The sequence below is a fragment of the Lissotriton helveticus genome, chromosome 8, assembly GCF_964261635.1.
Source record: "Lissotriton helveticus chromosome 8, aLisHel1.1, whole genome shotgun sequence".
NCBI classification, from domain to species: Eukaryota; Metazoa; Chordata; class Amphibia; order Caudata; family Salamandridae; genus Lissotriton; species Lissotriton helveticus.
Window position 1 is genome coordinate 463,231,017 of NC_136069.1, and position 72,089 is coordinate 463,303,105.

Sequence of the window (72,089 nt, forward strand, 5' to 3'; positions counted from 1 at the left end):
ACACGGGTACGGAAATCACAAAGACTCCGCAAGAAGAGACGGGACACCCGAACACCATCGGCATCACAAACAGCGGGGGAATGAAAGGCAGCGCTGCAAGCAGTGTTAGAACTATCTGGTGCTAGTCCGCCATTATCGAAACAAGGCACGGATTCAGAGGGGAATAGTGCGGGGTCAGAGACGGACATATTGGAGACGCAAGGCGCCAAGGGCCCGAAGGTGACACCGAACTCAGCAGACGAAGTACTGGATGCCTGACACGTGAGACTCCGAACCTATCTCATAACATTGACTGTCCGGCATTCATGGGGATAGAATAAGTTGGCCTGTGGTCGAGAATTCGATAGCCACACACCTTTTATCAGGGATCCTAGGGGTGCGGGTTACAGTTGGCGCAGCCGCCCGTTGGATCGGAGCCTACCCCTAACAGCCTTTAAGGCTACTGCAGTGACGACTGCAGGATAGACTGGTGCTAAGTTGAATGAGGGCAGTTTGGACGGGGGCTGATGGGTTACTATTGGGTCCTGTTCTGGGGAGTGAAGGGAAGGTAAAAGTTGGGGATGTTCCTTTGAAACGAATGCTTAAACTCACTGTTGGAAGGGGGGGGAGGGATAAGTTGGGGGGTGCCACCACTCATGCTGAAACAGAAGCTCAAGTACTGCTACGACGTGAACTATGGGACAATGGCTAGTGCAAATGCATTGCGATGTATAACCTGGAATGTGCGGGGGCTGCATACGATGACGAGAAGACACAAAGTACACGCCTATCTGGTCCGCAGGGGGGTGCACATAGCACTACTGCAAGAGACACATCTCACAAAACCGGAGGGGGTAGCATTACAGAGAAGATGGAGGGGTCAGGTATTCAACACCACTTACTCAGCATTCGCTAGAGGGGCTCTGATATGGATAAGGGCGGGCACCCCGTTTCAGGCGACCAGGCACATAATAGACCCGGAGGGCAGATATGTGGCAGTGGAGGGAAGACTGTGGGGCAGGGACATAGTACTGTGTAGCATATACGCACCGAACACTGACCAGCTGACCTTCTTAACTGGACTGTCAGGGACACTGGCACACTTCTTAGCGGGCCCTATCCTGATTGAGGGAGACTTCAATTCAGTAGCGGACACAACACTAGACCGATCCCATCCACCACTGAGGGACTCCCCCGTACACCGCCTCACGAAGGGTAGACTGGATTGGCAAGAGAGGTGGGGTTTGACGGATGCTTGGCGCACACATCACCCGACTGAGCGTGACTACTCGTACTTCTCAAGCCTGCATGACCTCCATGTCCGGATTGATTCAATTCTGTGCTCTCAGGTAGTAATGCAGACTGTGACACGGACCGAGTACCTAACCAGGACAATCTCGGACCATAACCCCATGTTGATCAATTTAGACTGGGTAACTGAGGTATCGCGCGTCCCGACTTGGAAGCTGCGGTCTGAGACACTGAATGACCCATTGTTTCGGGCGGCGCTAGAGGAGGGAATAACCCAATACTTCGCTGAGAATGAGGGGTCCACGGCCTCCAGAGCGACGGAATGGAACGCCTTTAAGGTGGTAGTTAGAGGTCAGTGCATAGGGAAACATGTGGGCATGAGGAAGGTATTATTAGAGGACCTGCAGAAGGCAGATTCCAAGCTGCGAGAAGCAGAGAAGGCGCGACCGGGCCACCCCGAGCTCCAGGAGGAGGTCAACTTGGCTAGAGAGGCAGTAGCAGTGGAAGTGGAGCACCTCCGCAGCTTTGACCACAGAGCCTACACGCTCTGGGCCCATGTCGAGGGGGACAAGGCTGGGACGCTACTGGCGTGGTTAGCTAACCCCACTAAACGATGCTCCCCGATACTGGCCGTCGAGGAAGAAGGGGGCCATATAAATTACTCCCAAAAGGAGATACTGAACAGCTTTCAGAGATACTATGAGGGCCTCTATAGGAGTGCATTGGTGGGGCAAGAGAACTACATTAGCGCTTTTCTTGGGGCCTCCAATTACCGCACCTAGACCAAGAACAGGCGGACGACTTGGGTAGAGACATAGAATTGGGAGAGATCAGAGGAGCGGTTAAGCGGATGGCCCGCAACAAGACGCCGGGTTTAGATGGGTTGCCCATTGAATTCTATAGCAAATACCTGGACTTGTTAGCGCTGCGACTCCAAACGATATATAATGAAGCCAGGACGGCTGGCTGCCTGCCCCAATCTATGCGCGAAGCACTAGTGATACCACTACTGAAGCCTGGGAGGGAAAGCAGCAACCCGGCCTCCTATAGGCCGCTGCCCATGCTAACCACGGACTATAAAATATTGAGTGCTATACTGGCAGCAAGGCTCCTACAGCACATGCCCGACCTGGTCCACACAGACCAATCGGGTTTTATCCCTGCGCGGAACTCAACGATAAATATTAGGAGACTTGCACGCCTGATGGAAAGCCCATACACCGAAGCCCAGACGCCCCTGGTCCTATCGATAGACATTGAGAAGGCGTTTGATAGTCTGGAGTGGGAGTACCTATACAGAGCCATGGAACGCTTTGGCCTGGGAGATGGCTATATCAGATGGACGCAAGTCCTATATACAGCGGCAGTGGCAAGAGTGCGAATAGGACCCCTCGTTTCGCACCAATATCCTGTGGAGCGGGGTACTAGGCAGGGCTGCTCCCTATCCCCCCTATTGTTCGCCTTGGCAATTGAGCCTCTCGCGGCCGAGGCCCGGACGGGTAAACATTTTCAGGGCATGGATAGTAGAGGGGGCCAACAATTCATCTCCCTGTATACAGATGACCTCCTGTTATTTCTAGAAGACGGATCAAAGGCACTGGAGGGGGCGGAGAGGCTGCTAGAGCGATTTGGAGAACTCTCGGGCTCAAAGTCAACTGGTCTAAGACTTGCTTGTTTCCTTTGAGACAGGACATAGCACGGCCCGACCACCGACCCGAGCTTAACTGGGAGCTCACCTGTCTGAAATACCTAGGGGTATATGTATACCACACGACTGCAGACATGCTGGAAGGTAACGTGGTACAAAAGGGGGTGGTGATGGACGGAGCATCTGAACCAATCAAACACTCACACCCAGTCAAAAGATCTGGGTTTGACCCATCACCGTTCTTTAGCCCACTCTGCCACCCCAGTTCAGACATGGCTATATGCAAATCAGTCTGACCCTGTGCCTCATGGGAACAGTCCAGCCCGAACTGCCAAGCCATGCCTTCCCTGGACCGGAAACAAGCTTCCGAGGTCCGGTTTCTGGCATTACAGCCGTCTTCAGCCCGGCTTGCTTGAATCCAGTGGCAAGGTGAGCAAGGGACTCACGTCTGAGCATACCCTGCCACACTTATGGCAGCCAAAAGCGGTACAAAAGGGGGTGGTGATGGACGGAGCATCTGAACCAATCAAACACTCACACCCAGTCAAAAGATCTGGGTTTGACACATCACCGTTCTTTAGCCCACTCTGCCACCCCAGTTCAGACATGGCTATATGCAAATCAGTCTTACCCTGTGCCTCATGGGAAAAGTCCAGCCCGAACTGCCAAGCCATGCCTTCCCTGGACCGGAAACAAGCTTCCGAGGACCGGTTTCTGGCATTACAGCCGTCTTCAGCCCGGCTTGCTTGAATCTAGTGGCAAAGTGAGCAAGGGACTCACGTAACGTGGGCAGATGCATGCGAGCACTGAAGGGCAGTATGGCCTTTTGGGCCACGCTCCCGCTCTCGGTCACTGGACACATCTCTTTATTGAAAATGATCGCCCTGCCATGGCTTCTGTATTACTTTCGGAACCCTTCCCATCTGGATTCCTAGATCCTTCTTTCGCCAACTGAAGTCTCAGCTGACCACCTTTCTAAGGGGCTCGGGCAGATGCAGAGTGGCGCTGGCGACGCTCACCCGCCCGAAAGATGTGGGCGGACTGGCGGTCCCTGATTTTGAGCTTTACTATCTGGCTGCTCAACTTCAGATTTTTACGCAGGAGGTGGCGAGGGTATACCGAGGCCCGGAGGAGAAGAGGGATGGGGGAACACCACGACACGTTCTGGCCTATATCACCTTGCAACAAAGGATCGCCCTTAGGGATCTGTCACCCGAGGACCGGACGTTCAGGCTCTGTTGGAACCGCTCCCAAAGACGCGCAGGGGTGCAGCACCCATATGTCCGGAGATACCGGTGGGAATGGTGACTGCGCTCCCCCATGGAGGAGATTGGTCGCAGTTGCAGGGCTGGGAAGACGCGGGTATACAAGTTATTGGAGACCTCTACGAGGACGGGGCGCTTATCCAGTATCAGGAGTTGCAGGAGAGGTTCGAGCTACCAAGAGGGGGGTACCTTTTGCATGCTGCGGTGACTAGAGCCATACAGACGCACTGGAAGGGAGGACTCGGAGAACCAACGACGACCATGGCCTGTCAGTACACCATGATGGCAGCCGGAACTTATAAGGCTGTAACATGCCTGTACTCTAGAATGCTTCGGGAAAATCTGCCGCCATTGACGGTGTTAAAGACCAAATGGGAAACGGATCTTAACAGAGAGATTCTGAGACGACTTGGGCCCGGTTAGTGAGACGAGCCAGGAATAGTACGAGAAATGCGCGCTTTCAACAGATCCACTTTTACGTGCTACATAGGGCTTATATGACCCCGGGCAAAATCAGGAAGTATTTTGGGGCGGCCGAGGCGGCATGCCCACGATGCGCTTTGGAAGGTGCGGAACTGGAACTTATGCTATGGTCCTGCCCTGACCTTCGGGAATACTGCCGAGCGATAGGCGATACTTTAAACGAAGTGACGGACAGGACACTGCAATACGATGCAGCGATATGTCTACTACACTGGTTCCCGCACACACCCAAAAACAAAACCTCAAGCAAATTTATAGACATGAGCCTAGTTATAGCTAAAAGAGAAATCACACGACATTGGAAGGCGAGAGTGGGACCCACACACAAGAGATGGCTCAGTGAGTTCTTGAGGTGGGCCTCATGTGACAGTACATACCGATACCAGACAGCTCGCCGTAAACCGGACGCTGTAGCATTGGACACGGCGGCGGCTTGGGAGGCATTGGTTCAGGCCCTAAGAGATAGTACACTACAGGAGGATGAGGAAGCCCCGGACCCGAACGAAGACGGCTCCCGGAACACACCGGGTACATCACACATCTAAGTAGACACCGACTCCTGGTTGTACCCATAGATTACACAGCGGCGAGCCCTTCTGAGTGGGTGGTGGACACTGGGGAGGGGGGGGGTTGGGGTGTTAGGGACAGTTAATCAAGGTTGGGAAACCTCATAAAAGGGGAGTAAGAGAAAAGCAGACAGGCGCATTTCCAAGAGAGGGGATTACACCTGCTAAACCTTGCCAGGACTCTAGCTTTCATCTATTTATCGCCGCCCGACCCCCGGGTTGTGGGCCTACAGGCTGTGTACAGAGTGGACTGAAGAATGGAGAACGGAAGAACAGAGTTGTAATGTGTAAGTGGCATTAATTTTGTGCTATATGTCTGCAATAAAAATTATTTTTCAACAAATTTATTTTTTACAGGTAACGCATCCCTAGAGTTCCCTCCCCTGCCGACTAGATTATCTTTGACCCCTACCATTTTCCTAAACGAGTCGTTAACCGAGCCTTTGCCCCAGCCGGACGACTCGATAGCTACCAGGACTAGTGATCCAGCGGCAAGTCCAATTACAAATACAATCCCCGTGTCCCCTCCAACCTCAAAGACTGCTACCCCGAGAGTCACAACCAGAGGGCAGAAAGCTAAGCTTAATACAATGTCCGGTAACCTAGAACTCCCATCCAAAAGCACGAAGGGGAATGCAGGTGGGCAAAAGCAGAAACCCAAAAGGGTCACTAATATATTAACTACGACAAGGAGCGAAAACGTCACCAATAACGTGTCGATTGAAAAACTCGCTCCAAGCAGTGACAGCGGCTCCCAGGGTAATACCACTAACACACTAGCTAGTTCCTCACTTTCTCCACCATATAACGAGGACCTACTGAGTAAAATTGCACACCTAATGAAATCCCTAATGTCCCCCCTCTTGGAAATGGTAAGGCGCATAGGTGAAAAATTAGACAATTTGGAGAAAGTACTGGCCGGTGGCCAGACTACCTCAGGGCAACCATTTAGCATAGCAAATACAATGCACAGCACAAATCAACTATGTCCTATTAGCCAGACTACCCCTCCAAACAACAGGCCACAACTTCCATCTGCCAATAGACCTTCACTTACATACATAACGATCAATGTGGATTCTGCGGGAAGCCCCCCACAGATTAGTCCTAGCTTAGGTACAGCTGATCCTAAGGGGCAGGAAAGAATGGAGGGTAACATAAGACATGGTACGAATCACGAGGGACTCACAAATGCGAACCACCGCACAGTAAAGGACCCCTCCCCAGTCAGACAACCAACCAGGCCCTTTAGACACATCGACCTCCCCCCGCAATCACTACCTTACACCGTAGTGTTAATAGCCGTCCCAAAACGATCTCCAGGTAGATCAGAATCCTTCCCAGAGCTATTAAATAAAGTGGCTCATTGGCTTAATATGAACAGGCCCTTGCCCCCAGACAAGTTAGGGAAAATATTATTCGTGAGGAGGCTAACATGACTGGGACACAGAAGAAAGGATCACGCAGGGGACTGTGTTGTTATAAACTTTGGGGATACGCGGGTGGTAGAATACATTCTTAACCAGTCTCCCCAATTTACTGAGAGCAAAATCCTTACTAGGGACCTGAGTTTTTTCTACCCCCAACTCTCCTCAGTACAAGCACTTAGCCACCATAGGAGTCTTGGAAACGGAGCTTATCCTGTGGGCGGGGGGGCATGGTATAACATACCAACCTTCAACTTTTTTGACAAGCTCTCGGATTTGGAGCAGGTGGATTGACTTTCTTCCAGTGCTCTGATTGAGCCCGTAGTGGGCGACGTACCCGTTACTTCTCCGTCCCCAGATCATCTGGAACACAGTGGGGTTTCAAACAACGAAGTACCATCAAATCTGACACAGGCCACTCACCGGTTTGAACACGAGGACATACCCTTTAACCCCGCAACAACTCAGGCCCACTCCTTTATTGGTATTTTGTACTGGAACATTGCGGGCTTACGCCCAAAGGTAGAAAACAGTATTTGGTTGAACTTTATCCATAACTATAGTGTTATAAGTTTACAGGAAACATGGGCGGCAGCGGAGCTTCATATTCATGGTTATAGAACTTTTTTCTCCCCTGCTTTACCATCTCCTTCTGGCAGGGCAAAGGGTGGACTGGTTACCTATATATCCAATACTCTCAAACTTGCAAGCATCGATTCTGTTAAGTTGGAGCCAAACTACCAAGTAATCGTCCTTCACCAAAGAAATGCTAGCGCCCTGGCAATAGTGAACTTTTATAACAACCTACCGATGGGCGATTTAATAAATATAATTAAGGAAATATGCCTGTGTCTCCAGGAATTAGCTATTAAGGCACGTAAGGAACTGATTATAATTTGGGGTGGGGATTTTAACCAGATCCTTTGTAAATATTGTGCTAGCTCGCTCTGCGGCATAGTGGACAAAAATAATGAATCAATAACCCATTTTTCCCATACGGCGGTTGGGCACACGTTAAACGAAACCCTGTGTGCCCTAGATCTCATTATTTCTAACGACCTGGTAAATCCTCCTGTACCAGTCTTCCCTACATATAATGGCAGAGGTAGGCTCAGCACTATAGATTTCATATTTATATCTGGGATTTTAAGCTGTAAAACACATGATATTGCCATTAGCGACTACTACCCGAATAGTATTACTTTAAAAGCCCCAAAGTGTCACGAGAGGCCCAACAATGAAACTCTATTAAGTCAGAACAACCTTTCAATGGATAGAACAAACGGATATTCACTGAGATGGGAAAAAGTGGACCCACTGGCAATTACAACAAGCCTAGTTACAAACTTTAGGCAACAATTTGCAAACTGTTTGGATCCAGAGACTACCAGCGAGGGTATAATGGCAAATTTTTCCATCCTACTAACAGCAATCAAGGAAACCCTTTTTGTTAAAACGAAAACAGGCAAAAACAGAGTCAAGGGGTGGTTTGACAGCTCTTGTACAACCGCACACCGGAACCTCAAAGTAGCTTTAAAAAATAAAGAAAGAACTCCACGGGATATAGCGGCTCTCAGAAAGATTTACAATCAGGCCCTAAAATCCAGGAAGACCATCCTCAAACAAGAACTCTGGACGCAACTCCATAGATCTTGTACGTTGAGGGACAGCGCTGCCTTTTGGAAGGTTGTGAAGTCCCCCTTTTTATTAGCCACAACGGATAACCCCAGTATTGATGTTGCAATTGACGAGCAGACGTGGGTCGAATATTTCGAGCGGATATTCAGCCTCCCTTTAACTGTAACTCGTCCTGCATCATCTGGTCTAGATCAAATCCAGTTCCCGTTGCCCATTCTGATAACCTATGAGGAGGTAGAACTTGCTCTGAAGGCTAGCAAGAATGGCAAGGCGCCAGGGCCCGATGGGGTACCAATTGATCTTTTTAAGTTCAACTTGGATCTTTGGTCCCCAATTTTAACTAGGGATCTCCAAGCAACATGTGACCTGGGGCTTATAGAGTCCTGGTCCCAGTCAATCCTTGTCCCCATTTTTAAGAGAGGGGACCGCTAACTCCCATCTTGCTATCGTCCAATCTCTCTCCTGGACTCACTGGGGAAAGTGGCTGGCCGTGTTATCTTAGAGCGCCTCCAACTGTGGGCGTCCGAAAACAATGCTCTTTCTGACCTACAAATTGGGTTTCATGAGGGACTGGGAACTGTAGAGCCCTTAACGTATCCCTATTGATAGGGAAATACGTAAATGCTAAGGGGGGGGGCTCTTTTCATGGCCTACGTAGACCTCTCCGCAGCATTTAATTGCGTAAACCACAACAAGCTGTGGAATGTCTTGGCAGATATGGGCATAGAGGCATGTCTTTTAACGTTTTTGCGTGAACTCTACTCAGACGCGTCTGCTAGAGTCAGATACGGTACGGGGGGGAATTAACACAGCCGTTTAAAGTGGAGCGTGGGGTGAGGCAGGGTTGTGTCCTGGCCCCGTTTTTATTTAATTTGTATACCAACGGCTTGGAAAAAGCCATGTTGACGGGAAGCCAGGACCTCCCTATTATACACAAGCGCAAAATCCTGGTCCTTCTTTACGCGGACGACGCTGTAATTCTGGCACGTACCCCCATGGAATTACAGCGTGCTCTCACCAGATACCACACATTCATGGCTAGCCTTGACCTAATAGTTAACATCAACAAAACTTTTGTAATGGTTGCAGGGTCGAGGATTAATAATACCAAGCCAATATATCTTGACTCACAGAAACTAGAGAACGCACACACGTACCCCTATCTGGGAATTATATTTGACAACAAAGGATCCTGGAATCCTGCCATAGAATCCAGGAAACTCTCCCTTATCAGAACAACTGCAGCGTTAGTCAGGTTTGCGAATAAACTGGGCAGGCGGCCCACGGTAGAACTGTTAGAAATCTACAGGGCTAAATGTGTATCTAGTGCACTTTATGGGGCAGGAGTCTGGGCTCACACAGGATCGCGGAGATCCAAAATGTGGAAAACACTTTTCTACGATTCCTTCTGGCAGTGCCTCAGGGCAACTCTACCTATGCCTGTCACTGGGAAGTGGGTATCCCCTATCTATTAGACCTGATTCGGATTCAACCCCTTCTCTTGTGGCACCGCATATGGACGTCAAACGAGACAACCCTTTGCCCGGGAATCATAGAGGACTGTTTCTCCCTAGATATGGTAATGAAGGTTGGCTGGATCACTTATATAAGAAAATTCTTTAGCGACCTTGGCATTATCCAGTATTATAACTCCCCAACTTTAATAGCTGCAATCTCGAGGAGGAAGTTTAAAAATATCTGCCTGGCCCACCTAGAATCTCTCCGACTTGTTAGTGAGGTGTCAAAAGTCACGGTCCAGCACTCACTACAGATCCAATCATCATTTACTGTCCAGCCCTATTTATTTTAATTTCACAGGCTACGAAAGATTCCTGTTAACCAGGTTCAGACTGAATATTTTCCATCATTTGGTCACTTTCCCTAAAACTAACATCAGGAAAAAACCTCTTCAGCCTTTTCCTTGTGACGACAGCTCTCCCCAATCGACAATTCACACTATATTGTTCTGCAGATTTGATCAGGAACTGAGATATCACTGCCTTTTGCCAATCCTCAAGGTTATGGGCCTACGAAGGTGCCGCCCAGCTTATCTTGCCCCGCAGTTCCTAGATGCTGAACCTTCTGCAAGACTGGTAGTAACATACCTGAAGTTAGTTATCAAACATAGGCAGAATTTGGAATGAACAAGAGCTGATACCCTTCTAATTTAGCGGCCCTCTCTGATTGTTAACCGTTGCAAACTGCAGCCTGCGGCTCATAACTGCACAAATGTGATTATATCACTTCTTTTATAATGTTTTTATCTATTGTCATTAAAAAAAACCTTTTTTTTAGAAATTTTGTACATGTATTATACTGTGCTTTTATGGATGTTTCTTCATACACCCGAATAAAGCTTGATTTGATTTGAGTCATTGGGAAAAAGTTAGAAGTTGTTCAAAGGCTATTGTTGCTGGATCTAAGACATTGCACGGCTTTTGTATTATTGGTTACCTGATTGTTTATTGGTATTCTATTTTTACATGATTGCTATCCTACTTTGCTACTCACTTACTACCGACTATTATATTGCTTCCTATAGCTTGTTTAATCACCTTCTTGTTCCCCTTACCCTTTGTTTCTGTAAAGCGCTCTGATATCTGCAAAGATCTTGTTCGCGCTATATAAAACTTTGAATAAATGAATAAATAAAGGCCAAAAAGAGTGAGAAGACCAAATCAGAAATACAAGTCACCTGAATGGTCGTATATAGTTTTGCCTCCAATTGAAGAAGTAAACAGTAGCCAAGAGAACTTATGCTGCCCAAAGACAAATGGGAAAAGTGAGTAAAGAAATGAATTCCAGTGAAAAGTGATAATTGATCAAAGTTACACTTTTCTACGATTCCTTTTGGCAGTGCCTCAGGGCAACTCTACCTATGCCTGTCACTGGGAAGTGGGTATCCCCTATCTATTAGACCTGATTCGGATTCAACCCCTTCTCTTGTGGCACCGCATATGGACGTCAAACGAGACAACCCCTTGCCCGGGAATCATAGAGGACTGTTTCTCCCTAGATATGGTAATGAAGCTTGGCTGGATCGCTTATATAAGAAAATTCTTTAGCGACCTTGGCATGATCCAGTATTATAACTCCCCAACTTTAATAGCTGCAATCTCGAGGAGGAAGTTTAAAAATATCTGCCTGGCCCACCTAGAATCTCTCCGACTTGTTAGTGAGGTGTCAAAAGTCACGGTCCAGCACTCACTACAGATCCAAAGGCAAAACCTGAAATCCTGTCATAAAAGAGAACATTGTAAGTGAAAGGTGGAAGCCTATAGGTGACAAAGGTCTGAGAAAATTGTAAGACAAATCGCTGTGTAAAAAAAAAAAGGCTAATAATGACCATAAAACGAAATGTTCTATTCTTAGAAAATGGTGTAGAATGTATTTAATATGTACATGATTATTAATATTAATATGGATAATTTTGGCTATTGTCATTCCTTTTCAGGATAACTTAGTGAAGTTGAAACATAATGTGAGTTCAAATGAACAAAATGTCGAATCAAAGTCTAACAAACAGCATGTATATAGACCAGAATTGCATCAAGATAGGTCAATTAGTGATTACACCAAAAATACATTTTAAAGATTGTTATTTGAATGTGTTAAGACAATGGATGCTAGTGACTGTTATGTTTGTGTGAAATTACCTGCATCTGTATCAGAAGGGGTGACATATCACCATTTTCCACTTACATATGGTGTCACGTTTAGTGTGATTGCAAGCCTGTTTTATTAAACAGGAAAGCTAGAGTATTATTACTCAAATTCAGATGATGTTTTTGCTAAGTTTCTTCTTCTTCAATATTCTTTATTCGGTTGCCATAATTTTTAGGAAACCATAAAAGTACATAAGAAACAATTCATGAGATAAAACTTTAAAAACATGGATAAAAAGAAAGCGGAAATAATTATACATACAATCATTGTTACAGTGCGGGGAATTCAGAGAAACACAATTCTAATTAAAGTGCTAGTGCTTCAGGAATTAATCGTAGTTTAGGCGATATTTAATACAGGCCTTCAAGAAGCAAGCAATAGATTTAGCATAAGGCTCGGAATCTAAAAATTGAAACGCAAGGAAGGCAGGGCGACAACATCGCAGACCCAGCAATCTCAGTTAAGGGATAATCCATCTCCTTCGTGGAAATTCATAGTATCTACAAAATAAAACTATATGCATTGAAGATTGTACTGAGATTCCATCACACGGACACACTGAAAGGTTCTTAGACCAATCATTCTGCTTCGGGAAGGTTATTATATGGTGATAGATGTTAAAACGGAACCGGGTCAATATATATTTCTCATAGATATTCAAGTTGTACAATAAATACGGTTGCACCCCGGGGGCGATCTGAATGGCTAAAATATGCTGGATAGAGGTTTTACTAATTTCTTGGGTTAGTCGTAGCTCTCGTAGGTGAGATAAGCATGTAGATTTTACGTTTTTCCTCGTTGTTTCTAAAATAGTTAGTGGATGGAAAAAGTAAGATGCTAAATTTAAATCTTTCAGAAAATTACTCACATAGACCAACCAGGTAATCGTATTCCAATTGTCCAGCCTAAGACAGTCAGTGATAAGGGAGCGTGTCAGTTTGCAGTGTTCCGTTGTCCATACACAGTGCCATAAGAGGATTGGCTGGATTCTAATAATATCTGTTACATAGTCCAAGCCTAGTTCAATATGGCAACCATATGTCGGTGAACTCTGCGGGACTGTCAAGAAGTATCCTATAAAGCCATTCTCTCCCTTCTGTAGGGAATCTACAGCAACGTGGCCCCATACCCCAGCACTGTATATTGCTACGCTGAGGCATTTCGCCTGGTATATTTTAATCATTTCTTGGGGAGGCCGCTTCCCTAACTTTTGGGCAAACGCTACCAGGGCAGTAGTAGCTCTGAGAAATAATAATTTTCTTGCAATAGTAGCATGTTGCCAACAAGACTTATTATCAATTAAAATTCCCAAATATGGATAAGAATTGGTGCATTCCAATTTGGGATTATCAATAAAAATGGCTTTTGATTTTTTTACACATTTGCCTACGTGCATTACAAAGGTTTTCCTGATGTTAACTATGAGATCTAGGCTTGCCATGAAATTACAATATCTATCTAGGAGATGCTGTAATTGAAGAGGTGTTCTAGCCATAATCACCGCGTCGTCCGCGTATGGTAATGCGGGAATTGGACGACGATCAATTGCGGGCAGGTCCTGACTCCCTTTCAACATTGCAAGTTCTAAACCATTAGTATAGAGATTAAAAAGGAAGGGAGCCAGGACACACCCCTGTCTGACCCCCTTTGCCACGGAAAATGATTCAGTGAGTTCCCCTCCATGGCCATATCTAACTCTGGCTGAGGCCTCAGAGTAGAGTTCTTGTAAAAAGGCAACCAGCGGGGGGTCTACACCCATTTTCAGTAGTATTGACCACAGTTTCGAATGAGAAACACAATCGAACGCTGCGGTCAAATCTACATAGGCCAAATGTAAATGTCCACTCTTTGCGCCAACATATTTTCCCATTAACAGGGAGAGATTTAATGCTTGCTCTACAGTTCCCAGTCCCTCTCGGAACCCGTATTGTAAATCAGAGATTATGTGGTTTTCATTGGCCCAGTCCTGTAATCGTTCGAGAACTATTCGGCCTGCCACTTTACCAAGGGAATCTAAGAGGGAAATGGGTCTGTAGCAAGCTGGGTTATTTCAGTCTCCCTTTTTGGGTTCGCCTGCCGAAGGCTGCGCTCTGCGCAGCTCTTCAGCGCAGGTGAAATCCTATGTTGCCCATAAGGACTTCGGGAACGTCCCCCCGGCTCTCATTGGCTAGCTCCATAAATGGAGGCTAGCCATTGGGTGCCGGATCTGTCCGTCAAGGCCGGACCAGATTCGGGGGCGTTCCCGAGATTTTTTCCCTGGGCGGAGTTACGTTTTTTCCCTTTCCCGCCGTCCGTGTCCTCTCCCGCCCCCTCCCGCCGTCCGTGTCCTCTCCCGCCCCCCTCCCGCCGTCCGTGTCCTCTCCCGCCCCCCTCCCGCCGTCCGTGTCCTCTCCCGCCCCCCTCCCGCCGTCCGTGTCCTCTCCCGCCCCCCTCCCGCCGTCCGTGTTCTCTCCCGCACCCGAATCTGGTCCGGCATTGAGCCGGCACCCGCCTTCCTGCTCCGGCCGTCTTCTGCGTCTCTCCTCCCCCTTTCCCGCCCCCTCCCGCAGCCTGAGATCGCTCTGCTCTGGCAGGGACAGTGAGTGGCGGCCGCCTCCTGTTTACACCATGAAGTGGCCACGGCCGCCTCCTGTTTACACCATGAAGCGGCCACGGCCGAAAGAGACGGCGGAGCCAACGACCGCACACAGCCTTGCTGCCAGACGGTGCAGAACAGGCCGAGAGATACGACATGGCACAGAACATGAAGATGGCGCCGGGGACGGTCGACTTCTCGCATCTACTGGTACGGAAGAATGCCAGGTGAGTGCTTTGTTTTATTTTTCTTGTTATATAGGGCATCACATAACCATTGCTATGTTAAGTAATGTGTTTTAACTTAACACCGGAGAGCGGGGTGCCTACACCCGATCCTTAACCCGGTAAGAGAACGCACGCAGTACTCACCGTGGTGACTCTTGTATTCTCTATTTGGTTTACAGAGCTAGGGGTTGTCTGTGGGGTCCGCTGGGGCCCAGAGATGACCCAGATCTTGGACCACTCTCCTCGTAGGCCGCTGTACCGCCGCAGACATTGGGAGGTGGGCCGGGCGAGTGGGGGGTGAGGGTACTGGCCTCGACCTTTCCACTGGTGGCTTCCACTTTGCCCTGACGTAGGGGAGAACGGACGCCGAGCCTTGCCAGCCCTTTAAGGGTTGCAGGAGGTCGGTTTCGAGACACGTGGTGCGGCCTGGGTGTGCCCGGGTTAGTGGTGGAGGCACATCTCCGCAGTACACACATTCATCTTAGTTAGTGGTAAGTGCTGTTTTACTATGTTTGGAACCCGTAAAGTGAAGGCCTCGTAATTATCTCTACTGCTAGCCCCTTGATGGATATGCAGCAGTTAGACGAACCCCCTGAGCCATTTCACCAGTTGGAGCACGCCCACTCCTGTGTAACCCGTTTTACTAGTTGATCAAATGCGATAAATGTAACCCCCCCCCCCATGAGACGGCCAGGATTTCCTAGTTCAATGCGTGCAGTCAACTGTCTGCTCGTGTTTATTTTAGGAATATGATCGTCTGCATACAGGCCCTTTCAAAGTTGAGTGCAGCTAGTGATTCCTGGGCAGCGTCTCTACATTTTATGCAAATCTGGAATTCTAGCGACTTGTTGAGGCTTTCCTGGTGAGCAGACTTCCCTCGGTGGAGTGACAGGGCACTTGACACAGTAAAGGGGAAGTGTCGCCCAACGGTTTTATTTTCTGTAAAAAGCTTACCAAAGTGACTGCAGGTATCTTAGTTTAAAAAGTACGTATTCGTATACCATTTTTTGATTTTTTTTTTTAAAGCAAGGTTCCATTTTGGCTGTCGTGACCCTTTCCCGACTAAGTGTGACCTCAGTCGGTCTCTGGTTGAACCAGTGATGCCCCTCGGAAGGGTGGGGGGTGCTGTTTTACTATGTTTGGAACCCGTAAAGTGAAGGCCTCGTAATTATCTCTACTGCTAGCCCCTTGATGGATATGCAGCAGTTAGACGAACCCCCTGAGCCATTTCACCAGTTGGAGCACGCCCACTCCTGTGTAACCCGTTTTACTAGTTGATCAAATGCGATAAATGTAACCCCCCCCATGAGACGGCCAGGATTTCCTAGTTCAATGCCTGCAGTCAACTGTCTGCTCGTGTTTATTTTAGGAATATGATCGTCTGCATACAGGCCCTTTCAAACTTGAGTGCAGCTAGTGATTCCTGGGCAGCGTCTCTACATTTTATGCAAATCCGGAATTCTAGCGACTTGTTGAGGCTTTCCTGGTGAGCAGACTTCCCTCGGTGGAGTGACAGGGCACTTGACACAGTAAAGGGGAAGTGTCGCCCAACGGTTTTATTTTCGGTAAAAAGCTTACCAAAGTGACTGCAGGGCACTTGACACAGTAAAGGGGAAGTGTCGCCCAACGGTTTTATTTTCGGTCAAAAGCTTACCAAAGTGACTGCAGGTATCTTAGTTTAAAAAGTACGTATTCGTATACCATTTTTTGATTATTTTTTTTTAAAGCAAGGTTCCATTTTGGCTGTCGTGACCCTTTCCCGACTAAGTGTGACCTCAGTCGGTCTCTGGTTGAACCAGTGATGCCCCTCGGAAGGTTGGGGCAGGTCGCTTACAGTCTGAACTGGAGGTGGCCTTGTCTTCTTATTAACCTCCGTCTATTACAGGGACTTGAACCTCAACTCACGGTACTAGTAATGTTGACCCCTGCGCCGCTGTGATGTTTTAGACCCTGGTCAACCAATTCCGCCGCTGCCTATATGGCCCGTTCATCTGAACTCATTCCGTCCTTATGTGCAGGCCTCACCCTAACCTTATACTCGCCAATCAACTCGCCGTCACTTAAAGGGCGTCACCTTCTTTGAATCTTCGCCCCGGCGGGGCCTACCTACACTCTGCTGCTGTTATTGCATGCCAAGATGTATACATTGCACCTCTCAGCCTCTACAGAGCGAGAACATCTTGCTCCAAAAAAGAGAAAACTCTTGCTCCATGGGCCTCCAACCTATTCTGTAGCAAGACCTACTTTTATTAAATGAAAATCATCGTGAGCTATTAATAACTTTGTCACAGTGACCCCATCATATAGGATTACTTTAGGGGCCACGTTATGCAGGCTTACCAACAGTGATCCATTCCATGCATCAAGAGGGTTGCCAGCAGTACTGTAAAAAATAAAAAAGTGTCAATTTGGAACGCTTTTACATAGCTAATACATAACCGGCATAGCTGCAATGCCTGATCATCAACGTAAAACTGTCAGTAATATGTCTCCCAATCGCCCACGATTTATCACTCCAACATCGGCTTTAAATATATTTTGGAACGCCAACCATTTACTCCAGCTGTCAGCTTATGAGTTCTGAAAATACACACATTTTTGTCTCAAATACACGTTTTTATTTTGGTTTCCACATATTCACCCAACCAAAAGCTTCAAATTGAGTAGGCTGGGCAACACACAGGAGAGCTACTTACAGATAGTTGGAGAGGGGGAGTGTGCAGAGTAGGGAGTGTGCAGAGTAGGGAGTGTGCAGAGTAGGGAGTGTGCAGAGTAGGGAGTGTGCAGAGTAGGGAGTGTGCAGAGTAGGGAGTGTGCAGAGTAGGGAGTGTGCAGAGTAGGGAGTGTGCAGAGTGACTAGGGAGTGTGCAGAGTGACTAGGGAGTGCAGAGTGACTAGGGAGTGCAGAGTGACTAGGGAGTGCAGAGTGACTAGGGAGAGCTAGGGAGTGCAGAGTGACTGCCGAGATTAAGCTAATGGCAATGTAAATGACAATGCCATTTATTTATGTTTTCAAAACCAACACATAAATACAAATTTTGTCATTTACAATGCCAATAGCTCTAACTTTTCCAAAGGCGAAACCATTGCATTGTAAATGCTTGTTAAATATGGGGAGCAAAGTTGAAGTGGACCACGATTTAACTAGGCCTATCGTGGTTGCGGCTTCAAGGGCTCGGGTGAGAATTGGGGACCATAGGTCCAGGTTATGTTTGAAAATATCCACCGGAACCCCGTCTGGGCCCGGAGCTTTTCCACCTTTAGAGGCTATCAGAGCGTTAATCACTTCATCGTGGTCGAACACTAATTGGATCGGGTACAGTGGTTGACAAGAAGAAGGTCGCCCCCCCCCCCATCCTCATCTATGGGAATTGAATTTACACCAGTGCTTATGCCAAAAATTTTAGAAAAATTATTGACCCAGGCATTTGCGTCAACCGCTACTTCTATGTTTGGGGCAGAGTTTGAATCTGAGAGAAAGGGAGTTTTAACTACTCGCCAGAAAGTAGCACTATCGTTTATGCAACAGCTCATATGAAGTTGTTCCCATAGGCCATTTCTTATTTCCATCTAACGCTTTTTCATGGCCACGTTGTACTCCTTTCTTAATTTAATGATTTCGTCTTTCTCTCTTATGGTCTTACGGAGTGCAGTTTTTAGTCTAGAATAGGCCTTCGTACATTCTGAGTTGAACCAGCCTTTTTTAGATTTATTATTATCTTTCTGTTTTCGAAATAGCTCTTCCCTTATGATATTGGTAACGCCCAGAAAACTAGACAGTATCAACTCATGTGGAGAGTCTAAACTAAGGCATGTTTCCAATAGGGGGAGTGCTCGACTCACCACTTTGGTTGTGGTTTTAACAGGATCTACTTTTGCCCATTTTATAGAATACCCGTTTAGTCTATCCAAACTCAGTGCTTGTTGGTTCAGTAAGCGAGGCAGATTACACTTTTTAAAAGCACTTGGCACTGACAGGGAAATACTATTTGGGAAGTGGTCACTACTGGCATTATCTACTGTGATAAAGTTACACATATGATCTTTCATATTTTGAGATATAAGTATGAAATCAATTAAACTAGAAAAGCCCCTTCCGTTAAAAGTGGTGGAAAACTCGACGGGGGAGTACTAGTTCATTAGCAAAGCCCATCTCCAGAGTAAACAAGATCTCATTGAGGCGATTCTCAGTGATGGTATGTGAGAAGTGAGTTAAGTTACTCCCACATTCTTTCAGGATTCCGCATTTTTTAGTATTATTATCTTTACAGAGTGTTAAGTTGAAATCTCCACCCCAGATCAAGTTGAACGATGTATTCATAAATTTATTCCGCATTTCCATTAGGAAATAGAAAATGTTATTTAAAACAGGAATTAAATCCTGGTGAATCGAGTTATTATAAAAATGTATTAAAAAATAAGTGGACGATTTATTCACTACTATTTTAAGAATTTGATATTTGACTTCCTGCCTCAGCTCAACTATATCTTTGACTGACATATTGTTCAAAATATATAATGTCAAACCTCCTTTAGCCCTTCCCAAAGTAGAGGCTTGAGCATGTGAGATATAAGACTTGTACCCCTGAAGGTGAATTGGGGAGGTTGTCCAGGTCTCTTGGAGACAAACAATATTGTGTTTCCTTATCAGTTTTACCCAAAAATGTATATCCATTTTTGAACGCAGCCCTGCTATGTTCCAGAATATCATGTAAAATTAAAATTGGGGTCTTGGGGATCTTTTAGTTTTAAATGGTCAGCAAGTACGTTAGAAACTAAATCAGGGTTGGGGTTAGATACGGATGTAGGCAACTCTACCAAGCTTAGGGGAAACCCAACATCATCTGGGAGTCCATCTGGCGGTAAGAATTGAGGTTTCAAGAGAGGGTTAAAGTTGCCTACAGTTTTATCTGATATTATCTTTTCTAGTTGGGTAGTAACCCTACTGAGTGAAGAGTGGAAAGTACTCCCTGTCTGCTTGTCCGTAGCTTTTAGTCATTCGTTGTCATCCAACCCTGATAGAACATTAAATCTATTCTGGGTGTTGACCATTTGAAACTGGTTTTGGGCACCAAATTGATTTCTCCAAATAGGGATATTGAGATTTTTCCTTACAGGGGGGTAGAAAAAACCCAGTGGTAAAATGTTAATCCCAAGCGGATCTAAGGTGTAGTTTACACCTAGTCTCAGAATCTCATTAACGAAAAGGGGGGAAGCCAATGTCATGACTATGCAGTCACCCCTAAACATTTTCTCCCTAGAACCCACCCACTTGACTCTCCTAGCCATCTTAAATTCCTGTAATAATTGATTATTCAAGCCTACCCTTATACTGAGCCAGTGTAATGAATTATTTTTCAGCGCAGACCAGCATTCTTCAGCTGGGCTGTTTTGTTGTGGGACATTGGTCAGTACTATAATATAGGGAGTAGTTTCTGGTGGTAGGTCCAAGTGTTGGTCTGCTACATTAGTTTTTTCGAGCAGATAGATACGTTGAGAAAATTGTTGCGCTTGACCAGGGGCGGTTATATGCATTTGAGGAGGACCGGCCTGGATTCCTGGAGGCCTTCTAACAGCGACGTTACCCTGAGTGTCAGTCTGTTGCTGCGCCCGTTTGTCAGAGTTTATTCTTGAGCTCTTTCTGTTGGGAGAACTGCTCTTAGTTGCAAGGAGAGCCCCCTGAGTAGATGGAATCTTCTTTGAAGGGGAGTGTGGGGTTCCTGTACTAATACCCTTGGGGATCATAGAAATGGTGTTACCCTTCAAGTTTTCAGTGGCCATAGTGAATTGTGTTAACTTATTAGTGAGGAGTTCTTCAATGTTAGCCATTCTTGATGTTAATTGATCTAAGCTGACCCTCACATAAAGGTCCAATCGTTCGACAAGTGAGACCAGGCTCTTGATATCCATTTGCGAGTTGGCATTACTGGTGTTTGAAAGCTTTCTAGTTGGTTGGAGTTTTCTCTGTCCTGTTCGCTTTTTCACTGTTAGTGAGGGTTTAGTCACTTTTTTGGGGTCTGACTGGAAATGAATAGTAGCTTGAGCTATGTTTTTACCAGTCTCGTAGGTGATACCTTCAGTTAAACTAGGGTTTTTAGGACGTTTTTGGGGGGGTTGTGATGGAGAGTCATTTACTAAAGATATAATCTCATCAGAACATGGTTGAATACAACCAGTAAATTCCCTAATTCTAATTCATCCCTATCAACTTGGGGGGGAGAATCCTGACTTAGTCTTGAAGAAGATCCCTCAATTGCCTCCTAAACCGAGAGAATCTGCTTGTCTAGTATACCCACCGCCCCAGTTAGATAATTCAATAGAGTCTGTTGGGAATTAGTAATACCCCATTGCCCTTTGATGGTTTAGGTCTCATTTGCTTTCTCTTTCCCATAAGAGATTAGGTTAAAAAAAACTATTAATACTGAGTTCCACAAAACACAAGTTACAATGAGAAAACAATTATACAAATTTAAAAATGGAACAAAGAATGTGGTGGAGGCCAGGAATAAAGCCCGCTTTACTCTGTATAGTCCTAGATGTTTTCCGGATAAAGCCCAGGTGTGACCCAGAGCTCACCACCTCACTCAGAGCTGCGCAGCCCTCCGGATATTGTAATCAGGGCAGCACAGAGTCCGCGTTACCAGCAATAGCAAACCAGAAGGGCACAGAGACAAAGCTATGGCCAGATAGAAACCGCCCCGGTGACGATTAAAACAAGTCAAAACGGACAGCGTGGTCAATTCGTCCCTTTAGTGTCAGTATCTAGGGGAATAAAAGACCAATTGGTCTTGGGGCTAGAAACAACAAACAAAGGTTGAATAAACGTGATAAACGTTACCAGTGGTTTTCAAACATGTAGTCAATTCCAGTCCTGAGCGATATGTCCCTGGGACCGGGCCCAGCCCAGCCTCCTCTGGCCTCTGATGGCCACAGATGGCCCGCCCTTTGCCCGGGCTTAGCCCAGTGCCGCCCGCGCGCATTCCCCCGACGGGTAAGGAGCGCCGCTCCTTTGACCGCCTCCGGGCGCGGAAGTGGGCGGAGGTGGGCGGGGTGATGCAGCAGAGAGTTCTGGGGGCTGTAGTCTCCCCCCTCGGCGGCCGCGTGTTGTTTCTGGCGGTGGAGGAGACCAACAGCCGGTAGCCCACAGCGCAGGCGGTACGTTGGTGCAGTTGGGAAGACGCCAAGAGTTAAGTGTTGCCCCAGAGAAATTGCCAACAGGAGCTCCCGCTCCACGAAGGAGCGCCGCTCCTTTGAGCGCCTCCGGGCACGGAAGTGGGCGGAGGTGGGCAGGGTGATGCAGCAGAGAGTTCTGGGGGCTGTAGTCTCCCCCCTCGGCGACCACGTGTTGTTTCTGGCAGCGGCGGCGGGGGAGACCAACAGCCGGTAGCCCACAGCGCAGGCGGTACGTCGGTTCAGGTCGGAAGACACCAAGAGTGAAGTGCTGCCCCAAAGAAATTGCCAACAGGAGCTCCCGCTCCACTGAAGGAGCGCCGCTCCTTTGAGCGCCTCCGGCGCGGAAGTGGGCGGAGCTGATGCAGCAGAGAGTTCTGGGGGCTGTAGTCTCCCCCCTCGGCGGCCGTGTGTTGTTTCTGGCAGCGGGGGAGACCAACAGCCGGTAGCCCACAACGCAAGAGGTACGTCGGTGCAGGTGGGAAGACGCCAAGAGTTAAGTGTTTCCCCAAAGAAATTGCCAACAGGAGCTCCCGCTCCACCAAAGGAGCGCCGCTCCTTTGAGCGCCTCTGGGCACGGAAGTGGGCGTAGGTGGGCAGGGTGATGTAGCAGAGAGTTCTGGGGGCTGTAGTCTCCCCCCTCGGTGGCCGCATGTTGTTTCTGGCAGCGGCGGCGGGGGAGACCAACAGCCGGTAGCCCACAGCGCAGGCAGTACGTTGGTGCAGGTGGGAAGACACTAAGAGTTAAGTGTTGCCCCAAAGAAATTGCCAACAGGAGCTCCCGCTCCACCGAAGGAGCGCCGCTCCTTTGAGCGCCTCCGGGCGCGGAAGTGGGCGGAGGTGGGTGGGGTGATGCAGCAGAGAGTTCTGGGGGCTGTAGTCTCCCCCCTCGGCTGCCGCGTGTTGTTTCTGGCAGCAGGGGAGACCAACAGCCGGTAGCCCACAGCGCAGGCAGTACGTCGGTGCAGGTGGGAAGACGCCAAGAGTTAAGTGTTGCCCCAAAGAAATTGCCAACAGGAGCTCCTTTTGCTAAGTTAAAAATTGTTGATGCCATGAATAAAGTAAAGCCTGCTAGAGTAATGGGGGAATTCTTTTTAGAAATAGATGAATTGAGCCACGAGTACGCCTTCAAAAATAATTTGACATGTAAAATGAGAGTTGAGGAAAAAAGCATTTTTAGATATGGTTGAAGAAAGAAGAATTGCTTATAAGCGTAAAGAAAAAGTAAAACATGAGAAATCCAAATATTGGACATTTGAAGATGAAAACATTGATAATAGAAATGTGAATGTGGCTATAAGTATAGACACTCCATTGTTAGGGAAATTCTGTATTAGAAGAGACAATACTGTGTATGACAATTATTTTGTGGGGGCAAGTCAATGTAAAGACACTTATAGAATCATAGGGCGTTGGGGATTTAAAGTAGAAAAGATCCAGTTTTTCCTGGCATATACTTCATATGCGGAAACAAAGCTTATTATAGACTACCGGACCACTGGTATGGGACATGTTATGTGGGTCTGGTCTTTCCTAAAATCTTTCATGTAGATAGCGGTACTAATGGAATACATAAGATAGTTAAACCTTTAAGTCGTAGAAAAAGGGAGAGTGTTATAGAAATAATAGGTGATATTTTTTGGAGCACTGATACCAGCAGTGGGAATATCTATTAATGCAAACTGGATTCGAAGATTATCAACGATAGAAGATCGTTTGTCAACAGACACCGCAGGTGGATTCTTAATGGTAAATACTGAAATGGTTGCTATGAGAGCCATGGTGATGCAGAATCGTCTTGCTCTTGATATAATATTGGCAAAAGAGGGAGGAGTTTGTGGAATTCTGAAGGTACAGCACTGTTGTACCTACATACCAGACAAAAGTCAAAATATTGAAAAGTACATCACAAACATTACTGAATTGCATAAGGAAATTGAACCACTGGAGGTTGATGGTGTTCTTGAACGACTTGGTAAAAGTATTTCAGCAGTTAAACATTGGTTTCAAGAAATAGGTAGTTCAATTATAGGTAAAATACTAATTCCAGTAACAATAACAGTATTAGTGTTTTTGATGTTAAGGTTATGTTGCATATATAGAAAAAGAAGGAATATTAGAAAGTCAATAAAGAAAGAAATTCAAGAAAAACAAGAAAGAGAAAGAGAAAACTATGATATAAAAATGAAAGAATTTCAAGAAAGAGTCTTTGGAGAAACTAGAGAAGAAGATACTAAAGTATAAACTGTACTAATCTGAAGAACTTGAAACATGTTTGGATAAAATTTTCAAAATTTTGGGAGATATTTGGTGATAAGATCACCAAAGGAGGGAGTTGATGGAGCGAGGTGGAGAAACAAAATTTTGTATACCCTTCGTGAAGTAATTTCCTCATAACTAGGGCTCCCGGTTTTATGGTATTTATTTTTTTGCCATTTCCGTCTGTATTTATCCATATTTATTTTTGGGGCATTTTTTCTGTATTTATCCACATTTATTTTTGCCACAAGCAAAAGACGACGCTACAGCTAGTATTTTTCCACATTTATTTAAATTGACAATTGTATTTGTTTTCTAGTACAATATAGGCTATATTGTACTGGATAACGAATAAAAATTTGGTTAAAAAAAGGGCAGGAAGTGTAGGGTGGAGAGAGAAACGTGAGGTGGAAGCATGACTATAGAGCCTTTGGTGTTTGGTAACACGGGGGATACTTACAAAAAACTCTGGGCCTATATAATCCGACCCTTACCCCAGGGGCACACTATAAGATAAAGAAGAGCAGCATCCAATGATGGTCAAATGGTTGTAGGACTGTTTTAAGGGTCTGCCAGCAGAGAGTGCACAGCACTAGAGCTGACTGTTAGATACAGTTGGCAGTCAAAGAAGTTTGGAACCAGGGACTCCAGTACCACTGCCTGCCCTGTAGAACCTGACAAGGAAACACATTGGCTAGGCCGGTGCCATCTAATGCTTCAACTGTTTGAGGGTTGTTAAGGAGAAGATCTGCATAAGAGTATTGCCTCAATCTGCTATAACCAAGACACCCAACAGAAGTATTTAGGTTCTATTCCTTGTTGCAACCACCACACCACTTACCAAGGTTTGCCTGGAACCCAACAGAAGTTGACTGTGAACACCTGCTCAAACTCTTGTATCAAAAGGCCAGGGAAAAAAAAGCGTAAGGTAGTACGTACAGGGCAGCTGAAGCTAGAGCACCTAAAAAGAAGACTTGCAGGATCACACATTGCATTCCAACGCATCTGTAAATTAGGGTCATACTTGCTCCGTCAGCCTTCAAGAAACTTCCAGCGTCTATGTAAGCACACAGACAATCTAAGAGAAGCTGCTGACAGGGAAAGGAACACAGTAGTGATGTGCATGCATTTATCGTAACAGGTACACTTTGGTTAAACAGCCATTTGAAGCAGTGTCGTCACTAGGTGGCACAGTGCTCAAGTTGAGAACAGTGCGACACTGGAAGTTCCAAACACTACAAATTTGCACGTCCTAAAATTGCACTTGCTGAACTCACATAGTTCCCACCACAGGAGCAAAGGGCCTCGGAGTTACCAGGAGATGAATGCTGCTAATGGGTGGTGTGGTATTGTGGACCCGGGCGGGGCCCACATGTGGATCACTACAGGTGGTAACCATAGCAACAAGACTACGCCAGTGGAAGTATAGCAAGTAGGAGGGAGGTGAGTAGTGAAAAACAGTCTGCATTTAGAGGGCTTGTTTTGCAAACGTGGCTCCTGTTCCTTTGCCAGCACAAAGGCACTGCGGGCGACCGTCGTCTTTCATTTTGGTTCCATGCCCCTCTTAACCATCTCACAGTCACTGGACGGGCAAAGATCTCTCTTTTAGCCCTTCACTGGCTGTAAAATGTGCCTGTGGGGATCTACCTGTGTGGGGGTCGTGTACAATATAGCTTCAGGAGCACTTTCAGCCAAAAAGACACAAATGTAACCACATGCCGATAAACAGATCTCAAAGTGTGATTGACGGCCAGCCGCACCTGAGTACTTAACAGGTCTTTAAAAAGAACATTCACTAGTTAAAGAGGCTTTATTGTTTTTTTCACCCCTTCTCACCAGACTGCGGGCCGGGCAGTGTCTACAGGACTCCCTGTGCTCAGTGGCTTAAACAACGAAACGTAAGGAGCTGCCTTTTACACGGGGCAGCAGAATTGTTTATTTGGAACGACGGCAGCGTGGCAAAATGGGATAGTATTTTTTTTTCTTTGTGCAGATTTCTTTATTTTATGGCTTACATAGGCTGCTCAAGGTTTCTCCAACTTCGTGGTAGGAGCTGGAACAAGTTTTGCCCCACCAGCACACCTTGCGGATCACAAACAGGCAGCTGCTGCACAATTATCTGAACAGGTCAAATAAACAATAAAACAGGAAACAGAAGCAGCTGAAGAGTGAAAGCTAAAATACAACATTGATTTAAGAGTTACATTAGGTGGGCAGATTTGGGATCGAGGATTCAGAATAGGCGACACACTGACAAGCTAAGGAGCGGGCTTGGGCTGCACTGCCTGTAACTGTGAGAGAATGTATATTTGCAGCCAAGGCACTGACAGCTTGAGTAGCTTTTGAGCTTCAAACAGTTCAAGGTTCCAGCTGCGCCATGTGCTCTGGTTGTCATCGCTGGACCATCCTCGGGCTGGTTTCACAAGTCACTCTTGTAGTTAGTTAGTCCTCCAGCAATGGCTGCGGTCACTGGCCCCAGAGCTCTCCAGTCAGTGTCTCGGTCTCTCCAACGCAGGTCCGAAGTGGTCACTGGTTTGGAGGACGAGAGAGAGGTTATCCAGGAAGAAGTTAATAGAAACATGTAGGATCCTGGCCTCAGCAGCTTTCCACTGCACATGCAGGATGTTGTCGGTCACCAGCAGCTTCTTGCTGATGCCACCTTTTCGTGGCTCCCTGTCAGGGGCGAGACTGTTGTGTGCGATCTGCGCCTCCAGGTGAGATGGAAAAGGAACGTCCAGCTGGAAGCTGAGCCCGGCCTCGGCCTCCATGGTGAACGCTGCCCCGGCTCCTCCGGCTCCTGCTGCGGCGGCATGAGCACCGGACCGGCCCCGTGGGGAGGCGGATCGGGGGCTTTGTTAGTATTTTCCCGTTTCTAAATATAAATACAGACAAAGGAAATATAGATTTCCATCTGTATTTATATGTAAAAATCCGTAAAAACGGAAAACAGGGAGCCCTACTCATAACTATACCCTTTATTAATTGCGTGATGTGGAAAACATTAATCAACATAGTATAGAATGCACACACAAATACACGTGGGAATACTAATCTGCTTGCATGGAAAACTATAATTTGTTAATGTTGTCATATTGTTTACTAATGCAAAGCTTTAAATTAATCAAAAGCGGCATTAATGTGCTTTCTGTTTATGTATTTTGTGGCAAAAACATGAAGACATGTGAGCATATTACGCATATATGTTGCTTATTTTGCTAGGTAACAACTAATAGGGAAACCTTAGTATGGAGGGAGAACAGAAGGGCTATATTTCAATAATTAACATTTATTTGTGTTTGTTTCTATGATAGTTCCCGTTTTGGCCCGTGAGGCCTAGTGAAAATATGGCTGCTTTATTAACTGTGAATAGAAGACGAACTGAGCAGGCGCAGCCCAAGTCCGAGATTGAATGTGAGCTGCCTGTGCCTGAACGAAACCAGTTCAAGGACAACTTGCCCTGGAAGTCCTGATGACTGCCAAAAAGAATGGACGTTTGAGCTACTGAACAAAGGAAAAGTTCATGGAGTTGCTAGTTGAGGATGTGACTAGGCCAAAGACTTTCTTAAACAAAGGACTCTTTAAAATTCAGCTGACACCATGGAAATTGAATATTAGAATGATGTGGTGATGCTCATCCACCCCCACAATGTCTAATCAGAACTCAAGTTTATGCTGTTAGTAACTTTAGTAGATAGATAAAGTTAGTGAAAAAGGTATAAATAGTGCTGATTTTCCTTAAGAAAAAAACTCTCTTCCGATTTCCTCCTGAGATGCTGTCCGTATGCTGATTTTCCTGAGATGTAAGACTTTGAATAATTTTCTATCTTCTTTGAATGAGAACTGCGCTTTAGATGAGGTTATTAGTTAGGGAAGTTGGGAGAAAATGAATTTTGGGAACTATCTGTCTATTGCTAATACTTATGTTCTGAAATCTAAATAATAATGTCTATTTCTGAATCTCTGAAATAAATTAATATAACTGTTTGAGATAACACTTTTACTCCTTTAAAGTTATTTTTTGAATAAAGAAATAAATAAAACGAATAAACTATTAGACATGCTAAACTTTGCTTTTAATACAAATTAGATAAATGGAGAATTAAGCTGGTCTTGTATTTTCCTACGCCTAATTTTTTACTAGCAGATCCGTTGACCAAAATGGTGGTGTGTCTAAATAAATGTCTTGTTGATAAAAACCATGGTAAAACTCCTTAAAACTGCAGGTGTAAATAGTATAAATATTTAGTTTTAATTTAGACACTCCGCTATGATACAGCAGCTTTCCTTTGAATCTCACCGATCCATGAAGTAGGATGGAAGTGTTTCGTGAGTAGCTCACAGTGTTATGGGCCCCACTGTTGAGTAGATATTGATATATGATTTGGTAATTCAGAGAAAGGTGATATGATTTTAGAAAATATTTCCGAAATAGCGATGCATCAGATGCTTAGGAGAATTAACCCTTGGGTAAGTTGGACAATTTTCAAAGAGTCAAGAAGCTCTCTGGTTTCTCCCCTCAACATAATCAATGTGGATGTTAAAATCCCCAAGAAGTAAAAAAAAATAGAGAACTGCAGTGCTAGAAGAACAATAATTTCATCAAGTGCTTTCAAAAAAGTTCCAGTGGGGCCTGGGGGTCGATAGACCACCATACCACCCAAAGTGAAGTGTGGTGAAATAATAGAGAAGTCAAGAGCTTCTCCTTCTCCAACTGCAGAAATCTCTCCATGCCGGAGGATCCAGCTGTCTCTAAAGACTACAGCAACACCCCCCTCTTCCCGATTTCCGATCAGTCCTGGTGATCTTGTACCCCCTTGGAATTGCAAATTCAATGGCAGGATTGCAAAACTCATTGAGCCATGTTTCAGAAATTAAAAGTAGATCTAATTGTTCATCAGAGAGCAGTTCAAAGATTTCCTGGGCGTGTTTAACCAAGGAGCGGGCATTGATTAGTGCAGCCTGAATAGTGTGCTCCCTAATGGTATTGGAAGTTCAAAAACCCTGTGATCAAGCGTTAACCCCTTTAGTTTGCAAGCTGAAATTGCGTTTTTCACAGATCATATGCAAATCATCTTCAATGGCCCACCTACCGACACACTTACCGCTCCTATAGTGAAGTGCATGCAGCTCATTGTGACTATACGAAAGGCCTGGGCCAGACATCTCTGAAACCAAACGGACAGCAAGGCTGGCGCAGGCCGCTATCGGGACGCGCGTCTGACATGCAAGTTGTGAGGTATAGAATAGTGGTAGCGCGCGTAATAATGTGCATTCCCTGGTGAAAACTAAAGCGCCGCCTGCCTAAGATGGCAGCCTCTATTGTCAACCCCAGGCCCACCCGGAAGAGTGGCAGAAAACTACTGCACTAAAGTGACATTTGCACAAAGAAAGGAATGTCTGCTATATCAGGTCGGAATTCGTTTAGCAATGCATTAGCAACACATACTCTCGATTTTCTCGAAGAGCACTAATATGAATCCATCCAGCGGTCCTCTTCTGGTCAATGGCAGTGAAAATGGACCCTGAGGGGCGCTGTGTCTTTGTGGAGGGAAAACTGGACGGCCATCCGCTATTACTGGGGAATATTTATGTGCTGAATGTGGTGCAACAGGCCTTCCTAGCCTGCCTTACTGTCTTCCTTGTGAAGTTGGAGCATATTCCATGGCTTACTGGGGGAAAGTTCAACAGTGTATAGGATCCTGTGCTAGATCGTTAACACCCCCACTACCGACCTCCCCTGTGGTGTCGACCGCGACGGGACTGACACAGTGAATGACACACTGGTAAGTCCAATTGGTCGCACACTGCTTGTCCTATCAGCGTGTTGCCCCAAAGCATTGTGGTCCATGAAGTAAGCATCAGCGGGTGCGCCTCTGCCAGGGTCTTGAGCAAAAATTCACTGTCGCGTTGGCCATCCCTGGACACGTGTTTCGAGGTTGTTACCTCTCGTCAGCAGGGAATAGGCATATATGTAGGGGTGCTGCGTAGGCTGCCAAAAAATATCCTCAGGTCCGGTACCACTCGTGGCACGCAGGTGCGTAACAGTGAATGATACACTGGTCTCCCCTAGATTCCTGGCATACACTACACCTTGACGCAAGGGAATATTCTTACTATTCAATACCTCGCGATTTGCATATCAGTCTAGACCGAATCATCTGTCAACCTTAAGTGAGACCTTTTCTGACCACAATCCCCTGCTATTGTATTTACATCGGGGTGCTCCTCGCCCGCCAGTCCCCACCTGGCGGCTGCAGCTGGTCGTGTTAGAAGACTGTGTAGTTCGAGACAGGACATGGGAAATGCTAAGTATACATTCCAGAAAACTGGGGCAACGTACAGATTGACAGAGTGGGAGGCACTAAAAGTGATCTTCCGGGGACATTGTATCAGCAATGTGATGGGGGACTGACGGACCTACAAGGGATTTAACTTAATTGGAGACGTCCTATGGTGACCTTGAGGAAGAGGCTCGGTCGACCCCAATGGGTCACTGGGCCCTTGCAGATGCTAGAGACTAGCATGCTCAGTTGGTGGCTCAGCTACAACGGCTTAACTTCAGGGCCTATCAGGCCAGGATGCATGCAGAAGAGGACAGGCTAGTCGGCTCCTGGCCTGGCTCCTGCCCAGTGCCAATCCATCAGTGTCAATCATGGTGCTTCGGCAATCTCCAACAAACACAGTCACTACCCAGATGGACATACACATTTACAACATAGCATAGAGCCTTATATGACCCTCCCCCCCCCCACATTGCCCGAGAGGCGCAATATAATAATAATAACCTGGTATCTGTGAAGCGCAAACAAATCACCCGTAAGGCTCTCAAGGCGCTAGAGGCTGTCGGGAAGATTAAGCAAGATATTGCCCAGAGTCACTTGGTGCTGGGCTGAGTTACCACCAAAGCCGGGAATGGAACTGTGAGCCATGTGCTCTGGAGTCAGCTGCCCTGGCCGCTGCGCCACACCTCTCCCCCTTCCTTGAGATCCTTGAACTGCCTACCATTGATCGAGAGGCTCAAGAGGAACTGCAGCAGTCTATAACAGAACAAAAGCTGCGGGTGGCGATGCAAGGGTTAGCCACCTGCAAAATCTTTGGCCTGGATGGCATACGGGCCGAATTTTATAAGGCATACAAGGTCATACTGGTTCCTAAATTGTTGGAGATTTATCAGACAGCCTTGGAGTAGGGGAAGCTACCACCATTACTTTGTGAGTCCCTTATAAAATTGCTACTCAAACCAGACAAGGATCAGCTTGAGTTGACATCATACCGCCCTCTGTCAATGTTAGCCACAGACTATAAGATACTCAGTAAAGTCATAGCTGGCCGCCTGGGGGAGTGTATGTCAATTCTGATGTCTGCCGACCAGAATGATTTTATTCCTATTTGCTCGACCACCCTGAACATAAGTAGGCTGTACAGAATCTTGGAACCGGCCCCACCCCGCTGGCCCTTTGCCACCTGTCTAGTGATAGACCTAGAACTCACATTTGACACATTTGATTGGGAATACATGTTTGCAGTACTCTCGTGATTTGGGCTTCCGATGAGATTGCTCTGTCTTGTTCACCTATTCTGTACGGCCCCCACTGCCAGCGTTAAGATGGAACAGCTTATTTCTACCCCCTTCGGGATCAGTCAGGCTACACTTCAGGGATGCCTATTGTCTCTGCTTTTATTTGCATTAACAGTGGAACCGTTAGCCCAACAGCTGTGGCATGCTGGGGAGGAGTGGAGCATCTATCTGGGAACTGAACTTCATGCAATTTCCCTATATGCGGATGATGTCCTTCTCTACATATGGTACATCAGACAGGGGCTTGGAAACATCGATCTGGTACTTGATTGATTCAAGAATGCCGTAGATCTGGGAGTCAATTGGGCCAAGTCCTGCCTGTTTCTAGTGAGTCTGGCCTGTCCGCCACAGCCCCTCATGGTGGGACACCTACCAGGTGAGATGGGAACCATCCACGCTTTGTTACCTTGGTATTCACATTTACCATCACATCTGAGATTTAATAGATGGCAATCTCACTAGGGCAGTCATCTCCCTGAGGCCGCAGAAGGCCTTTTGGAGCTCGTTATCTCTCACAGTGCAGGGGTGAGTTTTGCACTCCAAGATGTTGATGCTCCCCCAAATCTTATTCTACTTCTAAAATCTACTGGTTCACATACCAAACTCTACATTCCGTGGCTTAAACGGAATTCTGGAATCCTTTATTAGGAACAAGGGGCATAGATGGGTCACACTGAGTAAGCTTCGACTGCCCGTTGCCAAGGGAGGCTTAGGAGCCCCTTGGCAGTCGGTTTGGGACTTTGTCACACAACCTGCCCGTGTTGGAGGAGAACTGTGCCTGGATTATTGGTCACCGCCGGAGACCGGGACTGCAAGGCCCACCAGGCTGTGCGTTTGATCATCCCGCACACCTGCCGCCTCTTCCCGTGTCTCCTCCCCTCTGCTTGCTCTGCTGACTGGCGCTTTAAACTCGACTTGCGGCCCCCGCTCTCCGGGTGCCGCTTGCAGTCGGTTTGGGACTTTGTCACACAACCTGCCCGTGTTGGAGGAGAACTGTGCCTGGATTATTGGTCACCGCCGGAGACCGGGACTGCGAGGCCCACCAGGCTGTGCGTTTGATCATCCCGCACACCTGCCGCCTCTTCCCGTGTCTCCTCCCCTCTGCTTGCTCTGCTGACTGGCGCTTAAAACTCGACTCGCGCCCCCCGCTCTCTGGGTGCCGCTTGCAGTCGGTTTGGGACTTTGTCACACAACCTGCCCGTGTTGGAGGAGAACTGTGCCTGGATTATTGGTCACCGCCGGAGACCGGGACTGCGAGGCCCACCAGGCTGTGCGTTTGATCATCCCGCACACCTGCCGCCTCTTCCCGTGTCTCCTCCCCTCTGCTTGCTCTGCTGACTGGCGCTTAAAACTCGACTCGCGGCCCCCGCTCTCCGGGTGCCGCTTGCAGTCGGTTTGGGACTTTGTCACACAACCTGCCCGTGTTGGAGGAGAACTGTGCCTGGATTATTGGTCACCGCCGGAGACCGGGACTGCGAGGCCCACCAGGCTGTGCATTTGATCATCCCGCACACCTGCTGCCTCTTCCCGTGTCTCCTCCCCTTCAGCCTGCGCCTTGTATCATAGGTGGCTCTCCCCCGAGTGTGCGGGACAAAGGCCGGGACGAAGCCCGGACAAAGGGCGGACCCTCTGAGGCCCTCCGAGGCCTGCAGAGCCTGGGCTGGGCCAGTCCCCCTGCCCCTTAACTAATCTTTGTCCCCTCTTCCCATTTCTGCTCTAATTAATATTTGTGCTACTCTGGTACTATTCTTGCAGCTGTTATCTCCTCTGTCCTTTAAATGTATTTTTTTTCTTTTTCTATTTAATGTTACCTTTTGCTAGGCATTGTTAATATTACGGCACTTGCTACCTACTCCTTTGTAATTCTCTCATCATTAGCCTCAGTTGTTGATTAACATGTCTGCTCATGAAACCCGAAGTCAGACAGCGGCAAGTGCTAAATCCAAAAAATTAACTGGCACTTTAGATAACTTTATTCTCCGCACCAATTCTTTAATTGACCAGGGAATAATACTCGTGGAAAGGAGGGTTTCGATGGATCTCGCCCAAGCCAAAAGATCCTCTTTAGGCAATATAGCTCTAGTACGCTCCCCGACCAAAGCTTTAAACAGCTCTGATCCTCACCCTATACAGTTAGATATTAGACTGCACACTTCAACCACTTCCCTAACATTACCCCTTGACCCTCCACCTCCGAGTGCAACAATCCCAGCTGCCCCTTTGTTAAACAACTTATTATCAATACCAGTTGTAGTTCATCATGAGAATAACTGCTCCCAAAGGGGTAGTTTGGAAGGTGCAGTTCCAAAAATAAACCAAACAACCCACAAGGTAAATACCACCAATCCTACCCCACAAGAGATGTTGGGACACATCGACGGCGAGACTGGTGCAAGTGTACCCGTCGAAGAAGGGAGGGATTTATTGGGTATCAATGATAACGAAGGGAGTGATAAGGTCAAACTTGTATCCCATCCCTTACCTTTGGGTATCCCAGATGACACAATCTCTGACAGCAGTTTGGTTAGTATTCCAGATGATAGTAGTAGTGATGAATCCTCAATCGATCAAGAGGATAGGAATGCCTCCTTTTTGAATTCTCTGTCCGACCTTATCAAATCATTACTTCTGCCCCTAGAATCCAGATTACAGAGCATTGAACATCAGCTGGAGGCTATTCTCTTGACACATAAACCTAAGGAAGTTATTTCTGCCTCTAATGCCTCTAATGCCCCTACTGTACCATCTTCTGCTCGTAATCATGTATCTATTCCCAAGAAGCACCCTACAGGGGATAACCCCGCCCCCAAGACCCGCCCGCCCAAAATACCAATTCCAGAGAGTAAAAAAACCTGTACTAACCAGCCAACCACTATTGCTCCCACTCATACTCAGAGTGGTACTGACCCTATTACCCCAGCCCCCAAATCTCCCTTACCCCACCATGAGAAGCCAAACCCACGCAGGAACATTAGTTTACCACCAGACGCCTGTCCATATGTGATAGTTCTGACAGGCGTCCCCGAACTTGCTCTGGCCATTTCTGAACCATTCTGGGCACTTAAAAATAAAATTTGCCACTGGTTAGACAGAAACTATCCTCCACCCCCTGGAATAAACAACAAAATGCTCATGGTGGAGAGAGCCCCTTGGGTAGGCGGAAAAAAGAAAAGCTTAAAGGGAAATTGCGTTGTTGTCACATTTGAGGACCCGCGACTGGTGGAATATATTTGTTCCGCTCCTCCATGTGACAACAACACTACGATTTTGGCCAAACCCCTGTCATATTTCTATATGTACATGGAGCATCATGAGCATAGGTGGAGTTGGCTGAGGTCGTCCAATATGGGGAGAGGGAGAAACAGGAGGGAGAATTTTAACTATCAGATTCCCCATAAGTGGGGTGGGAACGAAGAGGAAGGTTGGAATCTAGTTGGAAGGAGAGGAGGGAGACCTTATCTGGGTGATCGACAGCCAAATGGGGATTGGCTGGGTCCCCAGCTTAACCTTCCCTTATTCCCCTGTTTCAATCGTTATAGTGGTTTAGAAGGGGTAGACTGACTTCCAACACAGTCCCCTGGACGTTCTGGGGAGAGTGTGGGACCCGCTTCTCCGGGGGTACGAGTTAATGATATTAGCAGGGATGTTTCAATTAATATGGCTACCATCAGCCTAGGTAGAGCAGAAGGGGAATCTAGCACACTGATCCCATCAAAGGAATTATCCACAGCCTACACCTCTATTAATATCTTGTCTTGGAACATAGCAGGTTTAAAAAAAAATCTTGATAACCCTGATTGGAATGATTTTATAAACACCTTCCACATATGCATGTTCCAAGAAACCTGGTGTCCCCTGCCACAATATAAAAACGGATACTCAACCTTCTATACTCCTGCAGTTTCGACTGGGAAAGGACGTCCCTCTGGAGGTTTACACATCTGGGTAAAGTTAACGTTGAACTGCGTCGTCACTACCCATAATACAAACTCAAATGACATTCTGCATATCTCTATTAAAAGCCCATCCGGAAATAATGTATTAGAACTCTTTTGTGTATACGCAAGAGGCTTACCGGGTGGCAAAATTTCACCTATAGTAGAGTTGCTAGATAGTAAGTTATCATCCCTCCCTTTGAGATCTAAAATACTGGTGGGGGGTGACTTTAACTGTACTTTTGAGCCCCTGGACGATGAAGATTCAATGGGCTTAAATAATGAGGATAGGAGCCAGACTATACCACCTTTAGCCCTTACTCCCATCAAGAAATGGACTGCGAGAGCAATCCAGCTAAATGCTTTGGTTTTGGAACATAACCTACGGGCTTTAAACGGGCGTACTGTCTCCGACTGTGATGGAGCAATGACCTTTAATAGGTTAGGTTGCCCATCACGGATTGATTATATCCTTTTGGATATTCAGTCATGGGTTGACCTAGTGGATATGAAGGTCAGACAAAGATCAGACAGTGACCACAACCCTTTATGTATGGTAATTCATTGGGGAGATGAGATCAGTAAAAGGGGAATTTCAGAGATGACCACCAAAGAAGTTTTTCCCTCTAACTGCAATCGAAAGCTTAAGTGGAATGCAGTTAGGTGTGAAGAAGGGAAACTTGATAGTATCAAAGAGTTAGTTATGGCCGAATCCCGTGGCTTGGCATCTGTTACTTTAATGGCCCCTCATCCCTCGGGGCCAAACCTACCTGCTATGTATAAGAACTTAACAGAGAAAATTGGACAGTTCTTTATTAAAAAATCTAAGGGGACGTCATTGACACACCACAAACCGAACAAGGGCAACCTCTGGTACACAGCCAATTGTAGGAGGAAGAGGAAAGCCATTACTTTGGCCATAAAAAGTAAGGACCCTTTAGCAGTAAGAATTGGTAGACAAGACTACCATAAAAGCATAGCGACAGCCAAAAAGGACTGGGAGGAGGAGCATTGGCAGGCGCTAAAGGATGCTGCCTATGGGAAGAATCCTACTCTTTTTTGGAAATGAATTAACATTTTAGACAGGCGTGGGGCAGAGCATATTTTAAATCACATAACTGAGCACCAATGGTACTCTCACTTTTTAAAACTGTACTGTGAGGACTGTATGGAGGGCGAGTCAAAATCTCCTGCTAGGGGTACTGTGATTAAGATTAATACAGAGCATGGCGCTAATGAAGAGTTCTTCTCACCCCGTGAAGTTCAAGACGCAATCCTTAAAATAATCCCGGGAAAGGCGCCTGGACCTGATGGTCTTCCGGGGGACCTATTGTTGTATGATCCCAAATTATGGGCAGACCTCATATCTATGATTATGAACCTAATCCAGTCTGGCCACCCAGTACCCGAAACCTGGAAAGGTGCAGAGGTCATTACCATATTTAAAAAAGGTGATAGAGAGGACCCTGCCAACTACAGACCAATTAGTTTAATTGATACCATCCAAAAAGTAGTTGGCAGGGTCATCATAAACCGGACGGAGATGTGGTTAATGGAAAATTATATCTTGACCCACTTCCAGGCTGGATTTAGACGCAATGTAGGGGCCATGGACCAGGTCTTTAGATTTTGTGCGGTTTACTGGAAGTCTGTGTCTATAGCCAGAGGAAGTTTATATCTGGCTTTCATAGATCTGAAAACGGCTTTCGACGTTATCCCACGTGCTAAACTTTGGGTGGTGCTCCTGGATTTGGGATGCCCAAGTTATTTGTTACAGTTCATAATTAGACTGCATGAAGGAAATTATGCAAGGATCCGATGGGGGGACCAGGGGCAACTAACTAGGAGGATCCCTGTCAGCAGAGGGGTGCGGCAGGGTTGTGTGATGGCCCCGACTTTGTTTTCTCTTTTCATAAACGGGGTGGTGGATCACCTGAGAGAGGACCCAGCGGATGCCCCTGTCCTTGCCGGGGAGAAAACACCCACACTCCTCTTTGCTGATGACACCCTCCTGTTGTCCAAAACCCCCAAAGGCCTGCAAAAACTTCTTGATCGTTTTAATGTGTTCTATAAAGACCGTGGGTTAACGGTAAATACTGCAAAGACTAAGTTGATGGTCATGTCCGCAAAAAGAAATCATAGGAAGGTTTATCTTTCCTTGAATGGGTCCCCCCTAGAGGTAGTGGATGAATTTGATTATCTCGGGGTTAGAATTGGTAATAAAATGAATTGGGAATCCCACCTGTGTAAAATGGTTTTAAATCTCAAAAGGGTTTCCGGTGCTATCCTAAAGAATCAACGTCTTTCAGTTAGTAGACCAATAGCCCCTGCCCTAGCAGTCTATGAAGGAAAGGCGTTAGCCTCTGCCGTCTATGGATCTGAATTATGGGGCACTGAGAACATTAAAACACTGGTGGTGGCAGAGAACAAGTTTATGAGAGACTTAGTCTCGCTCCCTCTCTCAACCCCTTTAAAACCTTTATTTGCTGATTTGGGCAAGAGATCTATTTCTGAAATAGTCCAACTCCGACCATTACTATTTTGGGTGCGCCTTAGAAGGACCCCGGAATTAGTAAAATATGCTTTAGTGCTGGATGAGTTAATTAGCCTGAATGTTTCAAATAAAATAAAGTGGCTAAACAATCTAAAGAAGCTTGTGGTATCTTTGGGATTGAGCGACTCCTGGGCCTCCCAAACCCCCCCACCAAAACAAACAGTGAAAAAACTATACTGGGAGTGGATAGAGGCCAAGGTTCTGCTCAACCCAAATTGGGGTCCCTTTTTTTTTTTTTTTAAACACTTTATTCATGACTGGAACAAGTATTACATCATGCATATTATCCTTTAACATAATCCCAGTCTTTTCCGTTTTCTAAAACACAACTTTGGCGCAGTCTTCCATACATCAATCCGTCCGTTACAGTTCGCATAATGTCACACATCAAATCAGGTTAATACTTAAGACATTTCAGTATGATACCGTATCGCCCAACCTTTCCCCGTTCCCTCCCACCTCCCCTCACCCTACTCCCGTCTTCCGGCCATTCCTATGTACATCGTCTAGAACGCGTGCCTAACAGTTTTGTGGCTGTATGAATGGATGTTGCAATGTATCGGCGTGGTCACCTGTGTGTCTAGGCTAGTCGGGCTTGCCTACAGCCCCTCCCCATATCTGGTGTATATTCAGGTACCACATCCCGGGGTAAGTCCGGGTCGTCATCCTCCAATTCCAATAGCATGCGGTCCCATTCTTGTGCAACAGGGTACTTCCGGTGGCCCCTCTCCTCCTCCCTTCGCAGTTCCGCTGCCTCCGCCTTTCCCCATTTCAACATGTCTTATCTCCACACCCCTATATCCGGGGGTCTAAGGGACTTCCACCTCATAGTGAGGGTCTGGAGTGCTAACAAGAGAGCTAGATCCATAAACTTCAATTGTGCCTTACAGGCCTTGGATCTCTTCCTATTACCTATCAGGCAGGGTAAAACGCCTTCCGGGATCTGTAGACCAGTTATAGCATGTAGTGTATGTCGGATCGTCTCCCAGTAGGTGCGCAGTCTCGGGCACGCCCACATCATGTGGACAATATCAGCGTCATCACCACGACACCTAGGGCAGCAATGGGGGGTGTTGGGAAATATCCTATGCAATCTTTGTGGAGTGAGGTAAGCCCTATGGAGCACCATGGCCTGTATAAATTTGAATTTAACATTCCTGGATACTCTCCTAGGGTGTCCGAGGATGGTCTTCCAGTCCCCATCTGTAACTGCCTCCCCTGTGTCTGTACTCCAAGCCTCCCTAAGTGCGGTGAGGGACCCAGCTGCGTGTTCTCTAATGCCCACGTATAGCCATTTCACTAAATGTCCACCCGACCCCATGTAGTGGAGGAGATGGACCAGTTCGTGTTGTGCCGGTTTAGTGCGTTGTGGAGCCCAGGTGCGTCTTACATAGTGGGATACCGAGGCGTGTAGAAGATACAGCCGTTGCGGGACACCCGTGGATTGTGTAAACGTGGCATGGTCTAGCAGATTATCATCCCCAAATAGGTCTCCAACCCTGTCTACCCCGGCATCTATCCAGGGTTGTAGTCTGCGTCTCGCTAGGGGTCCCTGTGGAGTCGGGAGGCCCAGTAGGGGGATGTTGTCTGCATAGGGAGGGGTCCCCGCCGTGTACTTAAGCGCGTTCCGCCAGCATTTCAAAGCCACGAGCAATAAGGAATGGCAATCCCTAGGAGTCCTAGCCGCAGGCAGCAGAAGGGAATGGAGATCTCCACGCGCCAGCTCGTTCGTCGTAAAAGCAATCTCGTGGAGGTTTCTACCCGCCACCCATCTTGTCAACCACTGCAGCTGGCTAGCGTAGTAGTAGCCTCGTAGGTCAGGTACTCCCAGACCCCCCTGTCTGGTGGACAGCTGTAGTTTCTTGAGGCTTATCCGTCTTCTACCCGATCCCCAAATCAAGGTAGTCAATAACGAGTTCAGCGTGGTAAAAATGTATTGTGGGAGGAGAACCGGCAGATTCACAAAATAGTACAATAATCGGGGGAGCAGGACCATCTTTGAAATTGCCACCCGGCCCATGACAGACAGAGGCAGGGACGTCCAGAAGGTCACACTACTGCGGAGTCCAGCGATTGCTCTCCGCACATTACCCTCAATCTGGTCTTCAGGGTTCCGATATACATTAATACCAAGGTACTTAAATGTAGTCGGGCCACCTGGATCTCGTGCCCTCCAAACTGTATGTTGGTGGGCTGTCGTCCGTCTCGGAAAAAGAACCCCAGTGATTTCCCGGGGTTTACTGCCAGGCCCGATATACCTTCAAACCGCACAAAGATATTTGCCAGGTGGGTATGGTCACCCTGTAGGTCACGCAGAAACAGCATTATGTCGTCGGCGTAGATGGAGACCAGGTTATGGGTTTCCCCAACCAGAATGCCCGTCTCTGCCGCCCTAGTCCGGAGTGCAATCGCCAGGGGTTCCAGCGTAAGTACAAATAACAGTGGGGACAGCGGGCAGCCCTGCCGGGTGCCCCTATGTACTTCATAGCTGCCCGAAGTGTGCCCTCTAGCCGTTGGATTCGTGTATAGCAGACAAATCCATTTTATCAGGTCGTCTGGGAGTCCAAAGCGACGTAAGACTTCAAACATGAAGTCCCAAGTCAAGGAGTCAAATGCTTGTCGTAGGTCAAGGGTTATGCATCCAGCATGCGGCAATTCCGGGGGGGTAGTCGACATGAGGGCATACAGACGTCTCGTATTTTGAGAAGTGCTTCTCTCCGGGAGGAATCCACATTGACCCGTGTGGATCAGGCCAGGGAGGTGGGCTTGTAATCGCAGGGCGATAGCCTTGCTAAGGATTTTATACTCCGAGGGGAGCATAGACAGAGGCCTATAGTTACCCACATCCAGTGCGTCCCTGCCGGGCTTCGGGATAGAGATGACCAAAGCCTGCATAGTCGAGGCCGGTAAATGGCCGACCTCATACGCAGTCCTGTAGATTTTTTCCAGAATAGGAGCCAACGTATCACAGTAAGTTTGGTAAAACTCACCCGGTAGGCCGTCCATAATGAAATGAAAATAAATTTATAACGCGCAGAACTTAGCCCAATGGGCATCAAGGCGCCTAACATAATATATTGCATAACCATACCTAGATTAATAATAGGCTTTCTCAAAATACCAGGTCTTGAGAGCTCTCTTAAAGAGGGGCAGGGATGAAAGGGCCTTGAGCTCGCAGGGGAGAGCATTCCATAGTCGAGGGGCCACTGATGCAAAGGCTCTACCTCCCCATCTTGTCTTTTTTGTGCGGGGGATAACCAGAAGATTCAGTTTAGATGATCTGAGACATCTGCTGGGTATATAATTGGAAAGCAGAGATCCCAGTCCATCGGTCAGTCCTGCTGTAAGGGCCTTATGGACTAGGCAAGTAATTTTAAAAGGGATGCGTTGCTCAATGGGTAACCAATGAAGATTCTTCCTGGCTACCGTGGCGGAGGCGGAGCAAGGGAGGTCCAGAACAAATCTCGCTGCTGCATTCTGTGTTACTTGCAGGCGATGTACCAATCCCTTGTTAATCTCAGTATAAAGCGCATTGCAATAATCTAATCGAGATCCAACCAATGCCACCACTGTTTGTTTTCTTGCCTGCGGGGATAAGTAGTGGGCAATTCTGCGTAGGATTTTTAGAACTCCCCAGCAGGTAGCAACAGTTCTATTGATCTGTAGGCTCATGGCCAGCTCGATGTCAAAGATGACCCCCAGGTTTCTAGCCGACTGTGAGGGGGTCGGGCAGGTTCCCAGTGATGCCGGCCACCATTCACTCGACCAGGCGTCCCTCTCCTTTCCGAAAATCAGCACCTCGGTCTTATCGCCATTCAGCTTCAAGGAATTGACCGTCATCCAATCGGCAACTGATTGCATGCAACTCCTGAAGCTGAACGCTGTGATGCTGACAGACCGTGACAGGGACACCATGATCTGAGTGTCGTCTGCATACGACACTACCTCCATCCCCAAAGATCTTACTAGTCTAGCAAGTGGGGCCACATATATGTTGAATAGGGTCGGACTTAAAGCCGACCCTTGTGGCACCCCACATTGCAACGACTTTACAGGGGAGAGGTATTTGCCCATTTGGACCCTCTGCATACCAGGGGTCTTGCCCCGGTTTAGGCTGTGGATGGCTATTTTAATTTCTTGCTGCGTAATGGGCCTGTCTAGGACCATCTGGATCTCACGGGGCAGAGCCGGGATCGGCAGCTCGTCCAGGAAGTCCTTCATGGCATCCCTATGATCAGCAGTGGGGGAGCGTACAGTCTCTCCAGGTGGCTCTTGAACACATTATTAATCTCCATCTGCGTATTCACCTGCCTGCCCGTGCCATCTCTGATACTGGTAATTATCGGGGTCTCAGGGGTATCTCTGATCAGACGAGCCAATAGTGCTCCAGACCTATCCGCTTCCGCCTGCTGTCGTCGCAAGTATTCTCTGTAATCTATAACCCTTAGGGATTCTAGTAGCTCTGCATGTTCAATATTACACAGTTGGAAATCCCCCCTGCGTTCTGGGTCCGTTCCCACCGCGGTCTCAAGCTCTTTCAGTCGGCCCTCTACCGTACGAAGTCTGTCATGCACCTCCTGTCTGGCACCCACCAACCGGCCAATCGCAGCGCCTCGCACCACCGCCTTCAAGGCGTCCCACACTATCAGGTTCGAGGACGCAGAGTCCCAGTTTTCCCTGAAGTAGCCAGTTAACGTGTCCTCCAGGTGAGCACGGAACGGGCCGTCCTCGAGTAATGAAGGGTTGAGCCTCCAGGTGGGCGCCGGGGAGGGAATCCTACCCCAATGCAAGTCTAGTGTCAGCGGCCTATGGTCCGAGAACGTTTTAGCGAGGTAGGCCGAGGACGTACAGTGCCTCATCAGGGACTTGGTGCAAACAAATCTGTCCAGACGGGTATGCAAATTATGTAGTGAGGAATAGTATGAGTATTCTTTATGTGTCGGATATAGTGTGCGCCACATATCTGTCAGCCCCCACCCCTGAAGCCACGTACGAAAGGAGTCAGACAGTTTATGAACCCCTGTCCCCTGAAGTGGAGGGTGCGATCTGTCCAGCCCCGTGTCAAATATCATATTCCAGTCCCCTCCCAGGATCCATGGAATGTCCGCCCAGTCTGCCAGGGCTCTACTCACAATTGGGAGGAACCTGTCCTGGTCGTAATTTGGGGCATAAATACAGCCCAGGACTACTAATATCCCGTCCAGTGTGCCTTTGACTAAGAGGTACCTCCCTTGGTCGTCTGTTTTCCTGTCCATCTCTACGAATGGGACCCCATAACGCACCCAAATCGTGGCCCCTCTGGAGAAGGCAGAATATGTTGTGGAAAAAACAGTTCCCCTCCATTTTCTCCGTAGAGTGTGCACTTCAGGCTGTGTCAGGTGGGATTCTTGGAGAAATACAATATGTGCATTTTGACGAATCAGAAAGGTGTGTACCCTATGTCGTTTCTGTATTGCCCCTAACCCTCTCACATTCCACGTAACCAGCCTATACTTCCCTCTCTCTTCAGCCATAACCAGATACCGATGCTCGAGTAGACAACAATATACAGTACAATGTGTGTATGGACCATGGTGGCCAGAAGACGGTTCCCTCCCAACCCCAAACCCCAACTCTGGAGGCGCAGCCTCGGAACCCAGCTGTGCCGAACATGAAACAGTACAACAAAATCAAACAATGAACCGTGCATACGCTCTTGGGGGGTCTGCCAGGCTTGAGCCATAACCAATGGACCATGCCACTCTGTGCCGCTTGCTCAACGGCACCGCCGGGAGGGTCGTTTTTAATTCAGTCACTGTTACCGTCCGGCTCTTGGGGGGGGAACCTCCACATCTCCGCAAAATCAGTGTGATGTGTCTGTGTTAGTTCAGAGTGCGGACCCTGCCCAGTTCACACGGTAGGGGGCAGCAGACAAGACCACATCGCCTCAGGAGCTCTCAGGTATTGCAAGACAACACTTACATCCCCTGCCCACAGGGCCCCCGTACCCCACCACCCACCCCCACCACGGATCCCCGTAAAGGTTACAAGAATGAAAAGGATACCAGTTGGACTCATCGAGTCAAAGTACATCTGCAGCAAGCATTATTCCAAGGCAGTGTCCAAGATTTCATCCGCCGCTCTGGGTGTCACATTCGGGAAGAGCACCAGGCTGTTCTCAGAGTCTGAATGCACGGTGCTGTCTTCAGTGTCCGTATTTACTTGCTCCCGGTCTTCTCTGAAGGAACCCACCAGTGCAATGGCGCCCACTTGTCCCCGTTTCTGCTCGTGGGCCGGAGGCCCCCGTCCTTTCGATTCCGCGCTTCGTGGACCCGATCCGCCGGTTGTTGGGACCAGTCCATCCCTGGCTCCACTTGACGCTGAGCCCTGAGTTGGGTCCATGTCCCGCTCAATGTCCATCACTTCCAGCCACTCTTCCGCGTCTGTGGGGCTGTCGAAGAAATGAGTCTTGTTGTCGTGGATCACTTTGAGTCGTGCCGGAAACAGTAGGGCGTAACGGAGCTTGGCCTTCTGGAGTTTCTTTTTGATCTCGTAGTATGAGGACCTCTATTTCTGCACTAGGTTGGTGTAATCTGGGTATAGTGAGATGCGTTTGTTTTCGTATTCTATTACAGATTTCAGCCGGGCCTGACGAAGCAGTGTGTCTCTGTCCCGGTAATTGAGGATCCTCACAATCAGAGGCCGGGGCGGTCGGCCCGGGCTCGGTTGCCCCGTAGGGATCCTGTGTGCCCTCTCCACACAGAAGTACGGGGACAGTCCTTCCGCCGCAACATGATCCCGGAACCAGGTTTCCATAAACTCCACTGCGTGAGGCTCCTCACAGCGTTCCGGCAGACCAATGACGCGGATGTTGTTGCGTCTATTGCGTCCTTCCGCGTCTTCCACCCTATCTATAAGAGTCTGTACCTGGTGCTGGATTCGCTGGATAGAATCCGTGTGTTCAGCCACCTTCGGGGTAAGGTCTGTCAGCGCCAGACCCTGATCTTTGACTTTGTCTGACAGCTTGGCATGGTCGGCTTTAAGCAGGGAGAGATTCGAGGTAAGGGTGCCCATTTGTGCCTCCATCGCAGCCCTAGAATCCCTAATTTCCTTAAGGATCAGGTCCAGCTTGTCACCCTGGTGGCCCTCTGGGGGGTTAGAGGTCACTGTCCCAGACGCGGGGCTGCCCAAGGCCTCATCAGGCATATGTTCAGTAGGGGTTCCATCCTTATTGTCGGTCGCCTTCATTCCTCTCCGCCCCATGTTGGTCGTTGCAGGGCAAACCCCCAACCCCTCCCCAGTCTCAGCCAATCGGTGTCCCGTCACTGGCCGTGGGTACTGTCCACTCACGACAGTCAGGCAGCATCACTGCATTCCCCTGCACAATATCTGCAGGCGTGAAAATTCAGGGGGGCGGCAGGGGTAGGTGGGCCAACGTTTCACACCCACCGGGGAGTGCCTCACCCCAGCCTCCGCCCAGAAGATCGGCAGTAATCCTCCGTGCACCGGTATGCGGTCTCCCTCACGAGGCCCAGCTCCAGTCGGCCCTCGTCTCGGCCCACCAGCTCGATGTGGGTTCAGGCCTGCAAAGCCTGCAGGGTTCTCTCGCTTAGTCTCCGCTCCACACAGGGCATCAACAGCAGCCCCCTACTCGGTCCACCGTCCTGGTCCGGCGCAGCAGTGTCAGCAGGGCATCTCAAGTCCGCCGTCGTAGAGGAAGAGGGGGGAAGGGAGACCAGAGAGGGGGCCGACGGTGCAGTGTAGCTCCGTTCTCCGTGTCCGCACCTCGCCCACCACGGTAGCAGACCTCTGCGTGTGGGCGTCCGGGTCCGCAGTGTAGCGCAGGCTCGGAGCACGCCAGAGAGGGTCTCCAAGGCAAGGGGGGGGCCTACCGAAGGTGTGTGGACGCCTCCTCAGTCTCGCCAGCCGCAGGGCCGCCCCTCATTCAGCGGTGTCCAGATAAGCCTCCGGTGATTCGGCGGGCGGCGCCTCCGCAGACCAGGCGCAGTCCTCACTCGAGTCCCTGGCTCCCAGCGCAGGCTCAGGCCTCGACTTTCCCCGACGGCTTGTCGGGCGCACGTAGCGTCCAGAGTCCCAAAAACGCAGTCGAGTCGAGCCGGGCCACCAAGGATCAGGATCCCACCGTCAGAGTCGCGGGGCGGTCCCCAGAGATGGTATTCAGGATTTGTGTTCTCCCGGCGGCACCGGAGCTCTAGCAGACTCCGTCCGCCATGTTGGCTAGCTAGCCACGCCCCCCAAATTGGGGTCCCTTAACGGAGAAATTTTTCGAACACAAGTTTGTTGTTAAGTTAGAACCCTTCTTGGATTTCATACAGACCCCTCGAGACAGAACTTTATTTTTAAAACTTAGATATGGCATTCTCCCCCTTAAAAACTTCATGGCAGCATGGAAAGACAGGAGGGAAGAGAGCTTGAAATGCCCAGGTTGTCCCTGCACGGAAGAATCCCTGGGCCATTTCCTTTTTGCATGTAAAGCATACAAACAGGCCAGAGATAAATGGTTGAAGCCAGTCTGTAGGAAGCTAGGAGTTAGGGACCATAGATCAGCCCTTCGAATTATTCTTTCCAACACCACTTGTATGGTTATTGTTTGCGGGGTGGCTACGTTTTTGGCCAGCGCCTGGATTATCCGGTTAAGGTTGTTGTCTCATTCGTGCACAGATCATGATTTAGTATGAATTTTAATTATGATATTTTCCCCCACTTTTAACCGTTTTGATGCAACACTGTTATGAGAACTGTAATACTTGAAATTTATGTATGTATGTATTTTTATGTTTGTACTTTTATGATACATGTATCGAATAAAGTATTACTAACTGGCTATTTGCTCGACCACCCTGAACATAAGTAGGCTGCACAGAATCTTGGAACCGGCCCCACCCCGCTGGCCCTTTGCCACCTGTCTAGTGATAGACCTAGAACTCACATTTGACACATTTGATTGGGAATACATGTTTGCAGTACTCTCGTGATTTGGGCTTCCGATGAGATTGCTCTGCCTTGTTCACCTATTCTGTACGGCCCCCACTGCCAGCGTTAAGATGCAACAGCTTATTTCTACCCCCTTCGGGATCAGTCAGGCTACACTTCAGGGATGCCTATTGTCTCTGCTTTTATTCGCATTAACAGTGGAACCGTTAGCCCAACAGCTGTGGCATGCTGGGGAGGAGTGGAGCATCTATCTGGGAACTGAACTTCATGCAATTTCCCTATATGTGGATGATGTCCTTCTCTACATACGGTACATCAGACAGGGGTTTGGAAACATCGATCTGGTACTTGATTGATTCAAGATTGCCGTAGATCTGGGAGTCAATTGGGCCAAGTCCTGCCTGTTTCCAGTGAGTCTGGCCTGTCCGCCACAGCCCCTCATGGTGGGACACCTACCAGGTGAGATGGGAACCATCCACGCTTTGTTACCTTGGTATTCCCATTTACCATCACATCTGAGATTTAATAGATGGCAATCTCACTAGGGCAGTCATCTCCCTGAGGCCGCAGAAGGCCTTTTGGAGCTCGTTATCTCTCACAGTGCAGGGGTGAGTTTTGCACTCCAAGATGTTGATGCTCCCCCAAATCTTATTCTACTTCTAAAATCTACTGGTTCACATACCAAACTCTACATTCCGTGGCTTAAACGGAATTCTGGAATCCTTTATTAGGAACAAGGGGCATAGATGGGTCGCACTGAGTAAGCTTCGACTGCCCGTTGCCAAGGGAGGCTTAGGAGCCCCCAACTTCAAAAACTGTTACCTGGTGGCACAGCTACAGTGGTCATCTTATTGGTTGGTAGACTCACATTTGCCTGAAATGGGCTCACCCACGCCAGCCGAGCCACTCAAGTGATACTTGAGCTGCTGTTACCGACTGGTAAGCTCCTCCCGCACTCTAATAAGCTATTGACCATAGCATATGTTAGCTATACCAGAACCCTTCATTAAACTCAGACTCCGACGCCATAGATGCCGGAAATCTGTGTAGGATCTATAAGACCTTTCAGGGACCTTCTTGGGAGGGAGGGGTGGAGCTCTGGGAGACAGAAGGGGTAAACACACTGGGAGCCCTGTTCCAAGACAGTGCCCTTGTGCCCTTTGAACACTTATGGGAACATATTGGTATCCCTCTGTGTCACATCCTGGTGCAGCGTACACGTGGTTGGACAGACTACAGTGGCATTGGAACATCAGGGATATGGAACCTGACACTCACCTGCTACTACTTGCTATCCATGTGATAGGCACGTGCTGATACCTTATCACATGGTTCACATGTGCAATGGCATCCACCTCGCAGGACTTGATGCAGCCCACAAGACTACACTGGGAGCGGGACATTGTTCGAGAGCTAACCCACAAATAATGGGACAGGGCACTCATCTATTCACGTAAACTTACCAGCAATGCAAAATTCCAATACATCTAACACAACATTTTGCACAGAGCCTACCTCACACAGAGCAAAGAGTATATGGGAGTGAGTCTGCGAGCCCTAGATGTGGTTCTAGAACAGCAGACATGGCACGCATGTTTTGGAATTGTCCAGAGGCGCAGCTCTTATAGGGGGCGGTCTTGGATGCCTTGACAGGTTTTATGGGAAGAGTAGATCAATGCACTATGGTGGAGGGGTTATTGGGGTTATACCAGCATAGGAGGTGGGAAGGTGTCACAAATAATTTTTTAGACTTAGCTCTAAATATAACCAAGCGAGCCATTGCAGTGAAATGGAAGGATGCATTCCTCCCTGGTATGCCATATTGGCTTGCGGCAACGTTGAAGAGGTGTAGAGACGAGTCTGCGGCATTGCGCAGGGAGGAGGCCAGAGGTTTACGTAAAGATCCCATTGCACTGGAATGGGAAGCCCTTGTGCATGAGTGGGGGGGGGGGGGGGGGGGAGCGGGGTTTTGGAAACGGAGCATGATTGCGTCCCCTCTCTCTCCCCGAGTCATACTTGGAGCACTCTCCCTTCTTCCCATCCAGCTCATATTCATGTACTCCTATAGAGCTTACGTTTTAAACTATAATAGTTCTTCTCGGTAATTCAGAACCACAAAGCAACCTGTTTTTGACAAGAGTGCATCAGTCACAACTTGATGACCTTTCTGATAAAGCCCACACTGCTATCATAGCCGCATCCGACTTAGACCTTCTCATTGGGCACACTTGGTACTAATTTGAAACAGGTGTGGATGACTCACTGATAGCCGCATCGCAGTTATTTCCAGGCTGCTGACGAATGCGCCGAGAGAACGAACGTGTTACCAGAAAATACGTCAGAAATGTATATGAACATCACACAGCGCTTGCCCAGATGTTTAAATTATGGAAATGTTATTGATTAGGATTCGGTCTAGCACCGAAAGAATGTTTTAAGCATCGAATTTCTCGAGTTGCGCTTGCCATTTTAAAGCACTTTCTTGGTGATGCCCTTTCGGCTATCAAGTGTTATTCCTATGTTTATGTCAACTGGAATTTGTTCATTGGATACAAAGCTGCTACAATGTCCGTTTTGAGTGCTTTTGGGAACGTCGCAGGACCAGTATTTTAGAAGTAAACGCGCAAACTCAATTGGGGTCACGGGGTGCATCTGTCAAAATACAGTGGAATAAACCAGATATGCAAATGTGCAGAGTCTTATGTCACATTCATTTCCATTGCTGAGGCAAGAGAGGGCCATGACCTTCGCTTCTCGTGAGTCATGGCACTCCAGACACCACAAGTTAATGAACAGTATATTACACGCTGCTCATCTGCATGTATACTATTTATAAACACTGAAGGAAGTGTTTCCTAGTGAATTATTTTCCTGAGCATTTACAGATAAATTATATGACTGCAGAATACTTGACGTGCTTGTTTTGCACACGAAAAGCACAAGGTTTGAGGAGGTGTGAAAGCAGGGATGGGAGACTGCACAAAAGGAGCATTCAATATGATCTTCAAATGTTGCTGGTAAACACCCATTAAGTGTTTCAAGTGTTTGAAACCTATGTGAGGATTGAGCGGACACCCCTCAAAAGAAGGGTAGAGAAGAAAATATACCTTGGGCCCTACGCCTACTCCCACTCGTACTGCACCATTTATTTTTAGATTTTATATACCCCTTGAGTGTTGAGACACCGACCCCCTCCAGTGCTGAGCCTTTTCTTTTTTTATGTTTTGGGCGGTTCACTCTGATGCCTGTGGGACTTTTTCTCAAATGATATCCAGGCAAATTTGCGTAATTTTTTACCACATGTTGCGGTTCTGAAGGTATCCAGAGAGAACTGAGAACATAGCTAAACTGTAGCAAAATTGAGTTTTTTCCTGAAAAATCTGCTGTCCAAGAAAGTATGTTTTTTTTTTCTAAGAATGGCATCAATAAAAGGTTTACTGTGCAAGATCACCCTCTTCCCAACTTCAAAGGATAGGCTTAGTTGTAAATCACTTTTTCTTATTTTTTTTTACCTTCTTCCAGTTAGTGGTGGAAACAGGTGTTAAACCCATGGGTAAACTTGGAAAGCTATACATCTTTGAAAAACAGACACAACTCTTTATTCAGCAAGTGGTAATTTCTGTTCATGGCTTTCTCAAAGAAACTAATGGTTGAATAAAAAAACAAATAAAAGTAAATAGGAAACAACAGAAACAGATGACAATGTTTTAATCTGTCCATCTAAAAAAAGTAACATATCATTACGTCCATCACTCTTGTGATCGGAAGGAGGTTAGGTGTTTGTTGGTTGTCCAAAAACACATGCTACCCAGAGCCATCAAACAGAGCTGCAGCCTATAATGATTTTTGATTGTGTACAGACCGTTAATCAATTCATATAGTAAAAGTCAATGAATGAAAAATGGGTACGAAGGAAACCTATGCATTTTATAAATTTGCCCAAGACAACAGGGAATCAGGGGTGTGGCTAGCGGCCGGTGAAGATGGTCGCAGGCTGTTCGAGCTGCGGTAGCTGCCAGCCTAAAACCCTGCAGACATCCGTCATAATCTGCCCAAATTTAGGGAGCTGATTGCCGACAGCGGCGGAGGATCCTTGTGACCCCTGGGTCAGGAGAGATTTGACCCCGGCGGCAGTCTGCTCCTGGTCACGCAAGGGAAAGACGTGGCGAAGCCGAATGACAAAATGGCGGCTCCCGCACGATGACGAAGGAAGGAACAGCCGGAGAGGCACGTCCGAAGAGGAGCAGATGACCGCAACGCGGCAGCAGTAGCTGTGCTCCCAGTGGTCGAGGGGTCATCTTCTCCCCCCCAAGCATGGCTGAAGTGTGAGCAGCAGTATATGGAGGTATGAAGGAGCGGGCGCCATGTGGTGGGATACACCCCATGAGTGATCATGATCTGGGGCACAGCTGTAGAGTGGTGACCCAATAAAGAGAGCCGGCCGGCAGTAAAGCAGAACCGGCACAGTGAATATGTCGCCGGCCCTGTGTGGGCGCCCTGATTGTTGATCTGGGACCCCCTGAAATGAGGGAAGCGGGCCTGCACGAACACTGTGCAGCGCTCACCGGGGTTGGAAGTGGGCCTACACGACAGATCGCGGTCCTGCGCGTGGACCTGGGCAACAGTATAGGCCATAAGCGAGGCCTGGTCGAGGCAGCTGGATAATCCGGCCCAGGGATCAGTCGGCGTGCTGAGACGCAGGCCTCCTGCCCCGCTGCTGAGCAAATACAAAACTCCCAGCGGCTGTTCTCAGACATAGAACCTATGCAACAACCAAAGCAGCATTGCAAGGCCTGTTGGGGCAGGGCGTATCTTTTGATCGCTGTGACGGAAGGAGCGGACTCCCTAGGCTCGGGGTCGCTATTCAAGAGCCGGTGGCGACCTAAAGCGAACCTCTCCCAGAAGAGCTGTGTGGACACTGTGGCGGCGGCGCAAAATAAGGCACACAGAGATGAGCAGCAATCCCCCCAGGAAGAAGACTGTGTGAAATTCGTGAAGCAAAACACCTAGGGGGAGGCGGTCAATTCAATCCTGGAATTACCCCCCAGGAAATCCATAGTCCTACACACCAAAGACAATGGTGCGGCCAAAACAGAGTGGAGCCGCTCAATCGAACCAAATAGACAAACACACAGTCACAATTAGCCGGGGAGAGAGTATCATCAGGGCACAGGCACCAGAGAGAGAAGAGGAGCCCTCGCTGAGAGACATTATGTTGGCAATCACGGAGCTACGAGGCATGCTAGAACCAAAACTAGTCTACATGACCAGACTACCAGCTGACTTTTGGAAGCTAGCGGACAAGGTGAATACCGCAGGGGCAAGTGTGGGGAATTTGCTATAAAAAAGGAAGCGCCTAGAAGACCAGGTGGCCGCGCTAACCAAAAACCAGGCAGACATCCTGGCTAAGCTGGAGGATCAGGAGGGAATAGCGCGCCACAACAATATCCGCGTGGTGGGGGTACCAGAAGGAATGGAGGGACTGTCCGTAGACCTTTTCCTGGAGGATCGCATCCTGAATAAGCTCAAGCCAAAGCGCATGTCCACGTTCTTTTCAGAGGAGCGATCGCACAAGGCGTTGGGGTCACGACCACGCCCTGGGGCTCGCCACCAAACAATTATTGCACGGATATTAAATTATAGGGATAGAGATGCTATTCTGCAGGCAGCACGACAACTGGGGGACCTACACCACAAGAATGCCTGTATTCGTTTCTTTCCAGACTTCATGCCAATGACACACCTTCAACACAGTAAAAAGAGCTCTCCGGGTACAAAATGTGAAATACATGATGCTGTTCCCAGCTAAGCTACAGATCCTGGACGGAGAAAAGGCCTGCTTTTTCACGTCACCGGAAGAAGCGAGCGACTGGTTGGAGGGCTGGCGGAAAGTGGGTAAGAAGGGCAGTGTGCCTCGAATGCCCACTGCAACAGGCTTCGACTCAGAGCAGCGGGAAGCAGCCTTGAGCCCAACAGTATCACCCAGTGTCAGAGATCAGATAAGTGACTAAAGAAATTTCTGCTGCCGCTAGCAGCACACAACCTACACAGGGGGCAAGAACTGCAGATCGGGAGTATATATGCAGATGTGATGTGGATAGCAAGAGACATAATGTTAAGACTTGATTGATTAAGAGGGTAACAGAAACCAGAGATACACAGACGGGGCATGCAGGCCTGCCTGCCCAAGGCAAAAATACAAGGAGCTCCCTCCCTAGTTGCGGGTTAGAAATGTTAAGACTACACAATCATTCGACAAATGCTGGGGCTGGCCTCGACCCCCTCACTAACTGTTTTTATTACGCATTTAGGGCGACAGGCACGCTACATGTTGGGGAGGTGGGGTGTTAAATACTCGCCTAGCAGGGTCGCAGGGAGGAGGGTGTTGGGTGATTTGTTTGTATTGTTTAAATTTTTTGCTTATTTGTATGTTGTTGCTCAAGATGAATACATTTGATGCATGACACATGTTAGTGATAGACGGACTGGGATTAGAGGGCGCCATGGGGTCAAATGCTGCAGGAATGACAAGATCAGGTGGTGAAGCTAACATCTGGGCCTGGACCTGGAATGTTAACAGTCTGGGGAACAAGATAAAAAAGGACATTGATCCTCCAGTATATAAAGCGACACTCCCCAGATATATTGATGATACAGGAGACGCATCTTAAGGGTAGCCGCTACAAGGCCCTAGACCATTTTGGATACCGCTTGATAGCACATTCGGGATACACATCTGATGCCAGGAGAGTGGGAATTCTGATGTGAAACACATTGCCCTATACGATTGAGAATATCCGGTCAGACGACAGAGGCTGCTGTGTGGCAGTGGCGAGTAGATGGGAGGGGCGAACCATGTTGCTGTGCCCGTTCTATGTCCCACCGAGGCTGCAGGCGGTGGTCTTCCCCAAGATAAGCTCCATCCTGGTGGGGCTTTCCATAGGTACTCTCCTAATGGGGGGAGACGCCAACGCGGTCTTGGACCCGGACCTGGATTGATCCAGCTCGCAAATGGGGCAAAGGGGTGAAGGGCTCTCACGGGATTCGCAACGGCCAGGGGTCTGACTGACCTCTGGCGGACGTATAATCCACAGGCTAGACAATATACTTACTATTTAGCGAGACATGCCTCCTTCTCGAGAATCGACTATCTGTTTACTCGTGTGGGCAGTGTGATCAGTTTTGCCTCACCTGGTGGCCAACCGCCCTCGGAAGCCCACCTACCCCCTCGGACTACGTAAAAAACCTCGGAATCATACTCGACTCATCCCTCAACATGAACCGACAGGTAAACACCGTCACATCCAGCTGCTTCAACACCCTCCGCAAGACCTTCAAATGGATCTCCCCTTAGTCAAGGAAGACAGTCAACCACGCACTCATTACCAGCAGCCTGGACTACAGAAATGCACTCTACGCGGGCATCAGCAAGTCCCTACTCTGCAAACTCCAGACTGTAACGAACACCGCCGCTAGACTCATCCTCGGCGTCCCCTGGCACGAATGCATCAGCCAACACTACAAAGACTCCACTAGCTCCCAGAGAAAAGAGTCACCTTCAAAATCCTCACCCACGCCTACTAATGCCTCCACAACAACGGATCCAAATACCTCAACAACAGAATCAACTTTCACATACCCAAAAGAAACCTCCGATCTTCCAAACTCATACTGGCCGAAACCCCGCGCACCCACAGAGCCAGAGCAGGCGGAAGAATCTTCTCTCACATTGCAGCCATGACCTGGAACGAGCTACCAGCGACATCAGACACGCCCCCTCCCTGACCACCTTCAGAAAGACCCTCAAGACCTAGCTCTTTGGCTATCAGATCTGCGTACCCCCCCCCCCCTTCATCTTCTTGAGACCCTCATGGGTGAGTAGTGCGCTTACAATTCCCCTGATTGATTGATTGATAACACTGTAATTACGGTGCAGGCTCAGGCAAATATAGGGGGCAAGAAGGAAGAAGAAGCCTTGCAAATGACGATGCTAAAAGGAGAAATAAGGCATATAGAGAGGGAGGCCATGTCTGAAAGGAATCTAGCCAGGCAGCATGAATTGGCCCTACGCCAAAGAGAACTGCGGGAATTGGCAGACAGAGAGGCGAAGCCTTACGCACTGGTGACACAGCACCAGTTCTATCTTGTGGGCGACAAGGCCACTAAACTGCTAGCCTGGCTCAACAAGCGGGATAGAGAAAAGTTGTGGGTGTTCAGCATACGAGATGAAGCCGATCAATGCACACATCCAATCTAGAGATAGCTGAAGCCTTTTCTTCGTACAATGAGACCCTGTACGCACCAGTATGCACAAGATCAGAGAAAGACTGTGATAAATTGTTGCGGGCCTTTAAGCTGCCAACGCTTTCGGAGGAATCAAGGGAGGTCTTAGACGCAGACTTAACAACAGAAGAGTTGTCTGAGGCCCTAGGTGCCCTAAAATCAGGGAAGGCTGCGGGCCCAAATGGCCTCCCAGTCGAACTGTATAAATGCCTTGCTTCCAAAATAACGACACCACTGCATTACATGGTAGCAGAGGCACGAGAAGAGGGGCAACTGCCAGTTGATCAGCGAGCTGCCAACATTACAGTCATACACAAGACGGGTAAGCTGCTGGATAAATGCAGCTCCTACAGGCCAATCTCTCTGCTTAACGTGGAGGCCAAAGTCCTGGTCAAAGTTCAGGCCCGGCAGATCATGCCCATTATATCAACTATCATAGACGTGGATCAAATCGGCTTCATGCCACATAGAAGCACTCGCCACAACCTGCGTAGGTTGTATGGTGTGCTCCAGTTGACTAAAGACCCAGCATCGCAACAGACAGTGCTGATGGTGCTTGATGCCTCCATGGCCTTTGACAGTATTGCATGGCCGTACTTAGTTGACATACGATCGGGTCAACGGAGTGTTGTCCAGGCAGTTCCAAGTCAGAAGAGGCACGAGAAGGGTTGCCCTCTGTCACCATTATGGTTTGCTTTGACTCTGGAGCCGTTGGCGAATTGAGTCAGAGCGGACCTGATGATATGGGGCATGAAAGCAACGAGGGGTTGGGAGGAATGGACATCGTTATAAGCCAATGATAAAATCCTATATCTCTCACGGCCGTACTATTCCCGATAGCGCGGATACTACATATGTTCAAATTATTTTGCAGCTACTTGGGGTTCTCGATAAACTGGGCTAAGTCAGTGATCTTCCCTCAGTCGGGTCTCCCCCGCGACTGCCAGCAAAATGAGGGGCCCGATTGTGACAGATGGCTTTAAACATTAGGAGTGTACATAACCCAGGACCGCCAGACCTTCCAGGAGAGGAATCTCAAACCCCAACAGGAGAGACTCCATAGGGACATACGACATTGGAGAGCCCTGCCATTGTCCCTGATGGGTAGAGCGGCACTATACAAGATGATGGCTCTGCTGCGTCTCCTATATATCATGCAGAATTCCCCGTATCTAATTCCTTCTACAGTCTTTGCATGAGTGGCACAAGACGTCCGGACGCTACTGTGGCAGGGGGGTACTCCCAGAATAGCGCCATGCAAGTTGCAAAGAGGAGTGTATAATGGGGGTCTTGCGGTCCCGAATAAAAAATTATACTACTTAGCCTCGCAGCTGATGGTCATAAACGACTGGCCATTTGCAGACAGAAGCGAACCAGCCTCTAGAGTCGATCGAGAGGCAATGGTAGGGGAGAGGTGTGAATCACTTCTTAATGAAAGGTGTGTGCTACATGGCCTAGCCACACCGCAACAGAAGTGGCATGCTGGAAGGAAGCAAACAAAATGTTGGGATGGTGGGGCAAATTAAAAAGCATGACGCCCCTGTGGGTAGGGGATCAGCTAAAGGAAGTGGCAACATTGAGGGGCTTCAGAAGCTGACGAACAATAGGAATAGAGAAGTTGGGAGATGTGTGGCGAAACAAAGAACCTTTGCCATTTGAGAACTTACAGAAACAGTATAGCGTGTCTCCGACTCAAAGGTTTCCGTATTTGAGACTCATGCACGCCTTGCGAAGCCATATACAGCGAGGTGAAGACCTTCCAGATCATTCCCCCCTAGAGGATAGACTCCTTGCGGATCCCATCCCTGCGAAAGCAACATCCACAATTTATCATGAACTCACAAACAACATGCCAGACACTCTGAGTACCCTAAGGACAGCTTGGGTTGACGATCTGGGTAATATAGATGACGAGGAGTGGTAAGAGGCGCTCAAGGGCCCCCGAGAAATAGCAATAAGATCAATATTCCAGTTGGTGCAGCTTAAGGTGCTCCACCGTACATATTATCCTCACACAAGGTTGTTCAAATGGGGGAGAGCGCTGTAAACACTGTATCAGTGGATGTCAACAAGAGGGTACCTTCTTTCACTTCTTGTGGGAATGTCCCAAGATCGTGCCCTTCTGGCAGAAGGTTACGGACATAATGGCAAAGGTATGTAATGCTGAGGTCGCACTGGAGGCAAAGGGGCTACTCCTACTGATTATGGGAGACACAGACAGACCTTGATATACCAGTATTTGGTTGGCATTAGCAGCTGGCATTGCAAAGGGAAATATTGTTAAATACTGGGGAGCGCCCCAGTGGTGTCCGAATAGGAAAAAGACTTAGATTGGTGCCAGAGAGCAGAAGAAATGGTTTACAAGAGCAGGGGCTTCACCAAGAAATAGGAGATTTGGTCACCATGGCGCAAGTACAGAGGGATATGAGACACATAGAAAGTGCATGTCATATATAGGTATACACAAATTAACTGGCCCGTTTTAATAAATGTGCTATTTCCGTACTAAGGGAATAATGAAATGAAATGAAATGAAATGAAAATGAAATGAAAAAAGGAACTTGGTTAAGCGCACTGTGGCCAAGCGGCTTCCTGGCGCTGGGGACTTGACTAGACTCACAGAGGGGACCCAGGGAGGCTAACAGGGAAATGCCGGGGAAAACAGAAAAGTTTTGAGGACTTACGGAAATGGTATTAGATGGGAATAGATCGGATGGAAAGAGGAAGACTGTTCCAGAACCGTGGGGCCAACACCGAAAAACGGGTGCCCCCAGTTCTGGATTTACGGAAGCGGGGAACATGCAGAAGGGAAAGGGAAGAGGAGCGGAGAGTGCGACTGGGGGCGTGAGGGGTGATGAGAGATCTGATAAAAAGGGGAGCTGAGCGGGTGTGGGCCCGAAAGGCCAGGCAGGCCAGTTTGAAAAAAGATCTGAGGTGCACAGGGAGCCAATGGAGGGACTTAAGTGCAGGGGTAATGTGGGAAGATTTGGGGAGACGAAGAATGAGGCGGCTGCCTGATTTTGAATGGCCTGAAGGCGACGGGTTTCATAAGCGGGTATGCCCACGTACAGGCCATTCCCGTAGTCAAGGCGAGAAGTGATAAGAGCCATGACGATGGTTTTAAGGGCGTCCGACGAGAAAAACCGTGAAATCTTACGAATAAGACGGAGGGACAAAAAACAAGAGGATACGACGGAGCTGATTTGGGCATGCATGGACAGGTCATGGCTGACCTTGATGCCCAGGGTTCGAACAGAGGGAACCGGTGAAGGGGGGGAGCCAAAGGAAGGGGGCCAGTGGAGCGAGGACCAAGGGTTTGAGGGACCACCCGTGAGGACAAGCTCCGTCTTGTCAGGATTGAGCTTCAAATGATTGATGCTCATCCATTCGGATATGAAAACTAAAGTGGAACAGAACTTAGGGAGGGAATCAGAGGGGGAGGAAAGATCGAAAACGAGCTGGGGGTCATCCGCGTAGTTATACACAGAGACCCCCAGCTCGAGAAGAGAGATGATAAGAGGGTGGATATAAAGATTGAAAAGAAGAGGGGAAAGGGAGGAACCTTGGGGGACCCCACAGGTAACCGAGCGAGGAGGAGCGGAGAAACCTGAGAGGTGGACCGCTTGGGACCTGCCTTGAAGAAAGGATGCAAGCCAAGAGAGGGCAGCGCCCCGTATGCCCGCTGCGCTGACACGGTCGAGAAGGATGGAATTATCGACCGTGTCAAACGCAGCGGACAAATTGAGGAGAACCAAGGCTTGGGGGAGATTGATGTCAGCTTTCCCCTTAAGTTCGTCCAGGACCGCGAGGACCAAAGTCTCCGTGGAATGACCTGGGCGAAAACCCGCCTGATGGGAGGCCAGGAGGTGGTTCTCCTCGATATAGGTGGACAGACAAGATGTAACATAGCTTTCAAGGATCTTGCCAAGATAAGGGAGAAGAGAGATAGGCCTAAAGTTAGGAAGAAGTGAGGGATCTAGACCAGTTTTTTTAACAATGGGAAGAACTATAGCCGATTTGAAAGGTGAAGGAACAGAACCCAGGGCCAGCGAAGCATTAAGAAGGGCAAGTGGAGGGGCAGGGCAGCCAGTAAAGAGAGTTCTGAGGATCCGTGCAGGAGCACAGTCCGCCGGGGAGCCAGACTTGACTTTTATAAGCAGGTTAAGAAAACGGTCCAGAGTAATGGGTGGAAAATGATCCAGAGAAGAGGAGGACGATGGAAGAGAACAAGAGAAACCAGGTTGAAGCACAGTAGGAATATTGGCCTTTATGTTGGCGATCTTGTCAATAAAGTAGTCATTGAGTGAAGAGCAAAGGATCTGAGATGGAACAAGACTAGTGCTGGTGCGGTCAGAGGTGGCGAGATTGTGAACCAAGGAAAAGAGTCCTCGAGATTTATTAGCAGAAAGGGCAACTCTCTCGGAAAAGTATTTAGTTTTAGCCGCGAGGATCGCTCGTTTATAATCATTGAGAAGGAGTCTATACTTGGCGCGGAGAGTGGGACAATAGTTCCGTCTCCAATGACGTTCCGACCGCCTAAGATCGAGTTTGAGAGCTTTAAGCTCAGTAGTAAACCATTTGTGGGCGTCATAGGGGCGGACGGCTTTAACCTTCTTGAGCGGGGCGACCTGATCGCAAGAAGAAGAGAGCCAGGTGCTAATGGCATCTACCTGAGAATCCAAAGAGAGATCGGTAAGATCAGGAGCTGAGGAAGCCAGGGAGAGTGAGAGAGAATTAAGGTCAGTCTGGTTCCAACTACGAGCCAGAATATTTTTGGGTAGCAGGAACTTGTCGGCCGGGCCCAGGAGAATGGAAAATGATATCATAGAGTGGTCCGACCAGACGCAGGGGAGTATAGAGGGGGATGAAACGTCGCAGCGTGATGACCAAATTTGGTCCAGGATGTGACCCTGGACGTGAGTGGGGGCCGAGACATGGGATGAGAAGTACAAACACTGAAGGGTAGCAGAAAAGTCTTTAGAAGACAGATCTTCCCTGGGGTCATGTGGCCAGTAGTTAAAATCACCAAGCAGGAGAACCGAAGAGTTGTTGACCACCAACATAGCCAAAAGATCCTGTAGAGCAGCTACATATGAAGGCATGACTTGAGGGGGGCGATACATAAGGACTACGGTAAGAGGTACGGAAAGATTAAGAGATCGGGCTACCAAGTAGTCCACGTTAGGTATAGGGGGTGAGCAAGAAGTTGGAATTTCAAGGTGGAACGGATAATCATCGCCACACCTCCCCCAACCTTACCATCCGGACGGTGTGCTCGGAGGGCATAGTAGGTGTCAGGGAGAATGGCCAGAAGATCCGGAAGGGAGTCAGTGGAGAACCAGGTCTCAGTAAGAAATAAAAAATCTGGGGAGTCTGTGTTCAGAAGATTAAAAAGTTCCGTCTGGTGCTTGACAGCAGAGCGGGTATTAAGCAGATAAGCGGAAGCTGCCGAGGGGACAGAAGAAGGGCGAATGATAGGGGAAGGATCAGAAGGAGGAGAGGTAGGGCTGTGGATGGAAGAGAGCAAACAGGGAGGGCGGGGGACAAGGATACCAAGAGAATCAAGACGATGCAACAAAGAGGGGGAAGGAAGGGAAGTTGCAGGATATGCAGAGAGTTGGGCCGAGGAGTAAACCAGAGAATGGACAGAGTCTGTGGCCCCTGGTCCCGGCCCGTCGCGGACGGGCGCAGACGGGCTTGCCTTTGGCGCGCCACCGGCGCGCCCGCTGCGCGGACGGGAAGGTGTCCGCATTTTATCCCGTGTGAGGCGGGTGGGAAGCGTCCAACTACTGGACCGCAACCCAAATTGTTCCCTCAATAAGGCGCCCGTTCTAGCCTGCGGGCGTCAGCCCCAACCTCGGCTGCACCGGTCAGGAAGTGGGACAAGGGGCCTCGGAGCAACTTTACTCTTGCACCGAGGGATCCAAGGTACAGGCAAATTAAAAAAGGTCTCTCTAAAATATTTTACAGTTTATAAAAGTGTTATGCCAGTAAATGCAAATATCACACAACAAGAGAAAAGAGGGAGAGAACCCCCGGCTTCCGTCTCAGGGGTGAGCACAAGCAAATCTGCGTCTCACCTGAGACTTCGTGGCTAAATAGCGTTCGGGCGGGCGGGAAGCGTCCAACTACTGGACCGCAACCCAAATTGTTCCCCCAATAAGGCGCCCGTTCTAGCCTGCCTGCGTCAGCCCCAACCTCGGCTGCACCGGTCAGGAAGTGGGACGAGGGGCCTCGGAGCAACTTTACTCTTGCACCGAGGGATCCAAGGTACAGGCAAATTAAAAAAGGTCTCTCTAAAATATTTTACAGTTTTTAAAAGTGTTATGCCAGTAAATGCAAATATCACGCAACAAGAGAAAAGAGGGAGAGAACCCCCGGCTTCCGCCTCAGGGGTGAGCACAAGCAAATCTGCCCTCGCCATGGACCTCCGAGTGTATGGAGGACGCAGATCAGCGCCCGGACATTGAACAAATGCATTGCTGATGTATTGAATATGTCGACATGCATGCATTATTATGAAAGTATGTAACTAAGCTGAGCTTGTTCAATAGAAAGATTTGGGGAAAAAATGACAACAGGTAATCCAGGGTAGTGTGGTTTGCATGGAGCCCATTATGGTTTCTCACCAAAAATGCACTGAGAATAAGATGTCAAACTTTAGCTAAAATCATGGATTTTCCTCACAGTTCTGTGAAGGAAAGTTCTGGGTTTGCGAAGATCGACAAAATTCCAAACACCTAGCGTTTTCACTCTTTTACTGATAAAAACAGTACCCCACTTGTGTGGCTAGAAAAGGTTGCTACATGGAATTTTCCTTTGACATTCCCTCATCCTGGCAATGTAATGAGCAGCAGTATTTTAGCCAGTGCTCGGCCAGCAAGAAGGGTAACCTATTTACCCCAGACATTTCTGAAAACTAGACACCATGGGTGTCCAGAGTTGTTTGACTTTTAGGCATCCCACTACATTTTCTTACCCAGAATGCCTTTCAAACATCAAATTATGGATAGTATCACAAATGTTGTTGACATTTCTAAGAGGAAAAGTTACGGAATCTATGGGGATCGACAACAGTCCTCCCATCCAGTTTTGTTCTACTTCCACAGATAAAACTAGTCCCCCCACTTGTGTGGCGGTGGCCTATTGCGTGCAGCAGAACCCAGTCAAAACTATGTGAAGTCCATGTGGTGTCAATGGGTTCTTCAAATGGTTACAGTTTTGCTCTGTGCCCATGAGGTTTATTAGGCCCACCAACACATGGGAAGTAGTGTTGCAGTTGGGTGAGTTGTGTGAAGGACTCTGGCCCCTGGTTGGAAGTACCCGAGTCCTCTGTCACATAAATGTAGGGAAAATATTTTTCTGACTCGTACTTTGACGTTTGCACCAACTAGGATGCCACTGGTTCTGTAGTTTTCAGAGATGCCCAGGGTTGGTAGATTTTCCTTGTTGTCGGCTGACCCAGAGCCAAAATAGTGCAACCATTCACCATGGCAAGTGAGAGAAAACTGTCATTGTTTTGATATATGGGCTGTCAGAGAGGGGGTAAACCCACATTCTGCCTCTCCTGAGGGATTGCCTGGTGCCTACAGGTTGGGCCTGATACCAAGATGGTCTAACTTCCCACCTCCTTTTGTTTCTCAGTTTTTTCGTACGGTAGTCTGGATTTCAGTCCACTTGGGTGGCAAATTGGGGTGTTTGAACCACAACAAGGTACATCTAGTAAAAATGAGAAGAAAAACAGAAAGATGTGTATGTGAAAAAAATATTTATTTAGGACGAGAACCCTCACCCACCCAAAGGTGGAATGATTCATCACAGGCTCATACTAGGACTAAAGATACCTGATGTGGGCTACAACTCTCAAAAAGAGAAGAGCTCTTGAGGTGTTTTTTTGGTAGTGTTTCTCAACCTTGATGAGGGAAAGGTATGGATAAGAGGGACAGAGTGCTAACTTAGTAGGTGTAAAGTGAATATCTCCTGGTAGGTAAATTTAAGTTTTATTCTGGTGCCTTCAAGAGCACACTAATGGATGATGTGGAGACTATTCGTGGTTCTGCTATTTACGCAGCCTTCATTTAAGCTTGAGAAGGAGCTTAAAGTCTCTTCCAGGGGATCCTCAACAATAGTCATAAGTACTGAATATTCCCGCACATGTGTGCATATTCCCGCCCATGTACATAAATAAATTATATATAAAGTCCCTTACATGTATTCTTTCTTATTATGAGAACAGTTTATCATGCATTACAAATATTGTGTATTTTTTCCATGTCTATTAAACCAGTGATTGGGCACTAGCACTTTAACTATGGTGAATCACAACGTTAACGCTGTCATGTGATCAAGACAGAAGGAGCTGCCGAAACGCGTCATGGCGGAGTGTTACAACTTGCAATAAAGAAAACTTGCACTTACTTGGGTCCACTCTCGTTTGTCCATGGAACAGGATTCTTCATATGTTCACCGGCTTTAACTTTCCTCGGTGTTGTGGACCCCCTCCCTGTGAGTTGGCTCTGCGAACGGTAAAGTCGCAACTTCAACGGTGGCTGTCTAACCTCCAGGCTTCGAGGCCCTGGTAACCTTGAAGTGACCTAGGTGGAATCCGGCAACGGAAACGTGGAGCCCCCTGATGAAGCAGATGCAAAGGATGTGCCTGTGACGAGGGGACAGATGTGGAGCCGAGGGTCTCGAGTGGGGCTAATCCGGAGGGGTTGTGCCCAGCGGGGAGACGGCAGCGCGGCGGTCAGCTCGAGAGACAGGCACGCATCGGATAGCACACAAACAACAGGTGGGGAGGTGTGCGCCCCAGGAGCCGGCCTCCAAGAAAAGTTTGGTAAGGCGTCCTAACGGGGTATATTATAGTAATAACATCACAGAGCAAGTGAAGCATGTCTGCCGCAGCGTTACGCAACAGAGAATCGGCTGCGGAGGAGATGTGGCAAGAACAAGCAAAGTGGTGGAAGTCAAAATCGCTACAGCGTTACCTGGACGTGGACAGGATACCAAAGGGGCTACGAATAATGATAGCCCCAAGCTATGACACCTCAAACCCCCAGATGATGGCAGAATGGGCGGAGACAAACCTCGATTCATCAAGAAAATTGGTGCAAATCTTGGTCAAATACGCCGAAAGCGATTGTGGGGAGCTGCAATTGAAAATAGACGTTTTGGAGGCTGAAATAAAAACAATGGGGGATTCCCAACAGCAAGTCAAACTACATGAAGACATGGCAATAAGAATCAGTAAAGAGGAGGAAAAGATCAAACAACAGAAAGCGTTTAAATTGCGAAGGGATAAAGATGATTATGCGAGCGGTCAGATTTTTACCTTCGCTCACAAATTTGATGCATATAGATCAGCAGCAGCAGCAAATCAATTGGGACAAACACAAAAACATGCAACCAGACAACATGCTTGTGAAGAAACCCCTTCAGCGTCCGATTTGAGCTCCGCCATTGAAAGTGAGTCGGAGGTGGAAGGGAGAGCAGACCGGATGCAACACAATGCCATCAAACCAACTTTGGGTGAGGAGTTAGATTACATGAGAAGTAGCAGAAGAGAGACACTGCGTTCACGTAACTGACCGGCAAAAAACGACAAACTGCGGCCAGAAGGCAAAGGAGAAAAGCAGCAAGAGCCCGCTGGCAACAACAAACGTCCAGCCAAGGGAAGAGGTCGTGGGGGATGGAGGAACAGACAATAAATACTATGCCAAACTCGCCCTCAGCGGCGAGAGCCAAAACAATAATCAATTTGGCAGATATTAATTTAACACAGGCCGAAGAGCAATTATTATCCTTAGGACTTTCTTACTGCCCCAAGTCGAACTTCCACTATCCCCAGACTCGGGCACATATATATAAGTTCATTCGCAAGTTAAAATTGAAAAAGTTCCATGAGCTTAGATCTCGAGCATCAAAGGAAGAAATGGGGATGATGACCAACAGCAGATGATAATCGGGAACTATTGGTGGCAGACTTAGAGGCCTTACAAAATTGACATGATTTGGCACAAGAAGCGGCAGGGTATGAAAAAGAATCAAGCATGAGTCCATCGGCTAATATTGGCAATATGGGACAACCAACAAGACCAGACACCAACGCCAAACCTGCCACGGCCTTTAAGTTAAAATCTAAATTCACCCCATCATGCCACAAGATGCTATAGATGTTTTCAATGAACAGGTTGGTTGCACAGGTAAGAGAAAACTAAATATGACTATCAATAAAGATAAAAGGAGATTGGCAAATCATGAAAGTACAATCAGGTACTAATGAAATTGAAAAAGAAAAACAATGTAGTCATTAGAAATTCTGACAAAGGGGGAAATATCGTGCTGTGGCCGTTAAAAGAGTATTTGGAGGAAGCTTACTTGCAATTAAACGATGCCCAGTGTTATCATAGAAGTTTCCCTTTGAAATATAAAGCTGTTCAGAATTTATTCTTTTTCAAACTTTTGGCATGGAAGAGCATGGGCTTAATAAATATGGAGGAATACAAATATGTAAAAACAGAACATCCGATTACTCCGTCCATGTATTTCATCCCCAAGGTCCACAAGAACATTGAGAAACCGCCAGGAAGACCTATAATAGCGCCAACAATGGATTATTAGAGAACATGTCATGCTACATTGACTTTTTCATGCAAGAGCACGTTCAAAAACTTAAATCATGTGTACAAGATACAGGGGATTTTATTAGAAAAGTCGCAGACATACAGTGGCAAGAAGGGTGGCACTTATTGGCCCTGGATGTGTCTGCCCTATATACAAGCATCAGGAATCAAGACGGACTTAAAGCAGTTGAGTCATTTTTAACTAACAGGCCGCATAAATATGCACAACACAACAAGAAATTGATGGACATGTTGACATTTTGCTTAGAAAATAATATGTTTATGTTCAAGAACCAAATGTTCCATCAAATTCAGGGCGTTGCCATGGGGGCCAGCTTCTCTCCCAGCTATGCCTGTTTATTTATAGGCTGGTGGGAGGAGCTGGTCCTCAGGAGGCAATTTGAACAAAGATATACGAATAATGTTGTGTGTTGGCTAAGATTCATCAATGATTTGTTCGTCATTTGGCAAGGATCGCAAAATAAAGCCCATGACTTTGTTGCGCAATTGAATAATAATGATGTGAACCTGCATTTTACTTCGAGTATCAGCAATACAAGCATAGCCTTTTTAGATGTACAGGTCAATATAATTAATAAAAAAATGACCACTTCATTACATCGGAAGGAAACGGCAGGGAACACACTATTACATGCGTCCAGCTCCCACCCTCCGCACCTAATGCAAAGCATCCCCTATGTGGAGATGCTTCGTATTCGCAGGATTTGCAGTGAGGATCAGGATATGATTGATAAACAGATGGAATGTAAACAGTGGTTTTTAGATAGAGATTATACCAGCTCCTCTATTGAAACAGCAATTGTCAAATCTAGAAAACTCAGTAGAAAGGAAATCATGCAGGACAGAAATAAATCTCGCAAAAAACCTCAAACAACTAGTGAGGTTAACAGTGATGGACATACTGAGCCTACAAGACTGATCCTCACCTATTCCAGACAGCAAAAGCAGTTGAGAGCCATTATAAGAAAAAATTGGTCAATTGAGCATGATGACCCAGTTATTGGCGCAATGCTCCCGAAACAACCAGCAATAACATACAGAAGAGCAGCGTCTATGGCTAATGCTTTAATTAAAAAGCAACCCGGAAGAACAAGAGAAAGCAGGATGGCTGGTAGCAAGGAAGGGTTTCTTTAAATGCTCCATTTGTAAAGCATGCCCGTATGGCTCCAACAGAACTGCATATCAGTCTGCTTTTAGTGAGGAGATCTTAGATATAAAACAGCATTTTGTTTAACAAAAGGGAGGAACCGAAATGGCCTTTGTTTAATGGGGTCCAGTGTACAAGTCCAAACAACTAGTAGCACAAAAGAGGGTACAAAGTTCCCCAGGAAGGAAAAGAAAAGAAAAGGGCCGTGTGAGTGTAGTGAAGAGCAAAACAAGGGAAGGAAGGGGGGGGAGAATTCCCTTGTTGGAACTAAAACCCTCACACACCCAGTAAACTAGGTGTCATGCTTCATCATATGGGTTCTGCTCCTCGTCAGACTGGCGCTGCAATGTCTGACGGGCTCCCGAAACCGGGGCTCTTTATCGAAGATCTTTTGTTCCAGCCATATGGTGCATGCGTGTGAGAGGGCAGAGAAAGTGTAGTCATCAAGTGTATGTGGATAAAAAAGGTGGGTCAGTCCACAATATACTTTATTAGCGTGGTTGACTCCCTTGGTTAAAAGGGGTGGGAGGGGAGATATATGCCAAGAAGTTCCAGAGCAAGATATCTGCTACCTTCAGGTCAGGTCAACATGTTTCTTGCCATAATGGCAATTCTTCAGGACCTAGTGGTTTAGTACTACACAGTGAAAAATAATAATGAATTACAACCTTATTGAGTAGGTCTGTGGATGGGCAGGCCAATTGGTCCTGCTATATTTAAGCGACCTAGAGGAAACAAAAAACAAGCAACAGAGGATAGTGGTAAGTGCAATACTCTGTTGGGAACTAGATCGCAAATTGCTCTATATTAAACACACACACAGAAATGTTAAAAAGCATAACCACAAGCAGAGGTTTTTTTTTAATCAAACTACCCATAGTTATGCGGAGGCAATCTCAATTAAGAGTGCGAATAAAAATAAACAAATTATAAAAACGCTGCGAATGAAGGAACTGAGGAACAAAGGGCTCAGTGCTTACCCTGGGAAGTTCCCTAAGGTGCCCCGCAGACTGCTCCCGTGGGACCGGCAAAAGGGTATGGTACCTGTGGGAGAGAAAGATGCAGGGCACGGGGCATGTTTACAAACCGGAGACAACTATTGGCATGTGTTGTCAAACCGTTGTAGAGGAGCCCATCTGGCTTATCAGTGACAGCTCAAGTAAGTAGCTAGCTCTCCACGAGCCCAAAGTCTGTATGGTGTGAAGATCGGAATTGCCTTTTAGACAACACGCGGCAAACGAGACCAGCCGTTCCCACGAGGAAACGCCGACCCACAAGGCTACACACTGCCCGTATCCCGTCCCCGCTGGAGAACCTGCAGAGGGATGGGGCCGTGTCAAGCAAGCAAATCGGCGGCATTTGATGGTGGAAAACGGACGAGCCTGACAAAGACCGTGCTATCCCGGAAGCAAGTGTCTTTCACATTCCCGCCGACAGAGGGTAACCCGAGGCAAAATTAACCCCAGACTGAAAAATGCCAACGACGTGGTTCTGGGCATCACTCAAAGTGTAAATACCCCATTGGCTTACCTCAGGCGGCGCGCGGTCCAAGCCGAGTAACCTACCCCCACGAACAGCGCCTGGTCAGGGCGCAGAGCAGCTGGTGGCGAGCCCGGTCGAGAGCCCAGGTTTATGAGCCATCGCTAGTCCGCCAAATCAGTGTTGACGGGGGCGTGGCATCTCTCGTCGAGGAACGCGCATGCGCCAGTGCAGGCACTCAATGTGAATACTACATCGATGTTGAGCCAGAGAAACAACCGGGGCAATGCGGCGGCCATCTTGGGAGCGTCAAACTATCAAAGATAGCGCAGGTGGGTAATGAACATGGAATAGGTGTCCAGGAAGGGGATTAATAGAAATGAGATTCACAAAAATAGAGTTATGGTGACTGTTAGGTCAGTGTTTGTGAATCTTGACGTGGTATGAGTCCCAATAAGAGGTGCCGATAGACAGACAATTCTAAGTTAAATACCAGTGGAACAGGTAGTCTAATCGTAATCACGACTTCAACATGGAGCATTGTGCTGACAGTTAGTTTATATTCAGTAAGCCCACATGGTGAATTGTACAGTCAGCATAGTGGATGGGAGTCCATGCTGCGGAACAGAGAGGGAGGATGTTCCTTATCAATTGGTCAATGCCCTCAAGACGTGTACAGGTAGCCTACCGTGCCAAAGAAGCCCAGGGGACCGAATCATTTAACCCCATGGAGTCAAGCTTAAGTCGGTGGACCCATCTCTGTTCGATCCTGAATAATGCCTGTTTAGTAATGGCCGGATAGGACTCTAATACCAGCCATGTGACACTGTCGGCTGAGTGGCCATGTTGTAAGTAATGTTCGTACAGTCTCGCAGGAGACGAAAGTTTTTAGAGGTGAAGAAAGAACTTAGAGCGAGAGAGGTCCCATATTCGATGCTCTTCCCGGCCAGGCTGCGGGTAGTTGCAGAAAACAAAACTTGGTTCTTCGACACCCCAGAATCCGCGCAAGACTGGCTGGAGGGGTGGAGGACAAACGCCCACCCTCGGCGATCTCACCGGCAGCAGAAGGATCGTAACGCCGGTCGTCACCCGGAATCCCAAGCATCAGGGGGGGGAATGGACGATGGCTCACCCTTGAGAGAAGATGTGGGCGAAGAGGACAACGAGGAGCAATGACTTCAAGGTTTAACTTCTATTGGATTTACTGTGCCGCACGCCTAAGGCCCGCCACTGGACACTGGGCGATGGGCCTCCGGGGAGAAGACTGAGGGGCCGCTGACTTCGGAGAGTCCTTCACCCCGGCGCGCAAGTACACTGGTTGGGGGTTGGGGCATGCACTCTGCTAAGTTGGGGGGGCGGGCAGGTTTGAGTCCGTGTAGCAGGGGGCAGGGAGGGGGGCAGTTATGGGAAGGGGGAAGGTTATTTTTCTGGATCATTTGGTCCTAAAGGTTAAAGGTGTGACTCAAAACAACACAATGCAATACGACACTATCACTGCGAAGCGTCACACGACACACGACAGAACACACAAAAGTAAATCTATTGGCGATACAGCTGTCTCACCCCTGGTCAGACGCACTGCCCCACGCAAGAGGCGGTGGGCCCGCCCCCGGGTGGGGTTCATCCACGGAATAAGGGATAGAATGAATCCAAAGGTACTAGGTCGGCCCGCTACAAGCCACTGCCATGGCCAGATTAGATCGAGTCACCCCGACAGCCCCGTTACAAATTATGTCATGGAACGTTAGGGGACTGGGCGATAAGATTAAAAGAGGTCTGGTTTTTCAGGGAATTAAGAGATTGGGTCCTGCCCTGGTCCTTTTACAGGAGACACATCTGGTGGGCGCTGCTACACAGGCGATGGATAGACGGGGCTACCGCATGATTGCACACGCAGAATTCACCTCAGGGTCGCGTGGCACAGGCATACCAGTACGAAAATCCTCCCACTACATAATACAGTCCACCAAGATAGACGACCAGGGCCGTTTCGCGGCTGTTCATGGCCAATGGGAAGGCAGGCCGTTGACTGTGGTCTCGGTTTACATCCCACCGGCACTACATGCCGTGGCACTGCCAGACCTCGGCAGGTTCCTCCTAGAACTCCCAGAAGGGGATTTAATCATTGGGGGAGATTTTAACGCAGTACTACATAGCACTCGTGATAGATTCCCTGTGCGAACACATGTAGATGGCCCCAACAAACTCAACGGATTCCTGGAAGCGCAAGGGTTGGTGGATATATGGCGCCTACTGCACCCAGAACAGCTACAATACACCTACTACTCAGCTACGCACAATAGCCTGTCCAGGATTGACTACTTCCTCACATTAGGGAGCGGTCGCCTTACCATAGACGAAGTACAGATAAAGCCAAGGGGTATTTCGGATCATTCACCAATTACTTTAACACTGTCCAGTTTAGAAATGACTCTTAAAAGGATTTACCCGATCTATCCGGGGAATATTAAAATTCCATCCATTCGTAAAGACCTAAAGAAAGCAACCCGACATTACTTTGAGGAAAATCGCTCCTCGGTGGAATCACCTTCAGTGCTTTGGGAAGCATACAAAGCAGTGTTCAGGGGACAAGCCATTGCAGTGATAGCACACCACAAGAGAACACGGGGGAGGGAAGCTTTAGAGCTGGAAATGGAACTCGACAGAGCCAACACTGCCCATATGGCAGACCCGTTGGACGATAAATTACATTCCCTACAGATACGTCAACGCCTCCTTGATGACCATATGAGGCGACTGACCATGGCAGATATCGCAGCCACCAAACACAGGGTATATGACATTGGGGATAAAGCTAGTAAGCTCTTGGCGTGGCTAGATAGGAAGCAGGGGGGCAGCAGGAATATACTTCAAATTACAGACACACATGGGAGGGTGCATACACGGCCGGAAGAAATCGTGAACGCACTGGTCGACCACTTCAGCGAGGTATACACCCCGGCGGTGGTTGTGACAGAGGAAGAGGCTCGGGCTGCCCTCGTCATGTGTCCCTGCCGACGTTGACGGAGGAAGCGGCGAAAGATCTTGATTCCAACTTAACAACTGACGAAATTCAATTGGCTATTAATGCAATCCATTCGGGCAAGGCTTTGGGCCCAAACGGGGTGCCCATTGAATGGTTTAAAACGATGTCGGAATCCCTGAGTGAACCCCTTCTACAGATGTATGTGGAAAGTAGGGAGAAAGGCACGCTGCCCCCAGACCAACGGATGGCAACCATAGTGGCCATTCCGAAGCCGGGCAAACCGCCTAACAAATGTAAGTCCTACAGGCCTATCTCACTCCTGAACCCTGAAGCGAAAGTTCTGGCGAAACTATTGGCAAACAGGCTCATGCCGTACTTGGACCAGTTGATCCACC